Source organism: Crinia signifera, chromosome 2, assembly GCF_055691185.1.
Source record: "Crinia signifera chromosome 2, ASM5569118v1, whole genome shotgun sequence".
In the NCBI taxonomy this organism is placed as follows: domain Eukaryota; kingdom Metazoa; phylum Chordata; class Amphibia; order Anura; family Myobatrachidae; genus Crinia; species Crinia signifera.
This window is the reverse complement of record NC_139218.1, coordinates 287,240,469-287,312,557: the sequence shown is the minus strand read 5'-3', so window position 1 is coordinate 287,312,557 and position 72,089 is coordinate 287,240,469. Positions and strand designations below refer to the sequence as shown.

Sequence of the window (72,089 nt, the reverse complement as noted above, 5' to 3'; positions counted from 1 at the left end):
AGCAGTTCATATACAGATTCAGACTTGGTCACACTTCGATATAAGTGTACTATCAAATGAATCAATAGTCTGAGTGTGTCTTAGTGGCACTGCAATGAAGATGCATTTTTGGCAAAAAAGACCCCATACTCTAGTCACATGACCTGGCATGCTAAGAGGGGTGCAACTGCAGCAAAGGTGGTATGAGAGCATCTGTAGATCAACAAGGGGGGGGGGGGGTACTCTGACTTGGGCACATTTTGTGTACTTGTCTAGCCTAAAGGCAGCCTAGCTTAGTGTCCCCCTCAGGCAGCATAGTCACCGTACTGTCCCTGCGAGCTGCAGCTCTGTCCCCGGCATCCCTGGCAAGCCTAGTAAGCTCCTCGCACAGCACCGGTAAAGCTGTGTACACACGGGGGCGATAGGGGCTGGAAATATGGTCGCAGGTGACCATATTGCCAGTGATGGGCGTGTGCCCGTTTTCAACCCCATTCTAATCGACCAGCTGATTACCTCTGCGGCACCGCCCGGCAGAGGTTCCCTTTCATCAGCGACCATCTCTGGTCACTGATGAAAAGGAGAAACTGAGCAATATATGGCTCAGTAATATGTTGCTAGCAGCAGTGTTCGCAAAAACCACCCAAAAAAAGTGGGTCCCGGGGACCCTTCACTTCTAAAAATTGGGGTCCTACCTGACCTTTTCTGGGTCCCAACGGAATACAGCCTTCTCTCCCCAGCATGGCACATGTGGGTCAGGGGGAAGTATCAATTGGCCCACTCGCATAAAGATACATATATAGTAGAAACGATATAAACCTGTAAATATGGACAATTTAGGACATGTCTTTTTGGGGGAAGTGGTGTGGTAACAGTAGTACCAATTCACATTCCAGCACACACCGTAATGCCCAGTACACATTACACCACACGCCGTAATGCCCATTACACCACACGCCGTAATGCCCATTACACCACACGCCGTAATGCCCATTACACCACACGCCGTAATGCCCAGTACACATTACAGCACACGCCGTAATGCCCATTACAGCACACGCCGTAATGCCCAGTACACATTACAGCACACGCCGCTATGCCCAGTACACATTACAGCACACGCCGCAATGCCCAGTACACATTACAGCACACGCCGCTATGCCCAGTACACATTACAGCACACACCGTAATGCCCAGTACACATTACAGCACACACCGTTATGCCCAGTACACATTACAGCACACACCGTTATGCCCAGTACACATTACAGCACACACCGTAATGCCCAGTATATATTATAGCAAATAAGTGCTGCTTACCTACATGCTTGTTGCCAGGGGTTACATGCTGGTTGGCGCAGGGGGGTGTTAATTCTGGTTGCCAGGTGGGTGTTATTTTGGTTGCCACTGTGGTGGGGGTTATTCTGGTTGCCAAAGGGGGGGCACATTTTATGCTTGCTGCCCGGGGGGGGTTGGTAAAGCTGATACAACACTCACCAGAGTAGGTGAGCGGGCTGTCAGTGCAGTGGGGGACTGGATGTGGCTGGAAGAGCTGAAACACAGCTTTTCCAGCCACATCCAGTACCCCACTGCGCTGACAGCCCGCTCACCTCTTATGCCGAGAGTGGCTGTCAGTTTTTACAGCCATATCGCATGCCGTCCCCCGCTCTCAGCAGCAGAATGGAGTTACACGGCGCGGGGCGTGAGAAGGATGCAGAGCGTGCACTTGCAGTGATTGGCTGCCGGGCGGCCACTGTGCAATGATTGGGTCCTGGCGGCCTCTGCTGTGATTGGCTAACGGCGGCTCACAGGCGCAGCTCAACGCGTCCTCTGGGACCCCTTCAGTTTGAAAAACTGAGTGCCCGTGGCCGTTTTAGGGTAAAATATGCACTATAGTGCGTATTTGCGAACCCTGTACCCCCCTTATTTATCTGACGGTTGAATGGGGTAATTTTCAAAACACAAGAAGCAGCTATCTGACAGTCTTATGACCATCGAGGTTGCATCCGGATCGAGATTGTTGCACACATAAACACACTTTCTGCAAAGGAAGTTCAAGGGAAATTGTTTCACGATAGTCAAGGACCGTGCTCGTTCTGGTGTGTACCGTACAAAAGGTGGAAAAAAAGTGAACCCGGATCACGCTGGGTGATTCAGGGTCAGGTGCGCCTGACCTGAGTTGTCTTCCTAAGCAGCTGCCCTGGGACAGGGTAGTTAGTCCTGTGCAAAATGATAGACAAAAAGTGGGGGGTGGGCAGCGCTGATTAAAGTGCTGTTGATCTGCAATACTTAGCAGAAAAATAAAAATATGAATAAAAATGGGAGATTGGTTAGATCTATCACAGTTTTAATACAATTTCTAAAATTATCAAGCCAGAGGATACAGGCTAAAAACAAGTAGCAATAATATATTTGAACGATAAAATTCTCATCTCACCAAACCGAACCACATGGGGGTAAGACCCAGGAAGTCCCAAATGTCCAGGGGATGTGCACTGGTATCACCCACTTGGTGGTGGGGAAAGTCCGGAGTGTCCAATGATGGTACTGGTACAGTCCCCAAGCTGCAATATGGAGGGAGGGCACAACGATGTAGATGCCAGGAGTGGCCCTGATGGCACGAATCACCAACTCCTATCGCCAGATGTTTTAGGCGGGATAGTGTCCTCAACCTCTACTATTGTTGCAGAGATATTTGTAATCCAATGGATGGGGTGAACGGGGGGCCAGTGAAGCTGATAATGGTCCTTCCGGGTATTGAATGGGATATATTTCCTCAGGGTGGTTCACCTGTGGAGGTGGTGGGGTGGGTGAGGCAGAAATCCTGACCGGTTTCGCTGCTCCAGGCAGCTTTATCAAAGGATCATACCTATCTTACCCCCATGTGGTTCGGTTTGGTGAGATGAGAATTTTATCGTTCAAATATATTATTGCTACTTGTTTTTAGCCTGTATCCTCTGGCTTGATAATTTTAGAAATTGTATTAAAACAGTGATAGATCTAACCAATCTCCCATTTTTATTCATATTTTTATTTTTCTGCTAAGTATTGCACATCAACAGCACTTTAATCAGCGCTGCCCACCCCCCACTTTTTGTCTTACCGTACAAAAGGTCCATACACACTGGCCGATTATGCCCAGCGTGTATGTTGCATGGTGATGGGGGAAAATAGCTGGGGTGGACTTTCCATAGAAGAACGATTATGCTATTGCCTGCTAACTAAGCCAGTGAATGCAGTCAAAATCTAGTCACATTACTTAGCAAGTGACTCCAAATCTGTGTGTACAGAATGAGAGATAGAGATTGAGATCTCTCATTCTGAACCACTACCCTGTTTTTTTTTTTTGCTTAAGAAATAGTAGAATTGCTTATCACAAATAACTGCATGTGTATGCGCTGCAATGGGCGATCTGGACACAGGGAAATCACCTACCCTAAATGGCTTAGCACACCTCTACATGTGTATGCCCCTTTAAATTTAAGCCTTGTAAGAGAAAAGATTGTCTATTTTCAAAATGTGCTTCAGTTTGCAACGCCCGCCAGGAGAGTGTGCAATTGAGTTAGGTAAAATCCAGATATGTCTAGTTCATGAAATGTTCATTTGCTACTGTTTGTTCCCTTGCATGAGGCTAGTTACTGTGATTGCTACAATATTTAAGTGAGTACTGTATACCAGGATCCACAAAACCCATAACCACAGAAGAAAATAGGGACAAGTTAGTAGTAAAAAGTTATATCATGGACTTCTGTACATTAAAGAGAAGGAGGGAAAAGGGGTAAATAGAGGGAATAGTTCAGTTGATATGAAAGGTATATGGTACAAAATGCACATGGCTAGTTTTGTTAAAACGCTGTTAAGGCTTAAACATGTGGGGGGACTTTAGCCCTGTGCAAAGCAATGTAGTTTAGCACAGATTGCTCAACACACATTGCTGATGCATAGCATGAGTATAGCTATGTGTGACGAGCGATCTGTACTAATGTAATGATTGTCTTTGCATACAGTAAATACCTGAGCCGACAATGGCCATCATTATGGGTTATACACACGGAGTGACAGATTGATTAGAAATAGGGCTAAAATCGGCCTTTGTATCACTAAGCAATACACTTCTCTGTAATACATGTGATAATAGCATGAGTTCAATCTTGAATGTGCAAAAAGCTGCTGCTAAAGTAAGCATCACTGAAATATTTCAACTATCCAGATTTGAGTACCAACTTGTCCTTATCCACCATTGTTGCAGTTGCACCAAACCTCTCTGCTAATGTTAGACTTTTTTTTTTCTTTTTTGCCAAAATTGATTGTTTTTAAAGCCAAGCAACTAGGAGACTGATTTCATTTGTTGTGCAACCAGAGCTTGCACTAATCACTCAGCAGTGGATGCAGAACAAGGTGACACAGACAGGAGTGGCACTATCCCTGCTCTGCATCCCTACTGCTGCTGTGCTGCACTGGTCTCTCAATCTGACAGGCAGCATCTCCGGCAGTTTAGAAGTGCCTTTCAGCCCCTGTAATGGCATCACAGCAGGTCTGGAAAGGTGGTGGAGTTACCCATGACAAGAGGTGGAGCTACACTGGTCCTGGCCAGGACTGCTGTACAGTACGTCAAATGAAGAAGTAGAGGAGGAGATGTGGCTGGCCTACTTTTGCTAGGCAGGTGGAGGGGGCAGTAAGTATATATGTGTGTAGAACTGGTAAATCTGGGGTATTATGTATAAGTGCTGCTACTATTTTGGACTTTGGCCCTTATTCTGGTTCACTTGCAAAACTAAATTCCTTCTCAAATGGACGAAACCATGTGCACTTCAGGGGTGCAGATGTAACATGTGCAGAGAGATTTAGATTTGGATGAGGTATTTTGTTTCTGTGCAGGGAAAATACTTTATTTTTACACTGCAATATAGATATCCGTTTGACGTAAAAATCCACCAAAATCTAATTCTCTTTACTCCAGTTAAATCTGCCCCACCTGCAGTGCACATGGTTTTGTCCATTTGAGAAGGACTTTGCCTTTGCAAGTGAACCAGAATAAGAGCTTTTATGTATAAATGGCATTACTACTGCATGCATAATGTGTATAAACAGCGTTACTATTGTGGGTGTTGTGCATAAGCGACGTTGTTACAGCGAGCAATAGGATTGCTATGTTACCACCACGGGCATTGTGTGTATGTGGTGCTACTACTGTGGGTTTTGTGTATGAGGGGGTGCTACTATTTTGGGGTATATGTGTATAAGCCACACTACTACTGCAGGCACTATGTGTATAAGGGGCTCTTCTGGTTGGTTTGCAAAAGCAAACTCGTTCTTTAATGTACAAAACCATGTGCACTGCATGTGGGGCAGATGTAACATATGCAGAGAGAGTTACATTTGGGTGGTGTGTGTTCAAACTGAAATCTAAATTGCAGTGGAAGCATAAAGCAGCCAGTATTTAGCCTGCTCAAAAACAAATAACTCTTCCAAATGTAACTCTCCCTGCACATGTTACATCTGCCCACCCTGTAGTGCACATGGTTTTGTCCATGTAAAGGAGTTTGCTTTTGCAAGCCAACCAGAATCAGCCCATTGTGTGTAAGTGGTTCTAATATTGTGGCACTGGCTTGTCTCTAATAAGTGAGATTAACAGTGTTCATGAACCACTGAATACAGGGGGGTCCACACATCCTGCACCCATGTTCTACTCTTCACCAGCCTGGCGCTGGAAGCACAGCATCAAAAATCACTCAAAATGGCTGCTGTGGCCATTTCATGGTTATGTGCAAATGAGGTATCCCAGGGAATTCTCCAGGAGACCTGCGCAGTAGTCTGACACTGCAAGAGACTCTGGCTTTGTGCCAGAGAGGAGGAGGCTTGAGTATGGCCCATTTGTCTCTTAAAGCGTCTCTGTACTGTGTGCATTGTGGAAGGGGTACTACTGTGTTGTGTTGCACAAATAAGTGGCACTACTACTATGGTGTAATAGGAATCGGAGACACTGGTTTATTTTGACTATGATTGTGCTACTGTGTGATGTATTTGAAATGGGGTTGTTGTGTCTGGCAAGCACTGTCTCATTGTAAATGTATAGTTTGCAGGGGGGTGCAGAACACACAACATTGGATGACTGAGCGAGTCATGTTTCCAACTGTCAGTATTCAGACATCAGAATCCCAACTGTAAAATGCCTGACTCGTGATCCTAAGTGACAGGCTGTTCTCCCTCATGGGGGTCCATGACAGACACCTGCCACTATCAGACTTATACAGGACCTGGCATCTGGCTTACACTGCTTGTTATTACCTGGAGATCATGAAAGGGAGCATAAAGTCTTGTACTCAAAACAGGTGTATTCTCCTTTTTATAAAATAATCTAAATGGTCTATTGTGTTCAGTTCAACTGAACTCAACAAACATGTCTACCATCCTCTTGGTAGATTCGTGAAGTGCTTTAAGTTGTGTTAGATGTAATGCACTACATCAGGGGGTTCACAAATAATTTTTTTTAAATCGTGGCACACTGAAGCATCAGAATTATTTTGCCGCTCCCATAGGCTAAAGGTTTCTCATTGAGAAAGTAAGAAACAAATATTAAGTTAAATTAATTGTTTCTATCTCATCCTTAAAATCAGTTGTCATAACGGACGGTATTCACTTCTGTTTGTGCACAATTTCACTATTATGTTGGACATAAATAACTTGAATTGGTCCTGCCCCACCCCTGCAAGTCCTCCAAGGCATCCCACGGTGCCACGGCACACCGTTTGGGAACCACTGCACTATATCAATAAAAGTTTTTGTGCTACTTATGTCAACCCATCACCCCTAGCTGGGGATGACTGTTCATAGACAATCAATGACTTCAAATCATAATGTTAACTGCTTTTAGCATTGATTGATGAAAACCAGATTTCCTTCCATCAATGATAGAGCTACCAGTTTTTGTTTTTATGTTCCTCTAAGGTGTTGGGGTACAGAGCAGGGGTGGCCACTTTTGAGTGAAACAATCATTGATTACCTGTTCATTGTTTTACACCATTAGTGTTCTCTATTGATGTATGACCATCCCTACCCTCAGCTCTGAACTTTCACGATTATAAAAGTGCGTTGCATATTTGATTCATTTGCACAGTGTACCCGGGGGTCCTAGTCACATCACAAAAAAGGCCAACGCTAGTGTACATGCATGGCATTGGTTACCTTACACCAGGGCTGGCCAAAAGGTTGATCGTGATCTACCGGTCGATCGTGTTGCTCCCGCCGATAGATTGTGGTTAAGTGCCATTGGGGCAGATGTATTAAGCCGAGGCGAAGAGATAAACTGGAGATAAAGTGGAAGGAGATAACGCAGTAGCCAATCAACTCCCAACTGTTAGATTTCAAACACAGCTGATTGGCTGGTGCGTTATCTCCTTCCACTTTATCTCCAGTTTATTTCTTCACCCGGCTTAATACATCTGCCCCACTATTACCCATGTAAATATCTGCTGAAGCCTCTGAGATGTTCCCGGAGGCTTCAGCATTCCCAGTTATGCAGTGCGCAGGTGACGTCATGACATCGCCCGTGCACAGCAACTGAGGAGACTGCAGCAGGATTATGTGTCAGCGGGCCGGAAAGATCAGCCAGCAGCAGGATGGGGAGAGAAGCGGGCCGGGAAGATCATTTTTGGTCGGAATGCTTAGCTACATTGAAGTGTCAGCGGGAGGCTCAGTGGCAGCACAACACCAGTAAGCTGGACCCAACAGCGGGGATCTTGATGTGGATACATGTCCTGTATGTGGGGGGGGGGGGGTTTCTATACAGTCCATGGGGTCTTTTTTTATATGCTTTTATGGGGTGGGAGGGGGAGGAGTGTATTCACAATTGTAAGTTCATCCCAGGTGTTGCCTGTTTTGGAATTATTTTTTTTTTTTTTTTTTTCAAAGGGGTCACAAATCTCCATCAAAAGGCAGTAACTGGGATGTACTTACACTTGTGAAGACACCCCCTCCCAACGCATAACAGATTTCCGTGTGTCAAAATTTGATTTTTGGCTCATCCTGTGTGGCATAGGGCCTTATTCTAGTTCACTTTCTAACAAAATCCTTCTTAGATGGACAAAACCATGTGCACTGCAGGGGGGCAGATGTAATATGTGCAGAGGTAATTAGATTTGGGTGAGTTATTTTGTTTCTGTGCAGGGTAAATACTGGCTGCTTTATTTTTACACTGCAATATTGATCTCACTTTGAAGTAAAACCCCACATCTAATTTTGCACAAGTTACATCTGCCCTACCTGCAGTGCACATGGTTTTGTCCATCGAAGAAGGATTTTGTCAGAGTGAACTAGAGTAAGGCCCATAGTGTGTAAGGTATGTATTTCATTTGGAGGGGTATATTTTACACAGGGGGAGATTTCCGGCAAGTAAGTGTACAAAAAGTAGATCCCGGGGTGCAAAAGTGTGGCCACCAATTCCTTACACTCCGGTGGCATGGCATATTGAGCACACATCTCTAAGTCTGGTACATCTCATATGTTATTGTGTCTGATAACCACAAACTTTATTAAAAAAAAGTGTGTATATATAAGCAAAATGGTATGCCGGCACTCACTTCGTTGTGCGAGTTGAATGGACGCCTAGTGCCCTTCCTGGTAGCTTACCAGCCATAAGTCGGCTTACAGGGAAAAATACACTTTCTTTAGCGGCACTCACTGCAATTTTAAAGGCCTTAGACACAGTTATGTACAATTATCAATGTTTCAGATTTAGTAAGCTTTCGTCAGGGTACAAAATACTTCATAAAATCAACTTGCCTATATAGTGTACAACACCCAAGTGATCAACTCTTTTTTCCCGCCACAGGGCATGGATTCCATGATGTTACTATTGCTAGTGCTCTTGCTGATACACACAAGCACAAACTCTTATGCACTATATAGACAAGGCAGCCAAGACTTTCTGGCTTCCGATACATGAACGCGCATCGGGATCGGATCTGGATCGCAAGGGTTAAAACCCTTGCGATCTGCATCCGATGTTGATCCGATGCTGATCGTCAACATCGGTAAGGTAATCGGACCATGTGTACACAGCATTAGACTACAGAAGCTTGAAAGGGACAAAGCTTAATAGCATTAACATAGTTTTAATGAAGCTACTGTATATTGATTGAAGTACATATGGAATGAATACACTTTGATCAATCTATATAACTGAGAACTCTTATCAAAATGACACAACAAAGCAGCAGATACACTATAAAGCTACCGTTTTGAAATAAAGGGTTATTCTAAACTTAAACCTGAACTAAAGACTATAGAAAAAAATATTGAATACGCAAATCTACAAAAAGCATTGAATGCACAGATGTTTGTTTTAGACCTCTTGGTGCCAATGTACCCAGGCAGTATATCTAATGGCATTCTAATTGCAATAATTTGTGACCCCGATCTCCCCCTCTCAATAATGGCAGTACATGATAAATAATACGGTAGCATAACAATGCCAAGCTATGTTCAAAGGCCAGGAACTGCTTGGCCACCGGTTGATCTGCTGTGCCCTTCTCCAATGCATTGCAGAGGGCACTCCTTGAACATCTTTTCAGTTTTTCCAGTATATCATTTCCCACAAGGACAAGAGAGTATATAAAATCCAAACTTGGATGTACATCTTAATCTCTGGTTTATGATCATCTTTTTGCCTGTGAGGGGATATGCAAAAAATTCCCCTGCCACGGGAACAAGTTGTTATATAATGTCAGTTTGGAGGGCTCTAATACATCTGCTGTGATGAGGAAATCTCCTTGATGATGGCACTGCATTATGGACTGGTTATATATAGGGGAACTGTGTGACGGCTTACATGTAAGCTGTTTTGAAAAAAGTCTTAATAAAGACTGAAACGTCAACCATATACTGTACATGGCTACGCGTTAAAGTTATTTATTGGAGTCCCGAGTGCCGCGTCCTCCCCGCACCGTGTACAAGGGTGCTTGCTCAGCAAGCAAACCCCGCTGGCGAAGGCACCGGGCACAGAAACCTAATCGGGAACAGAGTGCCGGCACCAACCTACTATATGTATGTATGTATGTATGTATGTGTGTGTATATAGATGGATATAAATATATATATATATATAGATATAGTAGTCAGGATCCCTTAGCACAGGAATAACACGTCACCGCAGCATGAAGTTCAAAAGAAGTAAGACTTCAAATTTATTGCATAGTCTTACTTCTTTTGAACTTCATGCTGCAGTGACGTGTTATTCCTGTGCTAAGGGATCCTGACTACTACCTTATTTTACAAGGGCACGCAGCGCATCTTTACCTCCATTCGTGGGAAGTGCCGGTCCACAAGCTGGATATATATGTGTGTGTGTGTGTGTGTATGTATATGTATATGTGTGTGTGTGTGTGTGTGTATATATATATATATATATATATATATATATATATATATATATATATATATATATATATATATATATATATATATATATATATATGTGTGTACCAAACAATTGAGTCGGCACTCCTGGGTTGACGATGAGTAATTGCCTCGGTGCCTTCCTAGGTGTAGACACCAAATATACAGGATGGAAGTGGCGGCACTCTTAAGGTGCCTATACACGTACCAATAACCCGGTACTTTTTGTGCTAAAATAGCATTGCATCCCATGCACAAGGCATGCACAACGATGCTATTTTAGCACAAAAAGTACCGGGTAATCAGTACGTGTATGGGCACCTTTTGGACTTGTAATAAATAACGAGGGACACCAGTGTGTCAAGCGACGTTTCGGTCTATTTATTTTAGACCTTTTTCAAGCTTGAAAAAGGTCTGAAATAGACCGAAACGTCACTTGACACACTGGTGTCCCTCGTTATTTATTATAAGTCCTATGAGTGCCGCCACTTCCATCGTGTGTGTGTGTGTGTGTGGGGGGGGGGGGGCATGGTAAAAACAATTTGAAAGTATTTTTTGTTTTATTATATGGCAATGTTGCACGTGTGGGATGGGATCAGTTGACAAACCTGCATTTGTGTTTACTATTGGAAATAATACCCCAAGACTTTTAAATAAAAAATATATATATTTTTTTTGTGTGGAATAGTTGTGTGTGTCTCCCTCCCTGGAATTTATGCATTAATTTGCCTATTTTCATAACATAAGATTGTTAACTGCCACATTGTCTCATTCAAGGTTATACTTTATAGCAGTTATCAAAATGCTAACCCCAAAATACATCTTACTTTTATGTGATATAAAAGATAGATGGACTAATTTATTTAAGCAATTTAAATAAAAAATATTTTTTCTTTTTTCAACATCCTTCACCAATGGTTTTCTTTTTCTTTTTTCACTGTCTATTTTTAATCAAATGGCAGTTGCCTTGTATGTATTTTAAAAGTTTTCAGTCATCTAGTATGACTACATTTTCAATCATTTGACAAACAAGGGTTTGTGTTGTCTTCCCTAAACATTCATACTGTGAAAAAATATTCCAGCTCACTGAAGCCTTTTTCTCTAAACAGCCAGAACTTCAGAATTCATGCTTCAGTATGTCACTTATGCTGCCCAACACACACACATATATATATATATATATATATATATATATATATATATATATATATATATATATATATATATATATATATATATATATATATATATATATATATATATATATATATATATAATTTTTTTTTTCTTTTCTTATAGTACACCAATTTTTTTAATAAGCTTCAAAGCTATGTGGTTTTGCATTTTTAGAGATTTACTTTTTACACGTATACATTCAGTAATACCGCTTTCACATGGCTATGCTGGGTTGGACTGGCACTTTAACATTAAACCTGGGTTGCCAATTATATTATGTAGAGTGTATCCTGGGTAAAACCCTCATTATATCCCAGGTCCAATTACCAGGTTGGTCAACCAAGGGTATAAGGTTTGGTGTTTTTCACACCGCACCTTGATCCAGCAATAACTCTGGTATGAGGTGTGATGTGAAAGTAGTATATGTGATTGCAATTGAATTAAACATTTTGAACATGACCTTGCGTAGGTTGCAATGCATCAACTGTGGATAGGGCCAACACTAATGTAGGCATTATTATCATGATTCTCCATACCCATACTTGTATTAATCAAGGACAAAGCAATTGCATTTTGAGAGACAGTAGTAGCATGAAACATTTGTTTAGATGAGCTAAGTCAACATGTAGGCGGTACATTGGTTATATGAATAATATAGGTCAATCCAGCAACTGGAAATGTATACTAATGTTTGAGTCAAGGAGGTCCATGCTTGGTGCATCAAGCCTGTCCACAGTATGATAGATAATTCTTAGTTACCCACTATCAGTATGTCACTTAAAAAAAATTCAGACAGTATAAATAAACAAAAATCAACGCCTCATCCTGTTCCAAAAACCTTAGGGCAGGTGTGGACCAATCTGTCCTCGATTTACCAACAGTTCATGTTTTTCAGGCAGGTATGAATGCAGCATGTTTTAAATGTGATGGTTAGTAATAACTACAGCTTTGCCCCAGCTAGGTGATTTGAAAAAATGTAAACTGTTGGGAGATCTTGAGGACCGTTTTGGCCAGCCCTGCCTTAGGGTGTCCCAGCTATGACTGAGCGTGTTCTTGCCACACAAATGAGGATTTATCTTGTGTTACCTCTATATCTCTTCTAGTGAGTGAACATGACCAAAAGTATTTAGTTTACATTGTATTTGTCAGACTATTTGTCAGACTATTCTATGCAAATTTACATATGGTCAATGTTCTTGGTGAAATAGCTGGATCAGTCCAAAGCAGGTACAGTATGTCTTCTACTTGCTGGATGAAGATCTCCACTGCAGTTTCTGATGACTCCAATACCATGCATCTTGAGCTTGCTTTGTTGGAACACAGTCTCAGAGCCAGGTGTGGACTGTATTGAGCATAACAAAGTTACTGGATATATTCATGGGCCAGAGAATAAACCATTTTACTGGACTTGTGGCAGATACTGTTTGGCTTAATAGTACCCAGTGACAATGCTGCATGAGTGGTTCTGAGCGGTTGTCAAAAACCTGTGCAAACTTTTCCTGACTTTTTGCCGGATGGCAGTGCCTTCCACATGCCCTGGCTTTTAGCCAGATTGAATGTTCTGCTTATAAAAACTTGATGAAGTAGGCAAATGCAGAAGCCGCAGCATTTCACAATGTGTTGCTGACTGAGCACCATGATCACGTAGCATGCGAAATGTGTTATTTCACTGTGGTTCTTATATTGTCGAAATCTGATTCTGCCATGCTTCTAAAATTATTTAATCCTGGTGCTTAATGTATGGAACATTTGGGGAATGGCTAATATGAATGCACCACTACTGTACACTACTCAGTGGCTGTGTGAATTTCAGAGTGGGGATTAGCTGTGCTGTCAAGTTGAGGGGTGGTGAATAGCGGCAACAGCACACACTGCCTGATCTAAACACTGGTGTGTGAAAGGTGCCATACCACCCTGTACTTCACTGACTTGTTGGCCCAGGCCAAGTAAAGACCTGATCAACTATAGATTCATTACGATCTCGGCACTGCAAAAATGTCCAGGAGTATGCCATGCCAGTGAATCCCGACTACTGAGACAGGGGCTCACATGGCAGTAATGTTGTCATATGTGATGGCAGACAAATGTTTCCCACATTGTGCACTGAAGTTTATATCCAAATCTCTACCTTAACACTTCACAGGAAAGTTTGTTAGGGATTACATTCCACAAACTGATTGTGTCTACCTTTGCACTGAATATCCAGAACTGTATTGTGTAAACTGGTGCTCTTCTACTCTGCAATTATCCAATCTGTGATCTGTACCTAAATTATAGTTTGGTATGGCGTGGCCTCTGATTATGGCAGAAACAGATTACTGCAAATTGTAAGAGAAGTGGAAAAAAACATTGGTTCGAACCTCCCAGCGATTGAGGACATATATCGGTCAAGAGTTACAAAGCGAGATGAAAGGATTATCAGTGACCACTCCCACCCTGCTCATGACTTGTTCAGAAATTTGCAGTCTGGGAGGCAGTTGGGCTAGCATCTGGTGAGGACAGCCAGACAGAGAAACAGAAGCGTTATCAGATGCCCATATCCTCTGTTCGGAATGTAATTAAGAAATGACAGTCATCAGGAACAGTGGAAGTTCAAGCAAGATCTGGAAGACCAAGGACAATATCAGACAGAACAGCTTGCAGGATTGTGAGAAAAGCAAGTCAAAATCCACGTTTGACTGCACAATCCCTCCAGGAAGATCTGGCAGACACTGGAGTTGTGGTACACTATTCTACTATAAAGAGATACTTGTACAAATATGGTCTTCATGGAAGAGTCATTAGAAGAAAAACCTTCTACGTCCTCACCACAAAAATCAGCATTTGAAGTTTGCAAATGAACATACTGTATAGACAAGCATGATGCATTTTGGATTCAAGTTCTGTAAACCGATGAGGTTAAAATAGAACTTATTGGCCGGAATGAGCAACGGTACGTTTGGAGAAGGAAGGGCAGAGAATTAAATGAAAAGGACCTCTGTCCAACTGTTAAGCATGGGGTGGATCAATCATGTTTTGGGGTTGTATTGCAGCCAGTGCCCCAGGGAACATTTCACGAGTAGAAGGAAAAATGGATTCAATAAGATTCCAGCAAAATTTTGACGCTAACTTGATGCCATCTGTGAAAAACCTGAAGTTTTAGAGAGGCTGGCTTCTACAAATGGATAATGATCCTAAACACACCTCAAAATCCATGGTGGATTACATCAAGAGGCGTAGACTGAAGGTTTTACCATGGCCTTCACAATCTCCTAACCTCAACATAATTAAAAAATCTATGGATAGACCTTAAAAGAGCAGTGCATCACAGACAGCCCAGGATTATCAAAGAACTGGAAGACTGTTGTAAGGAAGAATGGGCGAAGATACCTCAAACAAGAATTGAGACTCTTGGCTGGCTCCAAAAAGCGTTTACAAGCTGTGATACTTGCCAAAGGGGGCAGTACAAGGTATTAACCCTGCAGGGTGCCCAAACTTTTGCAGATGCAATTTTTTGTTTTCTGTCATGACTGGTGATGATTGAGTTAAGTGGTGCTCAAGGACTGAGGACAGACCAGAAGATGGAGGTCTAAAAGTTTAATAAAAAAAACTCCAATAGGCATAACATAAATATGTCAAATACTTCTTTGACGAATAAATAATAATAACGATAAACATAAAGGAGCAGTCTTTGCTTGAGAACCTGGAGGAAGTGGACACAGTCTGTAACAAAAATAATGGCAAAGTCCTTGCGAGGTTGCTTGAAAAAATATAAACAGACGGTGGTGAGAGGGGCACTGGGAGGAGATGGAAGGTTTAACCAGAGATAGAGGAATGCTGCTGGGTCCAAGAAGGCTGGAGGCGAGCGGTCAGACAGAATAGATGCTGGAGATTGAAAAGGTGCTGCAGAACCAGACAGACAGGGCTGTGAGCTAGGAACTATGATAGTCAGGAGGCTTCTAGGAAGTGAACTACCATAGGAGCACTTTGCACTGACCTAGAAGGCCCTAAGCAGGCCCTCCTTATTGCAAGAGGGTTGCTGCCATAATCCCACTGAACAGTGGGAACACTGAAACCTCCACAACCTGGCCAATCACTGGTTTGCCCTTATCCAAGATGGCGTCCCCGGTCTCGGCAAATGCCAATTCGGCCCACAGCTCACCAAAGTCTCCCAGCACAGTGTATGAGGCTGCCACACTGGACTGACACCTGCCGACCTCCCCTGGACACCAGTGGAACGCATGCCAGCCGATGGCAAACACAGATGGGTGAGTACCGTACTCACAGTGTCCTGCCACGGTGGCATGTGATAGTAACCCCTCCTCTCTGGGTGACTTAAGGGCGTTGTGTGGGTTTCTGTGAAAAAACTGTCTGAGAAGACTTGGGGCATGAAGATCCGCCTCTTCTACCCAGGAATTATCTTCGGGACCATAACCCGTCCACTGTACTAGGAACTGCAGATGAGAGTTGCGATGATCACAGTCCAGAATCCGCTTAACCTCAAACTCTGCTTCTTTTTCAGTATTGACTGTAGGAGGTTTTGGGATTCGGTTTTGATACACATTAAGTTTCAATGGCTTTAACAGAGAAATATGAAAAGAATTTGAGATCTTCAAGGAAGACGAGAGCTTTAACCGGTAGGCCACAGGGTTGATGACCTGAGTAACTGGGTATGGGCCAATAAAATGAGGAGCCAACTTCACGGAGGGAAGATGGAGACGTAGATTACGGGTGGATAACCAGACTTGATCTCCGACTTTTAATCCAGGAACAGCTCTCTTTTTCTATCCGCAGATTATATATTATAGCGAGCAGAAGCTTTGATCAAGAATTCATGCACACTGGACCAGATTTTTGGAAACCATTGTAAGGAAGAGGTGACTGCTGGCAGGTCTAAAGTGGGTAGACTTGTGAAATCAGGATCGGGGATGTTTACCATATACTGTGAAGAACGTTGTGGGACCAGATGAAGAGTGATATGAATTGTTGTGAGCAAATTCTGCCCAGGGAAGTAGATCCGACCAATCGTCCTGAGAGGAAGCTATGAAAACTCTAATAAATGTCTCCAAGTCTTGATTCACTCAAGTGAATGGACGTTTGCCCATCAGTTTGTGGATGGTATGCCGTGGAGAATTTGAGTTTGACTTGAACAGCTGTACATAGGGATCTCCAGAACCGGGCCACAAACTGTACCCCATCATCAGAGACAATCTCTTTGGGCAGTCCATGTAGTTTGAATATAGTATTGATGAAAAGTTGAGCGGGTACTGGAGTAGAGGGAAGAGATTTCAATGGATAGAAGTGAGCCATTTTGGAGAACCTGTCGATCACTACCCAGATTACAGTGGCCTTTGGAAGATGGTTGTTCAGAAAAGAAGTCCATGGATAGGTGGGTCCATGGCTCTGTTGGTACAGGGAGTGGTAGCAGGGTTCCAGGAGGCGCAGTTCTGTAAATCTTGTGTTGAGCACACTTGACACAGGATGCAATAAATTGAGTAACATCCTTTTGGATAGTAGACCCCGGAGGTGGAGTAGGGTGAGTGTTGATTGGAGTGAAGATTACAGGATTAAGGATTGTTTGGATTGCAGATGTATCTTTGTCCTCAGAATCAAAGGTTCTAGATAAGGCATTTAGCGTTCATGGAACCAGGACAGTATTTGATTTGGAAGTGAAATCTTTAGAAGAACATTGCCCATCGAGCCTGTCAATAGGTGAGACATTGAACACTGCGGAGAAAGGAAAGATTCTTATGGTCGGAATAAACGGTGATCTGATGAAGTTCCCCCTCGAGGATGTAGCACCATTGCTCAAAAGCCAATTGGACGCCAAACAGTTCTTGTTCCCCTTTATGGTAATTCTTCTCCGCAGGAAGGAATTTTTTAGAGAAATAGGCACAGGGATTCAGTTCCAGGTCATCACCTTTTTGGGAAAGGATGGCCCCCACACCCTCAGAAGATGCATCTACCTCTAGGATAAAGGGCTTATCGATATCTGGTTGATGTAGAATAGGAGCAGAAAAGAAGGTTTGTTTAAGGAGCTGGAAGGCCTTTACTGCTTCAGAGGGCCACTTGGTAGGATCTGCTCCCTTTCGGGTAAGAGTGGTGATGGGAACCATGATGGTCAAGAATCCTTGAATAAAGCGACGATAATAATTGGCGAATCCAAGGAACCTTTGGATTCCTTTTAGTGAGCTGGGTATCGTCCAATCAAGAATTGCTCTTACTGTCTCCGGATCCATCTCCAACCCAGAATGAGAAAGCATGTGCCCCAGAAATAGTATGGATGTCACTTCGAAGACACATTTTTCTAGTTTGCAAAATAATCGGTTCTCTCGCAAGCGGGTAAGCACCTCTCTCACAGTCTTTCGATGTTGAAGGATATCATGTGAAAAAATCAAGATGTCATCCAGATAGACCACCACGAAGAATACAGAATATCTCTAAAGATATCGTTGACAAACTGTTGGAATACTGCAGGAGCATTACTTAGGCCAAACGGCATTACCAGGTATTCGTAGTGGCCATCTCGGGTATTGAAGGCTGTCTTCAATTTGTCGCCTTTACGAATGCGGACCAGGTTGTAAGCCCCGCGAAGATCTAGCTTGGAGAAGATTGTGGCTCCCTTGATCTTATCGAACAATTGTGTGATAAACGGAAGTGGATGGCGGTTCTTGATGGTAATGTAATTTAATGCACAATAGTCTATGCAGGGTCTGAGTGAACCATCTTTTTTTTTAACAAAAAAAAACCCCTGCTCCAGCAGGTGATGTGGAAGGTCTGATGAAGCCTTTCTGTAAGTTTTCTTTAATGTAGCTGGACATAGCCTCGGTCTCTGAAAAGGACAATGGGTAAATTCGGCATCGGGGTGGAGTTTTTCTGGGAATTAGTTCAATAGCACAGTACCATGGACGATGAGGTGGTAGCGTATCAGCACCCTCCTTACTGAAGACATCCAAAAATTAGGCATATTGAGGAGGTAACAAAGAAGATTACAATGAAGAAGATGATTCCTGAGACTGAGGGCCTTATTCTAGATCACTCTTTCTGACAAAATCCTTCTTAGATGGACAAAACCATATGCACTGCAGGTGAGGCAGATGTTACTTGTGCAGAGAGAATTAGATTCTGCACCGGAATCCAGCAGGCCTTAACTTGAAGTCTTTGCTGAGTTGTAACTAAGGTGACTGTAATGGTTGCTTCCACTGGTGAGGGATGAGAGAGAAGAACTCCTAGTCTGACCTCCCCCCTTGGGGACTAGGAGAAGTCGTTTCCCAGACGATGATCGCAAGTAGCCAATAGATGAGATGAGGAGCCACAATACATGCAGAGATTCTCCTTGCGCCGATGGGCTTTCTCTTCTAAGGATAATCGGGATCATTTGATCTGCATCGGTTCCTCCGGAGGGAGACTTGGAGAGGGAGTGACTCTGACATGGGAGGGAGATCTGAGGCGGAATCGTTCAGACTGATTTTTCTCAAGCTGACGTTCTTGCAGACGGAGATCCACCTTGTTACAGAGGGAGAGTTCAGCCAAAGTAGATGGCACATCCTGAGTAGGAACTCTGAGGCCAGGGTCTGGAATTCGACTACATACTGGCCCACAGAGCGGGCTTCTTGGCGAACTCTAAAGATTTCAGAAGCCTCTGAAGAAACTCTACCCGGTTCATCAAAGATTCTGCGGAAGGTGGCAATAAAGTCTTTATAATTTGAGAGCAATGGGTCCGACCTCTCCCAAAGGGGTGATACCTAGTCCAGGGCTGGTCCCATGAGAAGAGACGCGATGTATGCCACTCGGGCTTTGGGTGTTGGAAAATTAGACGGTTGTAGTGTGAAGTGCATTGATTTAAGAACCCCTGACATGCCTTTGGTGAGCTGTCATATTTATTAGGTGTGGGCAAATGGAGGTGGGGAGGAGCTACTGTAGCCGCAGTAGCACCTGCACTGGTAGTGATGGTAGAGGTACCAGGTGAAGTTGTCGACGCTGAAGAGACTGCCGGAGGAGAAGACAGTGTTTGTAAAAACTGTGCCATTTGTCGTGGAGAGGTCTCCATTTTTTCCAACCGGCTAACGATACTTTGTAAAATGTCCGCTGGAGCTCCCTGCGCACCACTTGATGCCATTGGGTCAGTGCAAACTGTCACGACTGGTGATGTTGATGGAGTTAAGTGATGCTCAAGGACTGAGGACAGAGCAGAGGATGGAGGTTTGAAACGTGCAGGTTGAATAAAAAACTCCTATAGGGATAACATAAATATGTCAAATACTACTTTGACGAATAAATAATAATAACGATAAATGTAAAGGAGAAGTCTTTGCTTGAGAACCTGGAGGAAGTGGATACAGTCTCTAACAAAAATAATGGCAATGTCCTTGCGAGGTTACTTGAAAAAATATAAACAGACGGTGGTGAGAGGGGCACTGGGAGGAGATGAAAGGTTTTACCGGAGATAGAGGAATGCTGCTGGGTCCAACAAGGCCAGGAAGGCTGGAGGCGAGCGATCAGACAGAATGGATGCTGGAGATTGAAAGGGTGCTGCAGAACCAGACAGACAGGGATGTGAGCTAGGCACTGTGATAGTCAGGAGGCTTCCAGGAAGTGAACTACCATAGGAACACTTTGCACTGACCCAGAAGGCCCTAAGCAGGCCCTCCTTATAAACCTCCACATCCTTATTCAAGATGGCTTCCCCGGCAAATGCCAATTTGGCCCACAGCTCACCCAAGTCTCCCAGCACAGTGTATGAGGCTGCCACACTGGACCAACACCTGGCAACCTCCCCTGAACACCCGTGGAATGCTTGCCAGCTGATGCCGAAATCAAATCAAACTTTTTTTGACATGCTATAAGAATGTCTAATTTGATGCCGTCTTTCCTTGGCTTCTTTTTGCACATTAAAATTTTCGATACCCACCGTAATAAGGTTTGACTGAAAAGGTACCTGTATCCTCTCTATTATTATTAAACTAGAAACCTATGGTCAGGGCAGACCCAATCTTCAGGCTCCTGTGTAAAGCATAATCTTCGCACAAAAAATTAAGTGAAGCAGGGGCTGCAAAACCAGGAAGTCATGGCTCTCCCTTCTCACTAAATAGTGGTGACAAGCTCCCATTTCAAGGAATACTTGCCTCCCTTTGAAAAGGACCAGAATGAAATTACTGTAATACAGGAATACAGATAGCCAGGATCCTGAACCCTAAGTATGCTGGGGCAGGTTAGGTTCAGACTGGGAAAGGGGGTTAAGGCCCGGGGGGGGGGGGGGGGGTGTTACCTAGGGTTATGCTTTGTGGGGGTATATTTTAGGGTTGGGCTGCAGAGGGGGATGTTATTTTAAAGCATTTGAAAGGAGGGGGTAAGGTTACTCAATAGGAGGAAGGGTTTTATGGCAAGACTGCATAGAGGTGCATCACCTGCTCTGTATGTTTGTATGCTCCTTTCTAAAGCATTTGCTGTGTGTGAAAAATTATTTTTCTCTGTGAACAGGAATGCGCTCAACTCTACTACCCCATTCTCTATTACTGGAGGCTGAGCTCTCTGAGGCTAAGGGATGTTCGCGGCAGCTCAGGGGGACTTGGGCGCCTGAACACCTGAGCGGGGGAAGTCCCCCCCATACTGCCCCGAACATTCCAGGGCCTGCTGCCTACATCACTGCTGTAAAGTGAATGGCGGCTGGGGAAGTGTCTGAGGAGCTCTGGTGTACGATTGCCGGAGCAGAGGTTATTGGGGGGGGGGGGGGCTCTAAAGGTGATGCGCCAGTGGTGCACACGTGGACACCACTGGCGCGCACCTATTCCATATTAGTGGTATGCCCGGAAATTTTTCGGGACAGTGGTTAATTGTTATTTCAGTAGACTTACAGAAATTTGAAAATATAAGTCTTTGATTGCTGTTATTTTTCCATTGCCTATTTATGGTTACAGATTTTTGTGGAAAGCTATGCAACCTTTTTTGACTTATTTTTTTGTCTGGTTATTTTTTGTGTTCTTAAATAATGTTACAACCTAGCCGGCGCTACCCGCTCAGCAAGTCCTGCAAAGCAGGGAGGCGCTGCTCTGCTACAGTTCTGATGTGGACTGCTGTCGGCTGCCGCAGCCTGCACCTGTCTGACATGGCAGTGGCGCCGGCAGCATGAAGAGCAGGCAGCGCCAGGTCTCTACTCTCTTCCTCAGCCCTGACTGAGCACTGTGTCGTCTCCTCTCAACATATCCAGTCTGTGGCAGGCCGTATAATCAATAAGCCTACAACATAGCATTGCCGAGAGGATTTTGGATTGATTATAAAGTCTGCCGTAGACTGAATTAGTTGAGAGTCTTTCCCAGCTCAGCAGCTGTCAGCTTGCGGAGGTCCCTGCACTCCTATCACCATGGCATCCGCTCCCTGCGCTTTATCATCTGCTGCAACGCCCGGGCCTTCCACAGCTCTCCTTCCCTGTGAGTATGACCGGGGTGTGTGTGCACACCCGCATCGCTATATCTGTGAGAGAAGTAAAGTACCACCCCCTACCCTGCAGTAACCGGCACATGGCAGATGTGCTCCCCCTGTCACTTAAGGGGTGTCAATTGATCAGCGGTGGTGACACTGTAAATAAATGAGGTGCCCACTCCCAATTATACTGGTGTATGTGGCTGCTTCAAATAGACATGTCCTGTCCTTTCTCCCCCCCCCCCCCCACAAACAGCCCAGTAGACTATGTGGGCACTATGTAGGTAGTGGTGGTCAGTAGATGGGCATGTGTGCTGGCACAGGCCGGGTGCATGTAGTGCTGTGCTGTAGCTATAGCAGGAAGTACATAGCGGTGGCTGATGAAATCCCTCTCACTGGTTGCATCTAGCAGCTCGTCCCCTCCCCCAATGTAGAATGTAGAAGGGAGAGTACAGAGGGGATGTGTGTGATGGGGGGCACAGGGAAAATGGGCAGAGCCTGCAGGACCCCGTAAGTGGGTTAATGTGTAATGGGCAATACAGTGTGCATAATCCTGGTGCAATGTGTCTAAGGGGCTCTAGCTGACGCAATGTGTTTAAGTGGCACTACTCTGTTGTGTAATGTGAATAAGGTACATAACTGCGTGGTGTAATGTGAATGGGTGCTATTATGTGGCCACACCGCTTCCCAACGTTCTAAATTATTCTGTGCGCACTGTCTGTGTTTTTAGTGTGTGTGTGTGTGTGTGTGTTTGTTTGGTGGTGGTGGCACCAATTCCTTTTCTGCTGCAGGGCACTAAAATGTCAGGTTGTGGCATTGCTGCTGCTGGGAACATTATGGGGCTAATTCTTGGTCACTCTTAGTGAAACTAATTCAGCTTCTGCCCGATGGTCGGGGTTTCATTTCTGCATATGAGTGAACCTCAACTCTCAGAGGGCTGTGGCAGTGACGGTACATGGGAACACCTAGTGTTTAATGGAAATCCCCATGAAAACACTGGGTGTTCCCATGGGTATGTGTGCGGGACAAAGTCTGTCGGGGGCGTGCGGCTGACATCCGCCAACAGCCCTGTCTTTGTTGTGGCGCTCTCATATATACAGTCTCCACTGACTTGTGTTTGCGAAGGCAGGAGAAAACATTAGACGGTCAGCGACTATCTAATGATTTCTCCTGCTGCGGGCACATGCGAGGGGATGTGTCTTCCTAACATATCTCCTTGCATGGTTGCAAGGGGAAATGGCGGCAGGGGGGCGGGTATTCACCAGTGCAGCTTACAAGTCAATTAGAATCACTTCATGTGTATGAGGCACTACTACTATGGGCATTATACAATCTTTTTGCAGCATTTGCCTTCGGCACGCGCTGTCTCTTTATAAAGTATGGGAGGGAACAAGTTTATAGTTTGCAGGAGGGCGCGGAACACCCTAGCACCGGCCCTGGTTACAACTATATGCTGTATGGGCTGGGTACACATTACATGGTATGTTGATGCCAGAGGGGGAGGGGGGGGGGGAGTAAGCATAGACCATGCTGCATTTTGCAGTATGGCTCTCTAGAGATATCCTCCAAAGTCCTCCATGTACAGATGATGGAGAATATTGCTAGCAACCCGCTGGAATGTGCATCATTAAAGATCTAAAGTAGTACATACACATTCAACGATATGCATGAAACCAGGTTTTTTTTTTTTAACCGATAAAAAGGCAGCAAAATAAAAATGTTTTCAAATAATGGCCCTTATTCAGATCTGATCGCAGTACAACTTTGTTCTCAGAATGAGCAAAACCATGAGCACTGCAGGTGGGGCAGATATAACATATATAGAGTTAGATTTGTTTGAGTTATTTTGTTTCTGTGTAGGGTAGATACTGGCTGCATTATATTTTTACTGCAATTTAGATTTCAGTTTCAACACACCCCACCCAAATTTAACTCTCTCTGCACATGTTACATCTGCCCCACCTGCAGTGCACATGATTTTGTCCATTTTGAGAACAAATTTGTACTGTGATCAGATCTGAATAAGGGCCAATGTTACCAATTGGAGATATATCTTAAAATGCAGTACTTTATTTTCTTCAAAGCCAGTAACTTTATTAGCTTCTTTCTTTATTTTGTATTCAGGCAGGAATTAATTTTTACATTTATCTTAACACAAACTTTAAGTTACAATTAAACTAACTTTATTTCCTAAGTTGTTATACTTAATTGTTAGTACTGGTAAGAAAAATGTAACGATTTAAGATAATTTGGTTATTAACTATAAGTAAATAAAAGTATTACCATATCTTGAATCACTCCAGAGTATTTGTGAGTGACCTTAAAATTCAGGTGACATTTCATGCAATCTTAATATGCGAATAAAAAAACTTTTTTCTAATTATCCAAAAGGCTACTGAATTATCCATGGAATTTGCAGTAACACTTTTTTTTCTTTTATATGGTAAAAAATTACTCCCAGTGGTATATTTAATTAGTTCATTCATTTAAAAGAAAAAGCTGTTTGTATATCTAATTATTTAATTAGTAGAATAATCCGCAGGGACAAGTCATGACATGTTTTTTTGATTCCCTACTAATTTTATGTACAAATTCTATCCACTTATTTTATTTATGTTTCCTTATTCTAATATTGATACATATTTCCATACATTAAGTAAAATATTCTCAAACATGTAGACATGTAGTACATACAAACTATTATTATAGTTATATAAGCAGGCTAATAAGCTTAGAATGTAAAACCTATGGCATGTGTACTTTCTGACTCTGAATGCAGCCTCCGTTGCTTATGGCTGTGTTTCTGAATGCAAGTGCTTTCATTGGTATGCCTATAAAACTGTAGATGTAAACAGCTCCTATGTTTTTATTCTATATCTTTGTCATGTTTTGGCAAAACCACACTCCATTACTTTGCTTTTGATTCCTTTAAAAATGTATATAAACTTTGAAAATTGTGTAATTTTGATCTGATTTTTTCCTACAGTATAATTTAAATCCAATAGGTTAATTTCCAGTGTGAACTATTCACGGCTGACAATTTTGTTTTCACCAATTTTGTCCAAAGACTGCAGCAAGTTGGCTAAACTAAGTATTAGAGAATTCATCCTTACAAATTTACAGTTTAAAAATAATATACTGTAGCGCATCAATGTAACAAAGTTGTACAGTAGTGTCAGATAGGACTCCGGTTTATTTTAACTAACTTGCCTTTAGAATATTTTCATTAATCAATAACCAATAGCCTAAAAGTAAAATCATAGTAAATAATTTCATGTCCTATTTGTCATTGAGTTTTAGCTATTTAACACACTTGAGCATGCATGAGTTTTAAATATCTAAAACATTGATGAATGAGCTCCATAAAATATTACTAATAGTGCTCACTCTATGACTTTCGGTACAGTACTCACATATTTTATGTGAGTATGGTACATTCATTTAAAACCATCTGGTGGAGGGAACTACTGCTGATATCACGAAGTGGGATCCATGTCAAAGATACCTTTTTACACAGGTTCTCACTTCTCTCTATGTGAGTGAGGGTACGCACTTCTGGGCCCTTAATATATTTCCCAAAATATGATCTAAAACATAGACGTACTAGATATTGTATTTTTTTTCTCTCTCTTCCACATATATGTGTTTGACCAAGGGTGAAAAGGAACTCTATCATAAATAAACATTGGTGTAGGAACGAGCACCATCGCAGTTTGCCTGATTTCTCGGAAAAATTGTCGTTGTAAAGGACTGTGTGGTGGTCCTTAATTGAAGGCTTGGCAGAAAGTGCTGGGTAGCGCCTTGGGACTTTTTTTCTAATTTTGTCATAATTACCTTTAATGTTTACCTTTTATATAGGAAATATAATCTTTTTGTACACAACATTTTTATTTGAATTTATATAACAATTTTAAAATGCTGTAATTTTTAGCAGATATTTTGAGCATCTCTCACAGTGATGTTGAGACTCAGGGTTACATTTACATTGGCTGACTTCAGCACACCCAGGAAATGGTCCTGATGTGCCTGCAATTTTCTAGCAACTCCCTGGTAACCTACCTCAAACATTGACTACCTGTCATGCATCTTGTCAAGAAAGCTTCTGCATGAACTGTCATTAATCAAATGCACTTTCACAGGCTGGCTTTGGTGCATGTTCAGGGGCAACTAAATCACTGCGTACAACATTGTCAGTCTATATCTCAGAAACGGGCACAGATTATTGAAATTGCAGTTCATTGAGATTTCTCTGTTTGCCATTTAAATTAATTGAGCCTGCTCTTAGCCTCAACTACAATATCTGGGGATGAGTCACAATCCCTGACAATAGAGAACAATGTCTCTATTCTGAAAATGAGAATCTGGCTGTCGGCTGTCCCTTCAAAGTGAGAATGAATGGCTTTGAATATTGTACAACTTTCAATGCAATATTCTAATATGCAGGATTTAGCCTGTTGGGGAAATCCAACTGCAAGGTTATTGCTCCCTGTCCTACAGGTGGGCAATCTTGTTTACACATTCATTAAGAAGAAAAGAAAATGTTGCATTTCATAGGAGTTGTCACATACTCGAGAGCATTCAGCCTCCCTCACTTTCTGGAGGTCATATCCAGTCTTTACCCAAGCAGTTTGTTAAATGTACTGCTGAAGCAATGTGAACAGTATTCACTGACTACAAATTCAATTGAGCATAAAACAAATGAGAAGAAAGTATTTTAAAAGCAGTTATCAACCTTGAAAAATTTTGACAGGTGCACTTGATAATTTATCAGACCATGAATTGTTGAAATTAGAGCAGTGTCCCTGCAGTCTTATGGAATATCCTAAACAGTATGCATTGTAAGGTGGTAGAATATCTGTCATTGCTGAATGTTAGCAGTGGCTTGGGTTTGTACAGATGCAGGACTAAAAATGTTGTCTTGTCCTACAATAATCATGTTGACAACTGCCAAGCAAGCATCTGCTTTTCCACAAGTCAATCAACCACAATAGAGGAGTGAAATACATTAAGTGGTCCTGGTTTTCAACTCCTTGTTATACAAGGTGCCACCATGTAGTTTCAAAACAACTTAGTATTATCATAACTGCTCTAGACAGTGGACTGAATTGGCAGGTATGGTCGTGAAATAATCATAATCTCGATTTGGAGCAGTGTGTGCCTCCTCTCCCACCAGCTGCAGGATTCTAATCAGTATGATTAACATTTAAAACTGCATAGGATGGTTCCTGAGCTGGATAAGTAGTACTTGGGAAGGGGCAAAATCACCTAGCAGGATATTTACTTTGTCCATACTATTCCAGGTCACACCCCTTCCAGTTTCCTGTTTGGCACTAGATCTACACCTTTTCAGTTTTCTCCTAAACTTTGAATCTGACTCAAAGCTGTGCAAATATAGTATTAGAGTTCAGTGCTTTCAGCAAATTATAGAGCACCTGATGCATAGCAAGAGGAGGTACGTAAAATAAATAGCTGGCTTATTTTTTTTGCTTTTCTACTACATTCTCTGTAAAGATCCAATACATATATTTGCTAGTTGATACCAGTATATACTGTACATACTACTAGTAAGCCCGCTCAAATCAAATGCGTCGAAGGCTTGTCTGCTACAAGATGTAGTTTCACTCACCACCAACAGGTGGCAGTGTTTTTTAGACAAACAATCTCAGTCACTAGATATATATATACGTGTGTGTATGTATGTATGTATGTATGTATATGTATATATATATATATATATATATATATATATATATATATATATATATATATATATATATATATATATATATATATATATATATATACACCAACAACAGTGACTTCAGCGCCCTCAAATTGTAATGTCCATATAATAAAATAAGTACACTCTTGGTTATTTCATTTGAAGATTTATTTTATATTTCAGAACCGTGATCAGTACCCAACGCATTTCATCTCCAGCAGAGACTTCATCAGGGGTTCATGATCATATATATATATATATATATATATATATATATATATATATATATATATATATATATATATATATATATATATATATATATATATATATATATATATATATATATATATTTCTTTTTTTAAACCCGTGTGGGTCATGAAATCGAAAATCACAGTCAGATACACAAATGCCTGAATAGAAACCGAATTCCTCTGGTGGATATTTTGATACAATGGAAACCTTTTGTTTCCCCTTTTTAAAATAAATAAATATGTGTATAGTGTACACCTTAAAGCCCCTCAAAAGAGAGTCAGTGGAATAAGTTCACAGTTGGATTCCCAAAAAAAGCTTGATTAGAGCATATCTGGCATTAGTTCCAATATGAGTTGTGTCTCACCAGGATGTTACAGATCAGAGAGTACTTGAGCTGGACCACCTGCTGAGGGATCCATGATGGGTGAAAATACAAGACACTAGGAATTTGAGCTGATTACGAGTCACCTTTGAATCAAGAATCCTTTCTATAATAAACTCCTTGCGACCTTGGACAAGGATAGGTGCAGGTCCATTGCGCCTGGGCTGAGACGCCTGCTTGAAAAGAGAGCAATGAAAGGTATTGTGAATTTTCATGGTCCGGGGCAGTTGGAGCATAAAAGCCACTGGGTTGATTTGACTGATAATTTTAAAAGGACCAATAAAGCGAGGCCCCAGTTTCTGAGAGACTTGGAGAATCTTAATGTTCCGGGTTGAAAGAAAAACCCAGTCTCCTACTCGAAATGAGCAGGGCCTCCTGTTACGATTGGAGAACCGCTTGGCAGATGCCGAAGCAGCGAGAAGAGCCTTATGAACCTTGTTCCAAATGACCCTCTTTTGTGACAACCAAGAACCACCCCCGGAAGATCCGGGATCAAAAGAATTGGCTCTGGGGTGTTGACCAGAGACACAGAAAAACTGAGACATTTTAGAAGCTGAATGCCATGCATTATTATATGCAAACTCTGCGAAAGGCAGATGCTCTGACCATTTGTTCTGACACTTGGAAGCATAACATCTTAAAAATTGCTAGAGGTTTTGATTGACTCTTTCAGTCTGTCCATTCGACTGGGGATGATACCCAGAAGATGGACTGAGGTTGATGCTTAAAGCTGCACAAAGGGACTTCCAAACCCTAGCGACAAACTGTACCCCCCTATCCGAGACAATATCTGTGGGGAGCCCATGGAGGCGAAAGACATGCAACAAAAATAATGCAGCCAGTCTTTGAGCGGAGGGAAGACCGACCAAGGGAACAAAATGCGCCATCTTGCTGAAGCGGTCCACAATTACCCAGATGGTATCATGACCAGAGGAAGAAGGCAAATCTACAATAAAATCCATGGAGATGTGGGTCCACGGTCTCTCCGGACAAGATAAAGGAAGAAGTTGACCCGTAGGAGGGGTGCGGAGGGACTTGTTCCTGGCGCAGACCTTGCAGGACTTGATGAAAGATTCCACATCCCCTCTCATTGATGGCCACCATACTGAACGAGAGATTAAATCCAATGTCTTGGCACAACCAGGATGACCTGCCGTCTTGGCCGTATGAAACTCAGCAAGGGCTCTCCCTCGGAGTCTAGCAGGAACAAACAATCTCCCTGAAGGGGTGAGGTCGGGTGCCTCCGTTTGTGCTCGTAAGACTTTATCCAAAAGTGTCTGCGCGATACCAACATGAATCCGAGAAGATGGGATAATGGTCTCAAGTGCCGACTCCCTGTCCTGAAGACCTAAAAAACTCCTAGACAAGGCATCTGCCTTGACATTTCGGGAACCCGGGCTAAAGGTTATACGAAAATTGAAACGAGCAAAGAATAACGCCCACCTTGCCTGACGGGCATTAAGTCTCTTGGCATCCTGAAGATAAGAGAGGTTTTTATGATCAGTAAAAATGGTCACCTAAAATTTGGCTCCCTCCAGCCAATGCCTCCACTCCTCCAGAGCGCATTTTATGGCCAGCAGTTCTCTGTTCCCCACATCGTAATTACACTCTGCGGAAGAAAATTTACGAGAATGGAAGGAACAGGGATGTAAAAGACCATCCTTGGGATCTACCTGCGACAGCACAGAGCCCCAATGCCAATCTCAGAGGCATCCACCTCTAAAATAAACGGGCGGTCAGGATCTGGATGACGTAAGATACGAGCAGAAATAAAAGCCTCTTTGAGAAGACGGAAAGAATTATGGACCTCTGTAGACCAGAGAGCGGGATCTGCACCCTTCTTAGTGAGTGCAACGATGGGCGCGACAATATCTGAGAACGCAGGAATAAACCTGCGATAGTAGTTCGCGAACCCCAGAAACCTCTGGACTGCTTTCAGAGTAGTGGGCTGTACCCAATCCATGATAGCCTGGACTTTGGCAGGATCCATACAGAAGCCCTCCAGGGAAATAATATAGCCAAGGAAGGAAATACTATGGACCTCAAACTCACACTTTTCGAGTTTAGCATAAAGACAATTTTCTCTGAGTCTCTGTAAAACCCTTTTAACATGTATTCTATGTTGCTCTAAAGAAGAAGAAGAAAAAATCAAGATATCGTCCAGATAAACGACCACAAAAACCCCCAAAAAGTCCCGGAGGACGTCATTAATGAAGTCTTGAAAGACCGCCGGAGCATTGGCCAAACCAAAGGGCATCACGAGGTACTCATAATGACCAGTGTGAGTGTTAAAAGCGGTCTTCCACTCATCCCCTGCTTTGATTCTAATCAAATTATACGCACCTCGGAGATCAATCTTAGAAAAAACAGTAGCAGAGCGCAATTGATCAAATAATACAGAGATCAGAGGCAACGGGTAAGAATTCTTAACAGAAATTAACTAGAAAAGGAAATGGGCAGACACCTTAGTGTCTGTTAGGGGCGCCTGTATGTGCGGTTAGGCCTGCAGCAATCAAATAAAGGGATTGTCAGTCCCTACAAATAACGAGGAAACAAGGGAGGGAGATTGCGCAGAATTGATGACAGAATTGATGACAGAACAAGAATTGATAAAGTAACAATACTAGTTTAATAAAACATGCATTTGTAGTATATAATTGTGCAATTGCATGGGGAAGGGGTTAAAAATGTAAAGATGGGGATAATGAAAAAGCTGCGTCCAGGACTGAATTGTCACCTTATTCTCTGGCAAGTAGAGAGGAAGAATGTGGACATTTGTTTAGTCCTCCTTGACACTAGGACATGAAAACCTTTTTACAGAGTGTCCTCCAAGTAGGGACTATGATGGTAAAGTCCTGAATTTGGATTCTCTGTGGTGTGTGGTTCTGCTTTGAACCATGTATGAGTACCTTAGAAAGGTGGCGTTCCTTCAAACGTGGGTACTCCAAGGTGAAAGTAGGTGGATAAGTGTCCTGGTCTTGTACTCCTCTGAAAACAAAATGGTACAAATTCCTTTTCTTTTTGCCAAGGTGGTGTCTGGATATGCAGCAGAATGGAAGGGGTGGGTGGCTGGGTAGCCTGGCCAACGCGTTTCACTGCTTGGGAGCAGCTTTTTCAAGGTGTTCCCAAGCAGTGAAACGCGTTGGCCAGGCTACCCAGCCACCCACCAGAATAAGGTGACACAATTCAGTCCTGGACGCAGCTTTTTCATTATCCCCATCTTTACATTTTTAACCCCTTCCCCATGCAATTGCACAATTATATACTACAAATGCATGTTTTATTAAACTAGTATTGTTACTTTTTTATCAATTCTTGTTCTGTCATCAATTCTGCGCATTCTCCCTCCCTTGTTTCCTCGTTAACAGAAATTAAGTTTAGCTGTCTGTAATCAATACACGGACGTAACGTACCATCTTTCTTGCCGACAAAGAAAAACCCCGCCCCCACAGGAGATTTTGAGGGACGAATAAAGCCCTTCTTTAAGTTGTCAGCAATATACTCCTCCATCGCCTTAGCTTCGGGTAAGGACAATGCGTACAAACGACCCTTGGGTAACTTAGCCTGAGGAAGAAGACTGATGGCACAGTCGTAAGGCCGATGGGGAGGTAAGGTCTCTGCCTCTTTTTTGGAAAAGACATCAGAAAAAGAAACATATGGAGCAGAGGATTGGCGAAACTTGAGACCCTGACAGGGAGGTGTAGACATGAGTCAGCGCATGACTCCCCCCACCGCAACAGTTCCCCAGTCCGCCAATCGAAATGAGGGTTATGTAATTTTAACCAAGGTAAACCAAGCACCACAGGAGCTAAGGAACTGTGAATAACGAGAAATTCTAAACTCTCAGAATGGGTAGACCCTATGCTTAGGTCTAAGGGCACAGTACGATGTGAAATTTAGACCCTTGGGAAGGAGACTGCCATCCAAGCCAAAAACAGACAACTCAGAAGGAAGAGGGACTAGTGGGATGGCAAAATCCTGAACCAGGCGAGAATTCTCGGCTACTCCACTATCCACAAAGGCTTGGGATTCCCACCGTTGAACCCCCAGACCTAGACAAACTAATAACAAAAGAGAATTATTGGGAGATAAGCGGGACTGGCCTAAGAGGATTCCTCCCCTAACCCCTAGGCCCTGGCGTTTCCCGGACGCTCTGGACATGTGCCCATAAGGTGCCCTTTACCCACACAATACAAACATAAGCCAAAGGGAGCGACGACGTGCCTTCTCCTGGTTTGAAAGGCGAGATGCACCAATCTGCATTGGTTCTTCAGACCCGCCCACCAGCTCCCCTCCTGTCTCGGCCGGAGGATAGGAAGGCAACTCTTGCTCAGAACGTCTCTCTGATGCGTCTGTCAATGCGGACCACCAACTGCATCAAGTCATCAAGAGAAGCTGCCGCCGGATACTGTACCAGGAAATCTTTGACCTGATCTGCAAGGCCAAGACGGAATTGGCTCCGCAGTGCAGGATCATTCCAAGTGGTATCCCCAGCGTAGCGACGGAATTCGGAGCAGTAGGCTTCTGCAGTACAGCGACCTTGTCTCAAGGCCCGAATATGAGCCTCAGCGGAGGCTGCCTTATCGGGATCATCATACAGCACCCCCATAGCTGAAAAAAATGCATCCACAGTACTGAGCTCAGGACTATCTGCCCCTAAACCAAAGGCCCATGTTTGTGGATCCCCTTGGAGTAGGGAGACTACCAACCCAACCTTCTGAGTCTCGGAGCCTGAGGAGGCGGGCCGGAGACGGAAATATAATTTACAGCTCTCCCTAAAATTGAAGAACAATTTCCGGTCGCCAGAAAAGCGATCGGGTAGATTTATCTTAGGTTCTTTGACAGATTGAAGACTAGCAGGGACTACTCTTCTAACCTCCTCCTGTGTCTCCACTCGCAGGGACAACTCCACCATCTGCTGCATGAGGAGACGGATCTGATCAGAGAGTACTTGAGCTGGACCCCCTGCTGAGGGATCCATGATGGGTGAAAAAACAATTGACACCCGAGCACAATAACTGAGTACAGGGAGATCCTCCAGAACCGCTGGGGGATCCTAGTTTGGCTGGTTATAATGTAAGGATTCTGGGAGTTTCCCCGGCAACCTAACTCCGTTGCCTCTGGCTGGGGTTGACGGACGTGTGCTGTGCTAGGCTTCACCTGGGCCCGTCTCGGCTGAAGGGCGAATTAGGTCCGCCCCACTCCGCTACAGGCAGGTCTTAGGAAAATACAACACATCCGCCGAGGCCAGGAGAGAGCAAGGGGACAGCCTAACTAAACCCCAGAACCGTGGAACTCCCAGAAACCCCAGGGGAGCAATACTGCTCAATAGGTGACACAAAATGGCAACAATGCTTGTGAGATGTTATATAGAGAAATGGCAACAATGCTTGTGAGATGTTATATAAAGAAATGGCAACAATGCCCAGAAGGTGATATCATAAAATAGCAACAATGCTGGTGAGATATTATAAAGAGAAATGGTAATAATGCTGACTGAGAAGCCCAATACGAAATGATGCCAAACAGCAGGAGGAGAAACACAGAGTAACCCCTGACTTATCTGGGAAGATGACAGGATCCCAGACAAGCCTCTGCAGACGTCTGAAGATGATGAGTCTCACAGCTGGGCACACAGGCAGAATTCCAGACACGGCAGGACAAACCAGGGAAGGCAGAGCAGGCGGAGAACAACAAGGGAACTTCCGACAGGGACCAGGAACACGAACTTAGCAAAGAGCTGACAGAACGCTATAACCGGCGTCAGTGAGAAAGACGCCGGCTTATATTTGAAATAGCCGCCCCCTGTGGTGACATCACTTCCTTGTACGCTCTGCATATTCTTCCCCCTGCAGGAGCGGCCGGAGCGGAAGCTCGGGGTGTTGCCTAGCAACATCCCTGAAGCTTCCTGATGACGCGCGTCGGAAGATGGCCGCCGTCCTAGCAGCGCAGATGCTGCTGTGTGACCTGGACGGCGGCGACGCCAGGTACGACGCCTAACACCTGTGGCTAAGTGTGTGTGTTCACCTGGGAATCCAGTACATGTACATGTTCAGCATAGAAAAAAGTTTATTTATCCACAACCCTGCTGCCATTTACAATTCTACATCAGATATATAGATGACCTGATGGTTATCTGGTCAGGGAGTGAACGAGGGTTTTCCAATCTGATAGATAAACACGAGTGAACGAGGGTTTTCCAATCTGATAGATAAACACAATCTCACTGATTCACCGATAAAATTTATGTACAGTATGCACCCCTCCCAAGTTAACTATCTGGATGTCAACATAGTCATCACAAAGGGTACCATCAAGTCTTCATTATTTTCAAAACCCACTGACAGGAATACTGTCCTGTTAGCATCTTGCAACCATCCAGCTCCTTTAATCAGAGCATTACCACATTTGCAAATGCTAAGAGTTCAACAACCTACAACCAGAGAACTACAACCAGCATTAGATAATATGGCAGAGAAATTTATACAAAAAGGATACTCTAAACAGCAGGTCCTCCACACCAAAAATAAAATAGCAGCCATGCCACGTGATACTGTACTGGCAGATAAGCCAAAACGTGCGCAGTCAGACTCATCTGGGTGAAAGCATATCATTCACAAAGTACCAACATTGATCGGATATCCAGAAAGCACTGGCCAATCATACAATCTGACCAATCTCTTACTTTAAAATCTAAATTGCTGATGAGTGCCTATAAGAAAGGCAAAAGCCTCAAAGATCTCCTTGTACATATACCCCATCAGTAACCCAACCACTTTCTTGGGTACCCCTAAACCTGGTTGTTATCATTCCTGCAGGTGTACTTCATGCAGCCACATGATACCAGGAATTGCTTTTACCACCCCTACACAGGCAAAAAGTATCAAATCAAACACCGACTTGGGTATACAACCAGATTTGTCATCTACTTGATTAGTTGCCCGTGTGGCCGACATTATGTCGGAAAAACCGATTGGACATTTAAGGAGAGAGCAGCGGCCCACAGATCGGCCATCAAAATAGTAATCTCCACAGGCAAAACAGCCAGTGGCGCGGCACTTCGTTGAGGCCAAGCATGCCATTTCAACACTGCGATATTAAATCATCAATCATGTGCCACCACTAACGAGAGGGTGCAACAGATCACTATTGTTGCTACAGAAAGAAAGTTGGTGGATATACACACTTGACACATTAATCCCTAAAGGGTTAAATGAAAACCCGGGTTTAAGTTGTTTTTTATAAAAAATAATAGATAAAAATATCCACCCGCCCCAACATGCGATTGTTTAAATGACAGATTGGCTGATAATTAATATCATCCATCTTTAACAGCCGCCTCATTCAGCATCTAATAGCATAGCCTTATCAGGAATCCACTGTATATTAATGTTTAAGGCATCAGCAATGACCATTAGCATGAATATGTATACAGTATGTAATTAACTTGAGAACTCCATTTGATATTTTAGTTCAGGCAAGTTATAATCCCTTTGCGATACAGCCACATCCTATTTATTTAGTCAGTATCACTTTTCACATGGTCACCGCATGAATTGACAGCAATGACTGTTGATACTTTTTAGCACATTATTTTAATGTATTATATTTGCAGTGTTATTTATTGTTTTTCACTTGTCACAGTATCTTAACATTGCTGTATTGCTATTGGTTCACACAGACGAGCCTCCTTTTGTGCCCCCGACATGCGTGCTGACGGGGGATGACGTAATCTCACAGCACCTCCCGGGCCGGTGCCTGCGTGGGTAACGATTGGAGCCAGCCACTATTTAGGTAAGCCTTGTTACACTTGTATTTTGTTCTCACCTAGCACCTTGAAAAAAAAGCCTACGGGCTTTGAAACGTTGGTTATACACCGCTTGTTTGCCTGTTTCATTTCTAAGTGCCGCCGCCCCCTGATCGATCCTTCCTAAGTGGATACGGTCCACAAAACGTTGACAATAAAGGAAAGATTTGTCAATTTTTTTTTTTTCACTTAAATTTTCCAGTCTCCTAAATGCCTTCTATATATTTGACTATGGATATGAAGGGTGTGAGCCCATGAGAAGGGCACCCAAGGCAGATTTCTTGGATATGTAGATAGATAGATAGATAGATAGATAATACAATTAATTATGTTTTAAATTCACTGGACATCTTATTATGACTAGATACTGGAACCTTTATTACTGGGAATATTGTATAAATTCTCCCATTGTGCTGAACATACTCACCTTGTCACCTGTAGTTCCTTGTACTGTTTATTGCAATAGCAGCAAACTATCCTCTGTTTAGTGGTTCTACTATTGAATAAAAAGTCACAAGTCACAAGCTATCTGCAATTTGATTTAGTTTCCTGGGATTTTTAGTGCAAAGTTAAACCAAGCTTTTTTCAGTCTTTGCAGTCTCTGCATAACTCTGACCCTTCCACAACATTGTGATAGAAACCGGCTAATCAAGACCAGAGCTGATGTCACACACCCTCCTGGAAAATGTCTGGGTAGCCTGCGTATTCCCTGGCACTCCCAGAAAACGTCAGTTTACCATCCAAAAAGGTCGGCTTCCTGTCAGTCATGTTTTGAGGGGATTGCAAAAAAAAATTACTGATTTTTGTCACTGTTTGGCCTTGTGCATGATCACTTCTATCCGTATGCATGTGCAGTCACTTAATCACCTTATGAAATTTGTACAGCAGCTCTGAATAACCGCCCCTTATATAGAATTTTATATATTTCTGCTGCCCCAATATTTTTTAATCCTGTTTTCTATGCAAGTTGTAGCTGAAATTGACACAAATTATTTCAGCTATCACAGAACAGAGTAAATAGACTGGAACCCAAACGGTGCACATATTGCGTCTTATCTCTAATTATAATTGTCTTTTTTTTTTTAATTGCTGATATTGCACACAAAACTATACAAAGGGACTACATGACTTTAAAACAGAATGTTTAGTTTATATATGAAAGTTGAAGAAAATGATGAATTATTTGTTGGAAAAGTAATAATCTTGCCATCTGTTCACATTTCATAAACACAAACAAAACAATGCATCACATCCTTGTAACTGGCATCCTTTGTTTTTAAGATTGTTTATTGGCATCAGCATAACCTCATACTTATTTGCATCTATCTACATTTTTTATTAAACAATTTCTCAAAAAAGTAGTAAGACACCAGAAACTATTCTAAATTTGGTAGCTACAGTTTTGTTTTTCTAACAATCTGTATGTGTTGTATTTTACAGATTAAAGAGTACTTGTAAATGTATGTGAAGATCATTCAAAATTTGACCCACAAGATAACTTTGGGGGTTATTCTGGTTTTGCTTCTGGCAAATTCCGTCTTAGATTGACAAAACCATGTGCACTGCAGTGGTGCTGATGTAAAATGTGCAGAGAGAATTAGATTTGGGTGAGTTATTTTGTTTCTGTGCAGGGAAATACTGACTGCTTTTATTTTTACACTGCAATATAGATCTCACTTTGAAGTAAAACCCACCCAAAACTAACTCTCTCTGCACAAGTAACATCTACCCACCTGCAGTGCTCATGGTTTTGTTCATCTAAGAAGAAATTTGCCAGAAGGAGTGAACCAGAATAGTATATACAGTATAGCTTTGTGGAGGAGAGATGTGATGGCTTCTTTTTCTAATTTTCTTTTTTTATTTAATTTGAGACCTTTTCTCTGTATATAAAATTTCAATGTAATTCCTGTGGAGTTTTTATACATAAGTTCTCCCACTGAAGTATTTTCTTGGACAATTTGCATAGTACAGTTTTCCAAGACCATAACATTTTTGTGGTACAGCATTTGTTCCTCATGTGTAGCATGAAGTTTGGGAAGTCTCCTTGCAATGTAATGGTTTATTTTTATGATAAATACATAATTTCCTAATTATTAATTCTCTTGATAATTTTTATTTTATTTAATTTTAAGTGTTTTATTGGTATTTTCAATAAAATATTCATTACAGTAAAATTGAAATATAAACCATTCAATAAACAAAGGGTCTGAACATACATCACAAAACGTGCTGTCCTAGACCAAGATTTAGATATAACTGTTTTGACTTATATAATTGCGCTGATACTATCTCGTGTTAATTAGTTGAGAGTTAACATGTAGTTAAGCAAGTCATCATTACTAAGACTTCAAATTAACACCCATAATGGAATACTTTGAGTATATATATTGGTTATCTGAAAATACAATAATAAGTGAAGGGTGATGCTATTGTAACCTTACTATTGACAATTCTAAAACAGATTGAGTGGACAAAAGACATACTGTACGCACTGACAAGACACAGAGGGTTAGTTTGTAGGAGGGGGGGAGGGGGGGTGGACATATTTGGGTTTTAGATTTGTTGGATGAGTAGTCTCTCTGAATTCTCCTTTCTTAGGTTTGTCTGTCTTGGTCATGTCCAGAACGAGCAACTGATGTTCTGACTTTACTTTAATTATAGATTTGTAGTTGCATAACAGGTAGGTATCATCTCCAAGGGCAGTCACCCTCTACGACATTTTCAAAGCATAATAATTAATGCAGTGGGATATTCCCTGGCCGCTCCTCTCTGTGGGTTTAGTTCTAATGAGTATGTTGTTGTGAGCTTGTGTGTCCTGTTGTAGTACTGAGAGGCACTCTAGCTTTTTATTGGTGATCTAAGGAGTTAATAAAATGTTCCCATTTCCGGATGTATTTTTTGGGGGGGAAGTGTGTATCATGTTGAACAGTTCTTTTGTCAAATAGTGTAAATTGTATAAGTCTTGTTTCTAGTTCTTTAATTGTAGGTGTTGAAGACGAATTCCAATGAGTTAATATCAGTTTTTTAGATAATGTTAAGCATAACGTGAGGAAGGGTATATTTATGGAGAAGGAAGTGCCAAGACCTGAAATTCAGACATAGGCAAGCCAGTGGGTCTACAGTTAGTGAAGTGGAAAGTATATTATTGATGAGGTTTATAGTTTTGCGCCAAAACTTCAGAATCTTAGAGCAGGTCCAGAAACAGTGGAAGAATTTTGCATTTGCCATTTTGCATTTGGGACAGTCTCCCGAGGCTTCAGGCGACATATATTTGCTCTGAGCTGGGGCTATATACATTCGATGAATTATTTTGAAGTGCACTTCTTGGAGGTATGTGGAATGCAGAGTTTTCATAGTTCCTGTAAATCCCTGAAAGAGGTTTTCAGGTGTGTAATTCTCTGGGATGTCCTTTATCCATGAGTTATGAAGATGTTGTATATGATTTGATGGAAGGATTTGAAGCAGAGTGTCATATATGTAAGAGGTTTTATATTCTTGTATATGAATCTTGTCAAAAAGAGGGGATAGAGGATCAGGCTGTTTTGCTGAATGTATGATTGGGCTTAATGGGGTTATGTAGTGTCTGGTTTGTAGATACATGAAAATATGAGATCTGGGTAAGTCATATCTGGATTGGAGAGTCGAAAAAGGGAATACAATGCCTCCTGGGTCAAAAAGTTTAGTGGTTAGATCTAGGCCTTTATGTTTCAAAAGTACATAGGCTGGGTTTGATAGAGATGGAGGGAAACTAGGGTTACCCCAAATAGGTAGGAATGGGGAAGCTTCTGGGTTTCTATTCAGTTTTTTTTGTTGGTTTGGATCCATGCATCATATTTGTGCTGGAAAAGTATATGATTTAGAAGGGTTGGAGGGATTTGTTTGGTTCGGGCGTGTAGGAGAGTACTGGGAGAATATGGATAAAATGTAGAATTATCCAGTGCTGAATCCCTATATAAAGAATGTTCGCCTAGCCAGTCTGCAATATATCTAAAATGTATCAACCTTGCATATGCCTGGAAATCCAGGATCTTTAGTCCACCTTTGTGAGTGGGGTTTTGTAGTTTTGATATGGTCATTCTGGGTCTCTTTCCCTTCCATAAGAAGTTGGACATATATTTATTCAAGAGCAGGATATCTTGCTTCAGAAGACTGCATGGTAACATTTGGAGAATGTAAAATATTTTGGGAAAAATCACACTTTTTAGGACAGCTGCTCTACCTAGAAGGGATATATGGGTAGTTTGGTCCAGCAGTCAAGTTGGGTTTTTATTTTTGTTAAGAGTTGGGTGAAATTCACTTTGTATATGAGTCGGGGGTTGGGTGTTATGTATACTCCTAGATATTTAATATGGGTATTCTGAATATAGAATTGGTTAATTGTAGGATGATTAGTGAGTGAGGGATAGGGGTAAGATTTCTGTTTTGATGACATTGATCTTGTAGCCAGAGAAGGTGCTGAAGGAGTATATGACTTCCTTTATGACTGGTATTGACTTTAGGGGGTTTGTGACAAATAGTATCATGTCATCGGCGAAAAGAGTGAATTTTAATTCAGTGGACTGGATTGATATACCTGTAAAGTCTGGGTTCGCCCGAAGGGCTATAGCTAGGGTGGCCAATCCCGGGATCGGGATCGGCGGGATCCCGGGATTTAAGGCCAAAATGTGCGGGATTTGAATCCCGGGATTGTAGTCCCCAATCCCGGGATTTCGGGATTGTCTGTACCTTTAATTTTTAAAGACACCAGCGCCGCCATCCGATGCTCCGTTCCCTCAGAGAACGCTGGAGTCGCGCTACGCGGCTGAGCGGGGTCGGGCTGAGCGCTGCGTGCTCTGCGTGACGTCAGAGGTCACGCAGCGCAGCCTCAGACAGCAGTCCGCCCCTTCAGCTGCTCCCCCGCCCGCCATCTTAAGCGCGGAGGAGGACGCCGGGGCAGCGTGACAGCCAGCAGCAGGCTGAGTCTGGGGGGATCGTCGTGCAGCACGACGCTGGCCACAGTGAGCAGCCTCAGCATAGATAGCATAGCACTAAGCTGAGAGCTGCTGGAGTGGAGGAGCCGCTGCCTGCCACTAAATACTGCAGCTGCAGTGAATTGGGGACTGGTGAGCGCTCCCTTGGGCCTCCCTGGCCTGTATGCGTTGTTTGGGCTGGGTCAGGTGGGTTAGGTAGATAAGCAGCACTGTCTGCAGGCTTAAGGCCTTCCTAGTTTGGGCTCTATGGAGCACTAAAAGGGTGGGGGCCTTTCTTTGGGCAGCAGCAGCACTTGAAAGCACTTGCAGACCCCCATACAGAATGCTGCTGAAGCTTGGCTGGTGAGAGGAGTGGAGGACTTTCTTTGGGGAGCTGCTGAGTGGGCCAGAGGGCTTCCCTGTGGGCTGTGGGAGCATCAGCCAACCCCTTATTGACTGGGCCCTGCAAGAAGGAGGCGGAGCCAAGATTGACATACTGCTGCAGGTGGAACTGTATCCCAGGCCCAAACTGAACAGGACTGGACACCACGACCCGTCACCTGACCCTGCCGTCACCCAACACCCCCCTGTTCTTTTGGAGAAGTTGAAGGGGCTGGTGAGTTTGTGAATAATTTATATTTTATTATTTTCTTTGCTAAAGCCCCGTACACACTGGGCGACTTTCATGTGAAAGCCACTTTCATGTGAAAGCCGCCCAGTGCGTGTACGGGGCAGCGTTGACTGTCAGTGCTGCTGCGCACTCCGGCATCATCTCTGCTGGCCGATGCTCATCTGCTGGTAGCGACTAGCAAGGGAGTCAGTGGATGGCTATAAAATGGCTTGGCAGGGAAAAACGCTCAGTTTGTAAGCACTGAACGTTTTTCAGCCCAGCTATTTTCCCCATCATCATGTGTGCCATACACACTGGGCGACTGGGCATAATCACCCAGTGTGTATGGACTATTAGTCTTTTTATTGAAACAAATTCTGAAGCCTGTGCTGGGGCCATAAATGTTGTTCAGTTTTATATACCTGTGGTGGTCTTGCTGGTCCTCGCACACCACAGGAATAAAACAACATTCATGGCCCAGCACAGGCCTACAAGAAAAATACTTATTTGTATTGTTTTTTATTTTTCTGTGGCTCTGTGCAGCGCCGCCTGCATCATTAATGTTTAATTTATGTCTTGTTTAGGCCGAGGGCCTTAAAGGTGTTTTTTTTTTCCTGTGGGACTGTGCTGGGGCCATAAATGTTGTTCAGTTTTATATACCTGTGGTGGTCTTGCTGGTCCTCGCACACCACAGGAATAAAACAACATTCATGGCCCAGCACAGGCCTACAAGAAAAATACTTATTTGTATTGTTTTTTATTTTTCTGTGGCTCTGTGCAGCGCCGCCTGCATCATTAATGTTTAATTTATGTCTTGTTTAGGCCGAGGGCCTTAAAGGTGTTTTTTTTTTTCCTGTGGGACTGTGCTGGGGCCATAAATGTTGTTCAGTTTTATATACCTGTGGTGGTCTTGCTGGTCCTCGCACACCACAGCAATAAAACCACATTCATGGCCCAACACAGGCCTACAAGAAAAATACTTATTTGTATTTTTTTTTCTGTGCAGCGCCGCCTGCATCATTAATGTTTAATTTATGTCTTGTTTAGGCAGAGGGCCTTAAATAAGTTTTTTTTTTTCTGTGGGACTGTGCTAGGGCCATACATTTTTTCAACCTGTCCTGTCTGGTGTGTTGGTGCTTTCACTGTGTGGGGTCCTTATTAATAGTGTGTCTTTTTTTTAATACTTTAAGCAAAACACTTTCAAATATTTTCATTTTATGTTTGTCAGGACACAGATTTTTGGAGTTAGAAAGAGGAGCATAGGATGTGGTCTGCTGTCGATGCCTGAGCATTTTGCCAGCTGTGGATGTCTGTTACTGCCGGCTACTGGAAGCTGACTCTGTCCCGATTCCTGACTCCTTGATTGACGTCACTTATTCCCACCTCCTAAGCCACCCACCCTCGCCTGGTGCCCTAGTTCACTACTTCCACCACCACCACCACCTACTGTACTCTATTGACCTGCACGCACCTTTTGCCAGCCTCAATGGCGACCTCAAACCCCAAAAAAACAGCTCCAGAGTATGTTGTTTATAAATCAGAAGGTGTTTGGAATCATTTTTTACGTGACAAAACCACTGGAGAAGCAGCTCAGTGTAAAGAGTGTGGAAAAGTTTTAAAATGTGGTGGCGGCTCTACAAAAGGCCTGCATGTACACCTCAAGACAATGCACAAAATTTATTTACATAGTCAAAAACGGTCAAATGAGTCTGACACAACGAGTCAAAGTTCAACAGAGTCTTCATGGACTACTGCAGCCAAAAAACAAAATGCGGCAGTTGCGGGGCCTATGTTGAAATTTCTTGTAAAAAATGAAGAAAATTCACTACAGGCTACTCTTTCCAGGATGGTTGCCTGTGATGGACTGTCATTCCGTATATTTATAACGTCACCTGATATCCGAAAAGGTCTTGAGATGCAGGGCTTTACACCACTACCAAGATCAAAAGAAACCATAAAACAACTTGTTATGGAACATGGAGAGAAGACGAGAAGGTTGGTAACAAGTAAGCTTGCAAAGCTGAAGGCAGATGGTAAACGCTTCAGTTTAACTTTTGATGAGTGGACATCGAGTCGCAACCGACGTTACATGAATGTCAATGTTCATGTTGGTCAATCTTTGTTCTGGAGCCTCGGTATGGTTCGGGTCTTTGGATCAATGCCTGCTGAGAAATGTGTGAACCTGCCTGAAATGAAACTCTCTGAGTTTGGACTTTCGCTCCAGGATGACATAGTGGCAATTTGTACGGATGGTGCAAGTGTCATGAAAAAGGTGGGTCGACTTATAACAGTCAAACAGCAGCTATGCTATGCTCATGGAATTCATCTAGCTGTTATGGATGTATTGTACAAGCGTCCTGAAAGTCCAGATTTAACAGCTAACATGCAATCTGATGATTCAGATGATGAAGATGAAGAGGATGAATTTAAGGTCAGTGACCACAATATTGAGGACATCGCTGAACTTTCAGATGACTACTTGCACCTGATCCAGAAGGTTAGGAAAGTCGTAAAAATCTTCAGACGGTCACCAACAAGGAATGACGAGGTGCTACAAAAGTATGTAAGAGCTGAACTTGGCCAGGAGTTAAACTTGATACTGGACTGTAAGACACGGTGGAATAGCCTCTTTGAAATGCTAAGTCGATTTGCACGTTTGAGGAGCTGTATTCTGAAGGCAATGATCGATGTAAAGTCTCAAGTTCATTTAACAGATGCTGATTTTGAGAGTGTGCTAGAAATTGTCAGCTATGCAGCCAGTTAAACTTGTTGTAGAAGCTCTATGTCGTCGAGACATTAACCTCATCACAGCTGATGCTGCAATGAAATTTGCACTTCAACAACTGGAAAAACAATGTTCGACACTGGCAAAGAAACTTGCTGCTGCGGTGCGTAAAAGGATTATTGAACGAAGAAATGAATATTCAGGCGTTCTACAATACTTAAACAATCCAAGGGCCATACATGACACAACATTCACAGTTGAAAACTCAGCAGAGGTCAAAAGAACTGTGGTAGCATTGTTGCTACGTCTCCATTATTTAAATCCGTCTACGTCTGAAGGTGGTGGTGGTGGTGGTGGTGATGACGACTCATCATGTGATCAAGTTACAGAAGCTTGTTCTTTAAGGAATCTCAACAACAATTCAGAAGATGGAGAGTCCTGTGAAGTGGAACTAAGTCTACAAGAGCAACTTGAATTGGCAATGAAAGATTCTTTGACACAACATTCTTTCCAACAGAGTCAGACTGATGAGGAGAAGGATCTAATAAAAGCTGTTAAAACAGAGATGGTTTTATTGGAAAGTAATGGAAAGCGTGGCTTGTGTCTTCAAAAGGCGTATGAGTTCATGATGACTGTACCAGCTACTTCTGTTGAGGCAGAGCGGGCATTCTCTGCAGCTGGCATGATCTGCACTAAAGTACGCACACGTCTGGGAGATGACACTATAGACACACTCTGTTTTCTACGTTCCTATTATAAGGACTTGCGCAGTAAATAGTCTTACCATCCATTCTTGATTGCATTTTTTGTCTTTAAATCTTTAGTCTTTAGAAGCTGTTTAACTGTATTTCTGACAGTGACGGGGACATAGGGGGCTCAGTTACTCAGGCCAGGCCGGGCCTGCAAACCGTAGTCCAGTCCATTCTTGATTGCATTTTTTGTCTTTAAATCTTTTTAGTCTTTAGAAGCTGTTTAACTGTATTTCTGACACAGTGACGGGGACATAGGGGGCTCAGTTACTCAGGCCAGGGCCTGCAAACCATAGTCCAGTCCATTCTTGATTGCATTTTTTGTCTTTAAATCTTTTTAGTCTTTAGAAGCTGTTTAACAGTATTGCAGACGCAGTAACGGGGATAGAGGGGGCTCAGTTACTCAGGCCAGGACAGGCCAGGGTCGGCAAACCTTAGTCCAGTCCATTCTTGATTGTATTTTTTGACTTAATCTTTTTAGTCTTTAGAAGCTGTTTAACAGTATTGCAATACTGATGCAGTGATGGAGACAGAAGGGGCTCAGTTACGCAAGGCAGGTCCTGCAAACCGTAGTCCAGTCCATTCTTGATTGCATTTTTTGTCTTTAAATCTTAGTATATTTATAAGTTGTCAGATAATATATTAATGGTTACTCAGATAATCATTGAGGACTGTCCTTGAACCATTTCTTGTTTTGTTCAACTATTGCAAAAGTGAATGTTGCCTTTGACAGCTTTAAAACTTGTATTTTGAGAATGTTAATAAAAACAAGCTATTTTCACAACTTTATTTGTACTGGTCACTCATTTTTATATTGGAAAAAGTACTGAATAAATAATATTTTCATTGGCCAACTCAATCCCGGGAATCCCGGGAATCCCGGGATTGAGATTTTTTCAATCCCGAATCCCGGGATTGAAAAAATGACACGGGATTGGCATCCCTAGCTATAGCTAAAGGTTCAAGAGCTAAAGCGAATAGAGGAGGGGAGACAGGGGGGGGAACCCTGTCTAGTGCGCTCTCTGTATTGGGAATGGAGGGGAAAGGAATCTGTTGCAGGCTAATTGGGAGGTAGTACCCACATCTGTGCATGGAGTGGTAATTATACAAAAAGCACATTGCATACTATAACTGTGAACTAATTCCATATGAGATAAAACACTTTGCATGCCTGGCCTGTTTTTATAACAGTTTATTAGTCATTATTTCATGTGAAATTCATGTACCCCCTTTTTCCTTTTTATACTGTATACAGTTTGTTTTATTATTAAATAATTTGTAAAGATCATCCAATCTTCCAATTAGCTCCCACCCCTTTTTCCATTGTTTCCTCTATTGGGTGTAACTAGCTGGTAAGTGCAGCTGCTGCTATTTAAACAACCCATACGCTGCGCCCTATGGAGAACATCCCCACACGGTGTCCACCACACCCTTGCTTTTAATTGGGAGGTAGGTTCAGTATATATAGATTCTATGAAGTTAATGTATAATTGGGGGATGCCAAATCTTCTCATTGAATGGAATAGGTGGGGCCATAGGACCAGATCAAAGGCCTTTTCTGCGCCGATAGCTAGCCTGTTCCTCTGGAGGTTTATCTAAATGAATGGATTGGGTTGCTGCTAGAATTTTCCTGACATTACGGACTGAATGTCTGCCTTTAATGAAGCCTGTCTGATCAGGGTGGATAAATAATAGTAACATGGGGTTGAGTCTGTCTGCCATTATTTTGTAGTTGTTGTTTAGAAGTGAAATGGGTCTATATGAGCCAGGGTTGGATAGGTCTTTGCCTGGCTTGGGAAGGACTTTGATTATAGCATTATTAAAATATGGAGGTAGGGTACCATTGATTAATATGAAGTTAAAATCAGAAACCAAAATTGGGCCTATCCTATCGGGAAACATACGGTAGAAAACACTTGCAAACCCGTCTGGGCCTGGAGCTTTGGCTCTTTTTAGGGTTTTTATCACTCCAAGAACCTCTTCTCAGTTTAAAGGTGTAGTTAATGAGTGTTTTTTCTTCCAGTAGCATAGGAAAAGAGAGTTTATCCCATTGTTCTAATGGGTAGGTATAGGATGGCTTATTGCTAGTGTTGGGTGGGGATGTGTTAGGATCTGTATTAGGAGTAGCATAACTTTCAAGTATAGAAATCTGTCATAACTTGTGTGATTTGTGAGTTGGTGGTAGTGAGGGATCCATCTGGTTTGGATAAGGGATGAATAATCATGGGAGGTCTGTCTGGATTGAGGATAGTGGTGAGTAGTTTTCCTGTTTTATTGCCGAAGGTGTGGAAACGGTAGTTAGAAATTTGTAATTTGTCTGTTGAGGCTTGTAGAGAGTCACCTAATAAGATTTTGGCTTGTTGGTATAGTGTATCGCTGCAATATGTTAGATCCTATATATATATATTACAGCATAATATTATCTTGTGTGTCTGTTCTGCTTTATTAAAATTAGCTGTAAAGTAACATGTTTTGATTTTTACAATTCACTGACATTGTAATCTTCTCTCTAGATACATTCTATAAACCACAGAAGGCAAAGTATATAAAATAATTACAGAAATCAAAACAATTAAATGCTAATTGGTAAGTGGTAAATACTAAAGTAGTATGAAATTGCTGCTCAAAGAGATTTTGGGAATATTATTGAATTTTTGGGGGGACTGCCTCTACAAAAAATTGTCACTCCATTGGATTAGGGCAAGTCTCCATTTGCCCTAAAACAGAAAAAGTTAATATTCCTCTTTGTGATATACAATGAAACAGAGGCAAAAAACTGCTGCAAATTGTTCTGTATTAAATATGATTGATGCAAAAATCAATTAATATATTGAATACTTAAAAGTATTAAGCTTTGTCTGCAAAAATAAGTTGTTTTGCAAATCTGCATTAGACCAATAATTAATTTTAAGAGTTTGTGATTTACAATTAGAACCAATAGCGGTATAAAATAAAAGTAAATACTTTTTGCGTTTTTTGTTTTTATTGTGGGAAAAGATTGAAATCATACTATATATATATATTCAAGGACAGTGTGGTGCTATATATCTGATGAAATGTGACTCAGCTGGAGATTGTATTTGTATTTCTAAATCACTGTCCTAGAAAAATTGCAAAAGTAAATGCTTTGACAGTAAATAAACCTAAAGAATTTTTGTGCTTTGCTTTTGCAAATTATCATAACAAGAAATGCAAGAAAGTTTATTTCTTAGTATGTACTGTATATTTTGATTTCATATAGTAATTTATAAAAAGAAACCACAAGTGTTAACCGTATATGTCTCACTCATGTATTTTATATGTTGCAGCTCTGTTTCCACAGGCTTACAGTTTGCTCAAGCAAAATCTGGAAGTAGCAAAGTATGTGGTAGCAAAATATGAAAAACCAAATGGTATACAATCATAAAATTGCAATAACATAAAAATAAAGCCTTTAAGCTCTTTTTTTGGAAATTATTTTGCAGCAGTTTGGTTGTTTGTTTTTTTATGCTTGTGGTGCGGTTGCGAAGTTCAGCATATCAGACAAGCTAGCTATCCATTACTATTCTTGATCTATGTAGCTCTCCATCCTTGTGGTTGCTATCCTGTGCATATTTGCGGCACCTTCCGGTATCAGGTCTCCGTACTTCTGGTTTCCTGCCTCAGCATTCAGTCATGGATTCTGCGAGTTGCTTGAGGTTCTCTAATTATTTAAAAATTCTATAAACGTTATTTAATTCTGTTTTAAAAACAGAACTATGACCCAGGAAGTGATCATAAAATTGCCAGCAACCTTGTGCCCAGTATATTAGGTACAGTATTGGAATAATAAAATGTGTGAATAAATTTATAAAAATGTTAAAAAAAACACCTATATTTATATTTAATCCTGACTGTTGTAAGGTTTTTAGATAGTAAATCCATTTAGTTGTAATAAGGATGCTGTTTGGCCTCCTATCCAGTTTTTATAATTTTTTTGTATTCCTTTGAACTTCAAACTTTTTATTATGATAATCAGAATAATGTTGATGTGGGTTTGTAAACCTTTTTTTATGTTGTTGAGTTTTCTTATTCTCTTTTTAATTTTGTCTGCCCCACAGGGACATTGTAAGTGATATAGAAGTTTTTGTTTAGCATGTTATATATTCTTTCATCATTTATTATTTCCCTGTTTGATTGGATTTCAATTTTGTTATTGGTTTTGTTTGTAGTTTTGTATGCAATGCAATCCAAACAATTATCGTGCCCTGGTTTTTTTCTGTTTTATCTTCTATCATAATAAAACTCTTTTGTTAGGTCTTATTTAAGATTTTTGGCCATTTTCTAAATTATATTTGTTTTTTTTGGTAAAAAATTTAAAGTTCTTCGATTTTAGTTCCAAGACGTGCCAATATTTATTTATTTTTTAATTCCTTCTATTTTTCATGGTTAGTATTGAATTGTGTAATGAATGCTAGTTTGGAATAATTTTTCTTCATTTTTTTGTATTGGATCATCATGTCTCTCCATTTATTTAATGTTTTTAATTAGTTTTTCTAATTTTTGTTAGTCATAATCTTCTAACATTAATTTTTCTTTTTAATTTCGACAGCTTCTTCTAAATTCTTTGGGGATATTTTTCAAACACTGTTTGGTGATTACTTTACATTTCTTTTGGAGTGTGTTATTCTCACTGACTGTTGGTATGGTTTCATGTTTGGATGTCATTGTTCTCTATTTATATTTCTAGATCCAAACACACTAGAATTTATTTACTTGTTGATCTAAGTAAAGTCTAGATCATGATTGGTTTCATTCATATAACTTAAAACGTTTTTTTTACTGTTTCTGGTCCATCGCCAATGAACAACAGGTAATCAATGTATCCATGCCAACTTTTTATGTATATATATTTGTTGTTCCATATTTTTTCTACAGTGTACCACAAAAAGGTTTGCATAGCATCGTGGGAAGGATGTCCCCATGTCTGTACCTTTTAATTTGGTTAAAGATGCAAATGTACCAGAAATAATTATGATTTATTATATAAAATCAATTCTATCCATTAGCAAATTAATTTGGTCATTCTTGATGTCTGTCATTGATGAAAGAATGTTGGGGTGCTTTGCATACCATTTCATGGTCAATGCAGGTGTATGGAATGGGGGTGTACTCGAGATGGGGTACTCAGAGTAGGAATAGGCGCCCTGTGGGGTGTGTTGCTCAGCTGCTCCTACTGGAGGGATGTCAACCCTCCTATGGGTATGAAATAGGAAAAAGAAAAAGTGGAGCGCTAGGTGGATAGGTGGATCAATTGGATATCACAATTTTATTCTTTAAAAAATTATATATATATATAATATAAAAACAATTAATAAATGATTGTAAACAATGGCATAGGTATTAATGACAATAAAAATGAGTGGACAAGGAAGATTATACTTATGTCTCTGCGTAGCTGCCGTGTATCCTTGATGATTTTGGGGCTTTTGTGCGTTGAATTTAGCCCTGGAGTGTGGAAATGGACAAGTTGCCATCCTGGATGTTATAAATTGAACGCTGGAGGATGATCTTGATTCCCAAATTGGGGTCCTCACTATGATGAGCAAATTTCAGGGGGGAACCGGAGTGGGTAGCTCGCTGGAGGATGATCTGTTTCCTTCTGTTGAAGGGTCCTCACGATGTTGCGAGTGTTGGGGTCCACGATGTAGTGGTGGAAGGTTACCCAATTGAAGAGAGATTAGAGGGCAATCCGGAGGGGTGACAATGAAAGGGAAAACCCAGGGTCAGGGGGGGGGGGGGGGGGGGGGGCAGCAGAGGCAGAGATTCTTCCTGGTCCAAATAAAATTAGCAAGTGCTGCCTAACATGTTTCGTCGTGATGTCACGACTTTATCAAAGGTAAGAGATTTGTTATCACTTATACACAATGTCATGGAGTCTTGCCACTCTGACTTCTCGAACCACTGAAAAGTCAGTCACATGGGAATCTGAAATAGTTATCTGTGCTCACATAGCAAAGTCTGGAAATACTGCAATAAAGAGAAGCTGATGTTCGCAATTATTAGTGATGAGAAAAAAAGCGCAATAACTTAACTTATGAATTGTCAGACTACATCAGTAATCTACTGCATTTACCAGAAATTATTGGTAAGACCAAGACACATATAAAACTCCATATTTTAGAACATAATATAAATATATTAAATAAAGTGAATCATCATAGTGTCCCTATGGACTTTCAGGAATGTCAGCAATCAATGTGACAGAATTGATCATGGAAAGCGATCGAGCACTTACTGAGGATGAGAGAAGAGGGATCTAGCAGAAAACCTTGCACGCAGAGAGACCTATTCGGTTTCATTTTTGAGGGATTATTGAAAGCTTCTGTACTGTGTTTGTTTTATTTCTTTTCACCATGTGTAATGGAGTTGAAGGAGAATACTTGCGCAGTCTGTAGTTGAATGTCTAACTTTCCAGGCTGTGCAACAAGGTATTTTTCTTTTTGTATCTCTGTGCAGTGACTTTTTTTTTCTTTTTCAGGTCACTGAGTAATGCTGTCTGTGGAAATTGCTAGAAAAGAAAATAAGAAAATAACCTGTTTAAAGATCTGCTGTTTAATTTTGTGATATTTGAAATCTGTGATTCCACAAGACACTCTTATTAGATATTAAATGTTTTGATAAATGATTTAATGGCATTTGTAATTTAATTATATGAATATTGCTGTAAATGTGAAGACTCATTACCGTGAGAAAAGGAACGTGCATTTATCATCATTCTAATTATATGTCAAGAAGACCAGGTATAAGAGTAACAGGAGACAGTGAGTAGCCATACCCACTGATTAGGAAGAATGCTAAAATGTGTTTGGGAGAACCACTGGGAGAGTGACATGGACAAAGTATGTCACAGGCCAGAGATACAGTTGTGAGAGCTAGCATTTCTGGGAGAGATAGAGTAAGAGGAAACGGCCAGACATTATTGTGGAAATTCATATGGCTGACTGCATTGTTATATGTACATACTGGGGTGTCTCTACCTTGGTGCGGTCATACCTTCCAATATGCAGCTGACAGCCATTGGAAAAAAGGCACCCAAGAGGCGTGGACTATGATCACGGTTTTCATGCAAGGCCACACCCTTTTGGGAGCATTGGAGGAGGCATTGTCAGCACTGTGAGAGTCCCTCTCTTCAGTGAGTCTTAAGCAGTCTATTCCCCGCTGCTCTTCTAAGCAGAGCAGTGAGTGTCGGGGGGCTCCAAACTACACCCACCATGGGACACTGCAGGCTGCAGATGGGACGTGGGACAGTTGGGAGGTATTCTCAAGTACCATCACTGTTGACAGCCCCATCCACAGCGACTGCTAGCATTTCCGGGTACACTGGTCACACCCGCAGAGAAAGGAAAACTGGTTACCTTCACGGTTATGCCCTGACAGATAGGCCACATCCCATTCGGGGTGAAAGGACAATATAGAGTGTGCACCAGGTATTCCCACACCCAGTGAAACATCTGTGTATGTGTACAGTTTAAATAAATTTACATATGAGGAGCAGCATTAGCCTTTATTATATCGGATGACTATGTAGCACATGTACATATATTTAGCAAACAAAATATATTGTTAAGATTTTTATTAGTCTATATTTTGTCCAATAATGAGCTTTGTTTTGATATACTGTTTTTTACATAATACCAAATGTCTAGGCTGACTCGGATCCTCCGTTCCCAGGCAGTTCCCAGTCTGATACTGCACACCATCTGATCCCAAACCATCACTAATCTCTCAGTACGCATTCCTCAGCAGTGGCATAGTGGGTGAGGGCTGCAACCTGCTCACCGGTGCAGTAAAGTCCATACTCCCTTGCAGTGGTCCCTGGTGAACACTGATCAGAGTCACTTTAAGTCCCCACAGAGCTGTGTTCGCAGTGCACAGTGTCATATGAACTGCCAATACCTCTTGTCCCCAGTGTACCAGTATCCAGACCGACTCTACTACTGGCTCCCAGGCCGCGCCCCCAGTTCCCAGACTGTCTATCACCAGTATCACCCACCAGCTATACTCCTTTCCAGTGAGTAAAGACTTTCAGTCTTACACAGTTGGGATTAGGGGACCAGGAAAGAGGGTCATGACCTGCTCGTCAGGTGCAGCAAAGATCAGACAGTCTCAGCATGCACCACAGTGGCAGTCACCAGTGTCTCTCATCCTGAAATGGGTGTGCTGGTGGTGCTGCGGAAGTCAAAACAATGGAAAGCAGGGAGGAAGGATGATGACTGTCACATCCTGAAAGGTAGCTGCCACCTGCCTGCCTATAACCGGACATTGGGGGTTATTCTGGTCCCATCACAGGACTCATTTTTGTTAATGCGCATTTCTGTGCATGTGCATTCACCGGGTGCGAACAGGCACAGTGATCATCAAATGATTTGGCCCCAGCACCCAAGGCTGTGGATGAATGTTTATACAAAACATCCATACACAGCCGTGCGGGGGACTCAGTGAGGTGGGGGGCGGGGTGATTTCAGTTGGCTGTATGATCGAAGGGCAGCATTTAAACCACACGGAGCGCTGCAAAACTCGCAGCGCTCTATGTGGATTAGAATAAGGTCCATTGTATAGTCTGGGATTGCCACCCTTCTGGACGCCGGTCTTAACCCCTTCCTGACACAGCATGTTTTTGCCTTCCTGACACAGCATGTTTTTGCCTTCCTGACAGAGCCCTTTTTTTCAAATCTGACATGTATCACTTAAGTGGGGATAACTTTTTTTTGCTTTTACTTATCCCAATGATTTTGAGATTGTTTTCTCGTGACACATTGTACTTCAAATTAGTAGTAAATTTGGGTCGATACAGTCTGTGTTTTTTTGTGAAAAATACCAAAATGTCGTAAAAAAATGGAAAATTTAGCATTTTGCAAAATGTTAAATTTTCTGCTTGTGAGACAAATAATCATACCACTCAAAATAGTTAATAACTAACATAGACCATATGTCTACTTTATGTTTCCATCATTTCAACTTCCTTTTAATTTTTTTGGACACTAGGAGGCTTACAATATGAATAGCAAATTTTCAAGAAAATTTCAAACACTGATTTTTTTAGGGACCAGTTCAGTTCTGATGTGACTTTGAGGGACTTGTATGTGAGACACCCCCATAAATGATGCCATTTCAAAAACTGCACCCCTCACAGTATTCAAAACAGCATTTTGGAAGTTTGTTAACCCTTTAGGTGTTTCACAGGAATTAAAACAAAGTGTAGGTGAAATTTCAAAATTTCATTTTTTTTGCAGATTTGCAATTTTAATACATTTTTCTAAGGAACACAGTAGATTTTACTAGAGAAATGTGACTAAAAATTGATTCCCCCAATTCTTTTTTTTTCATAAATATCCTATATGTGGCCCTAGTGTGCACGTTGACCAAACCACATAATAATAGAAGAGCACCTACTTACACCTTTTTATGAGATTATTTTTTAGGCACCATGTAGGATTCTAGGCACCATAAGATGCTAAAATTTAGGAACCCCCCCACAAGTGACCCCATTTTGCAAACTACACCCCTCAGGAAATTCATCTAGGTGTATAGTGTACATTTCAAACCCCCAGGGGTTTCACCAATTGTGGTACAACTGGGCAGTGAAAATGAAAAATTAAATTTTTTACACAAAAATGCAGTTCTGGCTCAAAATTTTTAATTTTCACAAGAAATGAAGGAGACAAAGCACCCCAAAATCTGTGCCCCAATTTCTCCCGAGTACGGCAATGCCTCACGTGTGACCAAAAAATACCATTTGGGTGCATGGCAGGACTCAGAAGGGAAGGAGTGATTTTTGGATTTTGCAGCTCAGATTCTGGTGGAATGTTGGTGGGTGCTATGTCGCATTAGCAAGACCCCCCAAGCACCAATACAGTGGAACTCCCCCACAAGTGACCCCATTTTGCAAACTACACCCCTCAGGGAATTCATCTAGGGGTATAGTGTACATTTCAAACCCCCAGGGGTTTCACCAATTTTGATACAACTGGGCTGTGCAAATGAAAAATTACATTTTTTACACAAAAATGCAGTTCTGGCTCAAAATTTTTCATTTTCACAAGGAATGAAGGAGACAAAGCACCCCAAAATCTGTGCCCCAATTTCTCCCGAGTACGGCAATGCCTCACATGTGACCAAAAAATACCATTTGGGTGCATGGCAGGACTCAGAAGGGAAGGAGTGATTTTTGGATTTTGCAGCTCAGATTCTGGTGGAATGTTGGTGGGTGCTATGTCGCATTAGCACGACCCCCCAAGCACCAATACAGTGGAACACCCCCACAAGTGACCCCATTTTGCAAACTACACCCTTCAGGGAATTCATCTAGGGGTATAGTGTACATTTCAAACCCCCAGGGGTTTCACCAATTTTGATACAACTGGGCTGTGCAAATGAAAAATTACATTTTTTACACAAAAATGCAGTTCTGGCTCAAAATTTTTCATTTTTACAAGGAATGAAGGAGACAAAGCACCCCAAAATCTGTGCCCCAATTTCTCCCGAGTACGGCAATGCCTCACATGTGACCAAAAAATACCATTTGGGTGCATGGCAGGACTCAGAAGGGAAGGAGTGATTTTTGGATTTTGCAGCTCAGATTCTGGTGGAATGTTGGTGGGTGCTATGTCGCATTAGCAAGACCCCCCAAGCACCAATACAGTGGAACCCCCCCACAAGTGACCCCATTTTGCAAACTACACCCCTCAGGGAATTCATCTAGGGGTATAGTGTACATTTCAAACCCCCAGGGGTTTCACCAATTGTGGTACAACTGGGCAGTGAAAATGAAAAATTAAATTTTTTACACAAAAATGCAGTTCTGGCTCAAAATTTTTCATTTTCACAAGGAATGAAGGAGACAAAGCACCCCAAAATCTGTGCCCCAATTTCTCCCGAGTACGGCAATGCCTCACATGTGACCAAAAAATACCATTTGGGTGCATGGCAGGACTCAGAAGGGAAGGAGTGATTTTTGGATTTTGCAGCTCAGATTCTGGCGGAATGTTGGTGGGTGCTATGTCGCATTAGCAAGACCCCCCAAGCACCAATACAGTGGAACCCCCCCACAAGTGACCCCATTTTGCAAACTACACCCCTCAGGGAATTCATCTAGGGGTATAGTGTACATTTCAAACCCCCAGGGGTTTCACCAATTTTGATACAACTGGGCAGTGAAAATGAAAAATTACATTTTTTTACACAAAAATGCAGTTCTGGCTCAAAATTTTTCATTTTCAGAAGGTATGAAGGAGAAAAAGCACCCCAAAATCTGTGCCCCAATTTCTCCCGAGTACGGCAATGCCTCATGTGTGACCAAAAAGTGGCAGGACTCAGAAGGGAAGGAGTGATATTTGGATTTTGCAGCACAGATTCTGGTGGAATGTTGGTGGGTGCTATGTCGCATTAGCAAGACCCCCAAAGCACCAATACAGTGGAACCCCCCCACAAGTGACCCTATTGTGCAAACTACACCCCTCAGGGAATTCATCTAGGGGTATAGTGTACATTTCAAACCCCCAGGGGTTTCACCAATTTTGATACAACTGGGCAGTGAAAATGAAAAATTACATTTTTTTACACAAAAATGCAGTTCTGGCTCAAAATTTTTCATTTTCAGAAGGTATGAAGGAGAAAATGCACCCCAAAATCTGTGCCCCAATTTCTCCCGAGTACGGCAATGCCTCATGTGTGACCAAAAAGTGGCAGGACTCAGAAGGGAAGGAGTGATATTTCGATTTTGCAGCACAGATTCTGGTGGAATGTTGGTGGGTGCTATGTCGCATTAGCAAGACCCCCCAAGCACCAATACAGTGGAACCCCCCCACAAGTGACCCCATTTTGCAAACTACACCCCTCAGGGAATTCATCTAGGGGTATAGTGTACATTTCAAACCCCCAGGGGTTTCACCAATTTTGATACAACTGGGCAGTGAAAATGAAAAATTAAATTTTTTTACACAAAAATGCAGTTCTGGCTCAAAATTTTTCATTTTCAGAAGGTAAGAAGGAGAAAAAGCACCCCAAAATCTGTGCCCCAATTTCTCCCGAGTTTGGCAATGCCTCACATGTGACCAAAAAATACCAGTTGGGTGCATGGCAGGACTCAGAAGGGAAGGAGTGATTTTTGGATTTTGCGGCTCAGATTCTGGTGGAATGAATGGTGGGTGCTATGTGGCATTAGCAATACCCCCGAAGCATGGTGAAATCATGAACCTAATAATCCATAGATGTGTGGTATATTTTAAAACACTCCTTTATACATAGGCCGGGTTTGTCGGGGCAAGTGTCACACTGGAAAATAGTTTGCTTTCTTATTCCCTTTTTATAGCAAACTTTGCACCTTTTTTGTGTCCTGCCCTTTTTTCCAGTGGAGGGGATTTCATCAGGAAAATGCTGCCCTGGTACAATACGGGGGCCAGTACTAGAAGTACTGGGGCCCTCTGCCTGCTGGTTCCCAAATATTAGGCCCTTTATGACTTCCTATTGAAAGTGCATAAATGTCCCCCTCTGGCTGGTAGAACGGAATAGCACGTAAGCGTTATACAGTGCCATCTGGATGATATACATGGCCAGCTTCTTGTACCAGATTTTTGTTTTCCGCAGGGGACTGTACGGCTTCAGTACCTCATCTGAAAGATCCACTCCGCCCATGTACCTATTGTAATCCAGGATACAATTAGGTTTTGAGGTGTGGGTACTGGTACCTCGTACAGGGACGGAGGTGGTACTGTCTCCGTGAATTGTTGTCAGTATAAGGACATCCCTCTTGTCCTTATATTTGACCAACAACATATTTTCGGTGCATATTCCCCTGCTTTCACCCCTTCTCATTACTTGGGCAATGTGCGTTTTTGGGAGGCCTCTTTGGTTCTTGCGCACAGTACCGCAAGCTGCTGTACCTCTTGAACCAAGGGCCTTAAACAGGGGGATGCTAGTGTAAAAGTTATCCACATAGAGGTGATAACCTTTATCCAGGAAGGGGTGCACTAAATCCCAGACAATTTTTCCACTAACACCTACGAGGGAGGGGGGGCATTCTGGCTGTTCAATTCTTGAATCCTTCCCTTCATATACCCTAAACCTGTGAGTGTACCCTGAGGTGCTTTCACACAGCTTATACATTTTTATGCCATACCTTGCCCTCTTACTGGGAAGGTACTGGCGGAATTTAACCCTTCCTTTAAAATGTATAAGGGACTCGTCTATGCAAATGAATTTATCTGGGATGTACATCTCTTCAAATTTGGCACTGAACTGATCAATGACCGGCCTGACTTTGAATAGCCGGTCAAAGGTGGGATCATCTCTGGGTGGGCACTGTGCATTATCGTTGTAATGCAAAAATTTAAGGATTAACTCAAAACGAGTCCGGGTCATGGCCATACGGTAAAGTGGGGTGCTGTACAGAACATCTGTACTCCAATATTGCCTAATTTCTGGCTTTTTTACTATGCCCATATGAAACACCAGACCCCAAAACGTCATCATCTCTACTGCATCTACAGGGGTCCACCTAGCAAATGATGACGTGGGGTTTTGAGCAATAAACTGCTGGGCATATAAATTAGTTTGGTCCACCATTAAATTTATAAAATCATCAGAGAAAAATAATTTGAAAAAGTCAATTTCTCTGAGACCTGTGGAATCAAATTGGATTCCTGGGATGGCCAAAAACTCAGGAACCTGGGGCTCAAAATTGTCTGGTGGTGGGGTCCATACGAGATCAATTATTGGGGGGGGGGTCTCAGCTGCTCTACGGGGGCGTCTTTGAGGGGGTCCCTCATCACTAGAGGAGGAAGAGGAGCTTAAGATGAATCCTTCAAATTCCCCGCTTGCCTCACTGGCTGTGTCAGAGTCAGAGGCAAGCATGGCATATGCCTCCTCCGCTGAATACATTCTTCTGGATGACTGGGATGACATTTGGGATGACATTTGGGATGCCATTTTTATTTTTGTGTTTCTGGTAGTGAAATGTTTCAACACGTGTATAGTGTAGGGGGGGTAAAAACTTTATTTCAATGTACTATGTAGTGCATGGGTCTTCAAACTGCGGCCCTCCAGATGTTGTGAAACTACAAATCCCAGCATGCCTTGCCACAGTTTTGCTATAAGGGAGTGTTAAAACTGTGGCAAGGCATGCTGGGATTTGTAGTTTCACAACATCTGGAGGGCCGCAGTTTGAAGACCCATGATGTAGTGTGTAGTGTGTATGTAGTGCAGAAAAAAAAAAAAAAAAGGTCCTGCGCCAAAAATTGAGCACAGATGTTGGTCAGTAACGTCCGTCACTGAACAGCGCTCAAAGGCAACAGGAATTTGATCAAAAAAAAAAAATTAAAAAAAGACCCCACAGCACCCTCAAAAAAAAAAAAAAGGTGATCAGTGATGCGACACTGATTACCAGTGAGGGGCAGCAGGTGCACAACCTTTGGTGCAACTGACAGCAACTGACAGGTATATATAAAAAAAAAAACCTCTGCACCCCCAAAAAGTTGCTGATCACCTCAGATATAGTGATCAGCACAAAAGGGGGGGGGGGGCAGCAGACACAAAATATAGCACTCTCTATCACTCTCTGTCACTATCTCTCTCTATCTCTCTCTATCTCTCACTATCTATCACTCTATGACACTGCAGCCGCAGCACTGACAGTTATATATATGAAAAATAACCCCTGCACCCCCAAAAAGTTGCTGGGGGTGCACAAAAGGGGGGCAGCAGACACAAAATATAGCACTCTCTATCACTCTCTGTCACTATCTCTCTCTATCTCTCTCTATCTCTCTCTATCTATCACTCTATGACACTGCAGCAGCAGCACTGACAGTTATATATATAAAAAATAACCCCTGCACCCCCAAAAAGTTGCTGGGGGTGCACAAAAGGGGGGCAGCAGACACAAAATATAGCACTTTCTATCACTATCTCTCTATCTCTCACTATCTATCACTCTATGACACTGCAGCAGCAGCACTGACAGGTATATATATAAAAAAAAAACCCTGCGCCCCCAAAAAGTTGCTGATCAGTTAATTTATACTGATCAGCACAAAAGGGGGGGGCAGCAGTCAGTTGCACACGCAGTACAGCTGTATATATATAAAAAATATATAGCACAATCTGTCACTCTCTCTCTATCTCTCTCTATCTCTCTCTATCTCTCTATCTATAACTCTATCACACTGCAGCAGCACAAAATATAGCACTCTCTGTCACTAGCTCTCTCTATCTCTCTCTATCTCTCTCTCTCTCTATCTCTCTATCTATAAATCTATCACACTGCAGCAGCACAACACAGCACAGCACAACACAGGAAGTCACAAGAAGTAACAAGATCCAGGAACGCTACAAGCAGTGATCAGGTAAGTATTTGCAAGGATCAGGTCAGTATATCGCGGCAGATAGGCACGGTGACCGCACTGCACGCAATTCCAGACCGGAATGGCGTCTGCAGTGCAGTCACCGTTAGTTTAAATCACCCTCCATGGCTGTGATTGGTTCGTCGGTCCGACGAACCAATCACGGCCTTTGGGGGCAGGTGGGGGGAGGTGGGGTGACACCAGTGTCACCCTTACACCCCGTGGTGATTGGTGCTGTACTTTACAGCACCAATCACCACCGATCCCTGTGTCACCGGCGAACGTTATTCGCCGGTACACAGGAAAACGCTGTGAATGGCTGTTCACACTGAACAGCCAATCACAGCGATCGCCGACGGGGGGGCGGCATCGCAGCCCCCCCTGGGCATGCAGGGACATGTCTGCTGTCAGGGACAGCAGACATGTTTAAACTGTCACCGCGTCTATAGACGCGGGGACAGTTTAAAGCCATGACGTACATTTATGCCATGTGTCGGGAAGTACATCCCGGCCATGACGTAAATGTACGTCAAATGTCGGGAAGGGGTTAATTACCAAACAGTCCATTGTAATCCTGGATGTGGGTGGTAGGCCTTACTTTCATAGTTTTACATTGTTTTAGTTGTAGATGCTTAATTACATAATTTCAGTTAGATAGAACCAGCACTTAAACAGCAATCTCCAGAACAAGTGTAAAAAATATATTTTTATATCTGTAAGGCAAGGATTGCATATTGTCTGTCTATTATATCAAATCTATATATTTTCCAGGCAGAGGCACATGCATGGACTCCCCACTCTTAGGAGGTTATTCTGATCGGAGCGGCCAAACGTGCGTACGTTCGCTATTAACGTACGCTAGCCGTACGCGGCCGTTAGGGTTAGGTCCACCCACAAATCAGCCGCTTACGTACGGGCAGAAATACAGTAGAAGGGGAGTGGCGTACAAATGAGCGTACGGCAACGTACGCGGACGGCCCAGCCCTTGCACTCCGACAACTGGCGTACAACTGAGCGTACGGCGCCGTTTACGGACGTCTTTCGTCCGTCTTCCCACCGACTTCTTGCGGAGATCTGAGCGTACGCCAGCTTGCACGGACGGGTCCCTATTGTTTTCAATAGAAAACTCAGCTTATGTCACCGCTCGTGAGAGTGAGCGTACGTCCGTGTACGCTGACATACCCTTCATATATATGGACCTGCAAATGTTGCCTTTCAACTATAATTATGAAAATTAATTAATTGATTGAATTAATTAATGTGCAAAATAGTGGTCATGGGCTTCAAACATTGCTGAAACATCCTTTGTAGGTGTTAGATGTGGTTTATGTTATTGTATCCTAAATACAAAACCTATGTTAGTATTACAGTGAACACGTTGACACATGTCGACTTGTGTAGATTGAGTGTGCTACTGCGTAAAGTCTATGAAAGCACGTAGTGAATGTGTCTGTTTAGCAAATACCTACCTTAGCGTATAAAAAGATTCTTACCTTAAATTAAACAAACCTTTAAATGTCGAGAAGTATAGAAAGATAAGCTTCCAATGTGTTTGAGTGCTGTGTGTGGCTTGCAGGTAGTGAAATCATGCTTTGGACTTAATAGACTGCAGCATTGCTTATTACATTCAGGTGTATGTGTTTGAGTAGTAATCAGCGTTAATTAGCAAACTCAGGCGCACGCTGGCATGCGGTATCTGTAGGGGTGGTTTGAGATGGCGGCTGGCAGCCGCCTGTTTTGTGTCCTAAATGAACGGTGCCTTAGTCGATCGTGCGGTAGTAGCACCGCTCATTTTTGGTGCACACCCCCGTGTACGCCCATTTTCCCTCATTATTTCGGCCGCTCCCATCAACACGCCCCTATGCCGCCCCCATTACCCGTACACTCGCGTACAGGTTTTTTCGCACGTTGAGACCCGGCCGTAAGCGTTGTGGAGTGTTCGCGCCGGCGCATTAGCGTATCTGCACATGCGCAGATCATGAAAAACACCGGGACGTACGCGTACGGCCCGGCCGCTCCAACCAGAATAAGGCCCATAGTCAGGAAGGTAAATATAAGGAAAAGCGAATGATGATAAAACAAAGTAAGAGGGGGAAGCGAGATACAGTAAAATGGTTTAACTAATAAAGAAATAAGCAATATATTCTACATAATACTGTGTAAAGTGTTTCAACCTACATCTGAAAATGATGATCATTATGACCTGTTGGTATGATTGGATAATCATACAACTGACTTTAATCCTACAAACTCTGACTTTGTGCAAGTATACTTAGAAGAATTTATGCTGTGATCACACCAAATATTGGTTTGATTTTGATTTATCTTCTGTTCTTTCAATTTGCAGACAAAAATAAACTATGAACACTTCCATTTTTTAAATCATTCTTACTTTTTAGCATTTTTTTTTCCACACCTGCTAAAAGTCTTGCACAGTACTGTATATTTTAATTAGGAAAAATATTGAAGGGAGAGAACAATTCGGAGTATGCCAGCAAACCGGAATTTAATTTGGCTCTGTTACTGCACAATGTAATTTATTATCAACTGCAATCAAGTCTTAAGGCCCATACACACTTGACGATTTTCAGCTGAAAATTGCTTAGTGTGTATGGGTCAACGATCCCCGACTAGCGATGATGCGCGCTCCCGCATCATCGCTAGTAAGGTGGTTCATCTGCTGGTTTTACCAGCAGATGCAGCGATGATGGATGGTTTGTTATCCATCATCGCTGTGTGTGTACGGCCACCAGGCTGAAAGATTAGCCACTTTCAGCCCGGCGGACCGCTCTGCTCCCTCCCCCTGCTCCATACTCACCTGACGTCCACCGCGCTGGTCCCCCGGCATCGTCCTCCATGTTCAGCCGCCCGGGGCTTGCAGCTGACGCCCCCGCTCCCCCCCCTCCGGCCTGCCGTCCACCGCTGGTCACTCGGCACCGTCCTCGGGGCTGGCATGTTAAACTTCAGCTGCCCGGGGCTTGCTGCTGACGCCCCGCCCCCCTCCACACGGATCACCACTGGCCACCAATGTTTGCTATTTTTAAGCCAGTAATATATATATTGCTGCCATGTGCCAGCAATGTATATATTACTGGCACCACTGGGCACCAATGAAATGCTTATGCCAGTAGTATATACATTGCTGGCACATGCCAGCAATGTATATATTACTGGCACTGCTGGCAACCAATGTTATTAATAACCCACTGCCCACCAATGTAATATACAGTATAAGCCAGTAATGTATACATTGCTGGCACATGCCAGCAATGTATATATTACTGGCACTGCTGGCAACCAATGTTATTAATAACCCACTGCCCACCAATGTAATATACAGTATAAGCCAGTAATGTATACATTGCTGGCACATGCCAGCAATGTATATATAACTGGCACCACTGCCTACCAACGTTATGTATTAGCCACCCCCTTCCCCCTCCGAGTCCAGGGGGAAGGGGCTGAAGCGGCCACCGCCAAGTGGGGGGGGGGCTTGATGCGGCTGCCCCTCTGAGTCCAGGGGGAAAGGGGTGATGCTCGGTTGGGGGGGCTGGTGTGGGGCAATGCTCACCTGGCTCCAACCAAGTAGGGAAACTGCTCCCAAATGCCACCCTCCAGTGGCTGGCACCCTAGGGAAATATCTAAAGCTGTCTAGTGGTGGCGCTGGCCCTGCATTTACCTGATCACTGGGCTCTAAATATATGCAGCCCAATGATCAGCTCTGAATCAGGCCCCAAGAACAGAAATGCATTGAATACAATGGGCCCTAAACCCCGCCCATTATGTAAATAGCCATATAATGAAAGATTTTCAGCAAAGTCTTTCGCCTCCTGAAAATCTTTTGCTCATTGGGGAAAATAGCTCAGTGTGTACGCACTACTTTGGTGAAAGATAAATCTATCAGAGATTTTGGCAAAGTCTTTTGAAATGAAAATCTTCTAGTGTGTATGGGCCTTAAACTGTTCTCTTCTAAACAAATTATTATTATTTTTTAAATAACAGCTCATGTTTAACACACTTCTGCTTCTGAGGCAAAAACAATTCAAATACAGGCAAAAATATGTATTTTATTTGTAGGAACAATTTGATCATTTAATTGTGGTAAATCTTCAATTTATAACACTAGATACTGTATAAGTATGTTTATGTATGAAATTAGCGTAACTTTTCACATGACTTTTACCTGCCCCTTCCTCCCTCGTTCACTAAAGTGCATACATTTTTTAACCTTAATGACTATTACTGTATTTTAATCAAGTCATTTTTATTAAGTTTTGTCGATATAAAAATACATTTATTGGATTCAATTTATAATTGGCCTGATGATCAATCAATCACTGAGCTCTGGCCTTTAAATAGAGAGCAGGAACTGGCATTATCCAGCTTGAAAAAGGTCTCCAGTTCTCTAGGAGACGAAATGCGTTGCCTCAGATCCGCCAGTCTGCATTCCTGAATGCACCTGACTTCTGCCCTCACCGCTACCTCATTTCCCCTTTAATCACCGCTCGATTTGCTGGACCCCACTGCCGCACGCTACTACATTCCACAGCGTGCAGATCCCCAGCAGTTGACTTTCCATCAGCCCAGCAGCGGCACTGACTCATCACCTCTTGTTGCCAGACGTACATGGTCTCCGCACACCACAGGACTACCGCACTGGGAATTACATGTGGGTGCGATACAACCATCCTCTTTCCCCTGCTTACTAACATGCAGGCAAAGCAGAACATTGCACATTTGCCTATTGCCTAATACCATCAAATGGAACAAACTGCGGGCCAAATGTAATAGGGTGAGAGTTTCAGAAAGTGAGAGATTTTGGGAGAGTTTTCCCATGTTTTTTTAAAGCAGCAATTAATTACCTGGCAAAATCAACCTGGCTTTGCAGTGTAATTGATTGCTGCTTTAAAAAAAAGGGGAAAACTCTCCCAAAATCTCTCACTTTCTGAAACTCTCACCCTATTACATTTGGGCCCTTATTCTGATCTCGGCGGTACGGCCTGCGTGCGGCCGTACCGCCGATGTTTTCACTCTGCACATGCGCAGAGGTCACTCTGCGCATGTGCAGGCGAAATCGCCGCACAAAAATTTTATACGCCGCAAAGGGGGCGTATAGGGGCGTGAGGGGCTTAATAGCCTCATTTCCCTATGCATACGCCCCGCGTTTCATGGGCGTTCCCATGCAAACGCGGGGCGTATGCATGGTAATGAGGCTATGACGCCAGTGATGGAGGCGGAAAGCTGACATCGCCGGATGTCAGCTCTCCGCCCCCATACAAGCTTTCACACGGACGATTGTCCGTGTGGTCTAAGCTTGCGTGAGCTGGTGGAGCGTGCGGCCCTGCCTTCGATAGTCGTCGACCATCGAATGCAGGGGGCAGCTCCCACCATGGTGGAGGCGTACGCCCCACCATTTTCATGCGGATCGCCAGCCGTCCGCGTACGGACGGCCGTGGCGATCCGTCTTGTAGGCGGGGATTGGTTTGTGCGGCCGGAGCAACGTATGCGGCTCCGGCCGCACAGATCAGAATAAGGGCCTTGGCCCTGCATGTCCGCTTACTTGCTAATTAAGCCTTTTGGCTTTTCAACACCTGCTGCTACAGTATATGCTACTAACTTTTTGCTTCAATTAATTGGCTCATTTGAAGCGGACTGCCTTTCCATATCATCTTCACAAGTCATTCAGCTGGCATGCCAGCACATTACATTCAGTCAGTTTGCAAGTCAGGCCATCTTTTTATAATATTATATATTGTATGCATAATTATTGTTTTTATATATGTTGTTTATATACCAATTTCTGTTGTGTACCCCCTATATTGTTATTACTGTTTTTTTAATTTATATTCATATAATTTCACTCAGGGCCGGTGCTAGGGTGTTTGGCGCCCTCCTGCAAAATATAAATTTGCGCCCAACAGAAACAAAAATAACTTGATCTTACAAGAAGCATGGCCACACAATAGTACCCATTTTTCATATTACACCACACAGTAGCACAATCTAATTCACAATACATCACACAGTAGTCTACCTTATTTACATTATGACACACATTAGTACCCCTTTTTTCATGTTAAGCTACACAATAATAACCCTTTAACCCTTATACAGAATACCCACAGTAGTAGTGCCGCTTACTTTAATTTGTGTGGGCCCACTCCTCATCCTCTATGTGCCTCAGATCAATTATGCATTTATCACGTAAGTCACTCAACTTATCAGCTTCGGAGAAGGAGAGGAGAGAGAAGTACAGAGCTGAGATCCTTTTTTGGCTTGGCATTTTATGAACCAACACATGAACAGGGCTTTCAGAGAGATGTGGAGCAGCAACCCCCACTCTTCAGTCACCGCATGTCGAAGTTGCAGGTATTTATAAAAATAGTGTTGAGGAACTGCATATGTAGACACCAGCTGTTCAAAGGAGTGGAGTATCCCATCTTGGTAGAGCTTGCCTATCGCAAAGACCCTAAAGGACACCCATCCAGCCATCCTGAGCCACCCTCTAATTTACAAAGTTCAGGGAATTTCTTATATTTCCAGATAGGGGCACAGAAGTAAAGTGTAGGGTTCCCTAACACAGTCCCCACTGCTACCCGTACTCTCCGAGCTTGTTGTAAAAGAGGGAGCTGAGAGACCAAGGGTGTAACAAGCCAGTAAGAATTGCAATGGTGAAAAAGGAAGACCTATTTTGTTTAAAAGAGCAACAGGCAAGTCCCCATAATCCCCAGGTGTGCCTATTACTGTATTATGTGGTAAAGTATAATATACTGACATGCATTTCACAATTTGTCGTGTGCTTTAATTTTATAGAGCTGTTGAGATAGATTTTGAACCAATATATAATGCGCTAATAAAGCAGCCTGAGGTCCCACTACCAATTCATTGAAACACCACTTCAATAAAGAAACATACAATACCATGCTTTAATTTTACAGTTTATCCTTAAGATGTAAGATAATTTCTGATCACTTTGTATGAAACTATTAGCTTGCTAAAAAAGCAGAATACAATTAATTTCTGGTATCTTAAGTGTACAAAATAATTTAGTTCGTAAAAATAGTGATTTGCCTATTTCTAAAGATAAATTCTATAAAAAATAAGTGATAAGAGACTGCACATTGTATACCAATATGATGGCATAATGTTCTACGATTTGTAGAATAAGCAAAATATTTTTTGCAGTTAGCCAGAAGGGGGAGCTCCAATAAAGAAATGAATGATGCAGAAGATCCCTTTTTCCAGAGAACAAAGTTGCATACATTTTTCTCTGTCCTCAACTTATTTATATAATGTCATGTTTGTGAGATATATGGACTATTGCTTTCATGCTAATTAGCAAGTAGTGTAAAAAAAAATGTAATAACACCCACAAGTATGAATGTATGGTTTGAATTTGTAATTTTGTATCCATTCCACAGCTACAGTATTTTTTTTCTCAATGCACACCCTACAGAATGTTAGTGAATCATTACAAACTCTGTATTACCTCTTACATATGCACGCAAGCAGTGGCGTAAGTTCATCCCAGTTGCCCCCCCCCCCTTCCAACACACACACACAGCAACTTATATAAATATATGTATGCATGTATGTTATGTATGTTATGTATATTATGTTTAAAATAAAGAGACTGTGATGTCTATGGTCCTGCTAGGAGGGGGAGTCAACCCCAGAAGAAATATCGACAGCCTTAAATTATCTGATTCAAACTTGCAGGGGAGGAGATGTGCCCCCTTGGGAGCAGCAGTCCGGTGGCAGATGACTACATTGCCTCCCAGAGTTACAGTATCTAAGGTCATTATCTCTGCTTTCTTAATACCAAACAGTTGATGCAGTGTTGGGTGAAGGTCAGTTTTGAAAACAGATCTTGCATGTTTTTGGATTGTATATGCTAAAGAGTAGATCATACGTAACCATGGGTGTATAGAACAAAGTCACATATACCCTTATAACTTAAGAGCCACATTTGGATGCTTACAGGAGGTTTGCTATGGGCAGGGTAGGCTCTACCATTATGCAGCTTTAGGCAAATCCAAAAACAGAAAATCACATTGCTAATTTTTGAGGAGGAATTAAAACATACCATGGGGTATAAATAAAACAATTTATTATACTGATAGGATATATAAAATTCAACACATAGAATCAGCCATGTTAAAACCACATATTGGGAAGGTACAGTCTCTTACTTTGATAGTATAGGTGTAGTAATGTCCTATATTAACTCACCTTAATATACAAATACATGTTCATTTTAGCTATGATATGTCTGCAGTTGCCAGGTTCTTAAGAGACCAGGTTACTTGTTTAGTTTCACGGTGGCAGCTTACACCACGTTTGAAGCTACGCTATTAGTGTAGCCCAACAGCTGCCTTGCTTGTGTAGTTTCACGGCGGCAGCCTAAGCTTCGTTATCAGCGTAGGCTGCCACCGTGAAACTAGACAAGTAACTACCGTACTGTTGCCAGGAACTGAATCTCTGTCTCCGGCGTCCCCGGCAAGCGTACTCAGCACCTCTCTCACATCTCGTTGGCGGAGAGGGGATCATGCTGGTGCAGGGGGAGAGGCGCCTCATCTGTTTGACAAAGAGGAGCGTCTTAGACGCTCCATCAATGAGACGCTCCTGCATCTGAGTACCTATTATGGCAGGGCACAGCAACGCTGGCTACAGAGTTAGGGGTTCTGTAGCGCCTTTTGAAACCCCCACTATCCACAGCAGCCTGAAGCGTGGTGAGCAGATGCGTTACGCGTCCTCCCAAACTTTTCATACCCCCACTATCCACGTCTGCGTGGAGGTGATTGTATATAGTGTGGTGAGCCACCGAGCCTGAAGCGTGGCGAGCGCACACGGATTACCTCACATGTAATCCGCGTCCGCTCGCCACGCTTCCGGCGAGTGGTGTGAGAGAGGTGCTGAGTACACTTGCCAGGGACAGTGATGCAGTTCCCAGCAACAGTACGATAGTTACTTGTCTAGATTCACGGTGGCAGCCTACGCTGATAATGTAGCCAGGGACCTACGCTGACTAGCTAAACACACTACGTTACTTCTGACTGACTACAGAACACACTATGCTACTTCTTACTGACTGCGCTGGTCGCGGGAACACAAGGCCGATTCTGAAAGCGATGATACGCTAAGTACGGAACTGTACGATAAGTACGGAAGTACCGAGACCAGTTGTTAGTGTAGGACTTGCAGTGAAATGGGGTCCCTTGGTGATGGGTTGCAAGCTTAAATGCATTGATCAATTTATGAACTAACACCCCATTATTTATTTATTTGATAATTTGTATATTAAGGTGAGTTAGTTTATTATCCTGAGTGTCGAGCCCCCTGTATTTGTATTTACTGTAGCATGTGGTCACAGGCTATGGAGCTGAGCCCTGATTGGCTCAGCTATGCGTCTCCATGTAGACGCATCGCCCAAGACGCTCTCAGCCTGTGTAGCGCAGGGAGTCAGCGCTACACAGGCTGTTATCTGCACGGGAGAAAGCCGGTTCAGCCTGCTGACAGTGCGGGCTGACCGGCTATGCTGCAGAGAGACCAGCACTGGATCCTGGATCGGTAAGTATGTTGGTGTAAAAGTGAGGTGTGAATATGTGTATGTAAAAAAGTTATACTTCTGTGTGTGTGTTTTCTTTTAACATTCTTTTTACAGGTGGACTACAAGTCCCAGCGGGCCCATTAATGCCCCGCATGCTGGGACTTCTGGTTCTCCAAGTCCCAGCCTGCGGGGGAGGTCTGCTGGTACTTGTAGTTCTACTATATAAAGCAATGTTAGGATTAAAAGATTTAACCCTATCAGGCCGGCGTCCACTGGCCAGGGACGCCGGTGACAGCCCCGGGCTTCAGCCCTGGATGGGTGAAGCCTGGGGGGGCCCCTTTATTGGGGGGGGTCCCCACTCCTCCAGGTACCCCGTATAAGGCTGACCAGCCATGGTGCTTATGGTATGGCCGGGGGACCTTATGTAAAAACTGTCCCCCAGCTGTGGCATGACACTGCGGGCTGTTGGAGCCCAGTGCTGGTTTCAAAATACGGGGGACCCCCAGATATTTTGTCCCCCGTACTTTTGGAACCAGGACCGGTCCAAGAGTCCGGGGCTGGTTTCAGAAATACGGGGGACCCTACGCTTTTTGTCCCCCTTATTTTTGGAACCAGGTCCGGCTCAATGAGCCCGGGGCTGGCTATGTACAGAAATTGCCCTATATCGCACTTTATTGCACTTTTCATGCCGGAATACGCACCTCATTAAATATGCAAATTCGCTGCAAAAATGCGATATAGGGCGATTTGAGAAAAAATCGCAAACAGCGATATAGGGCGATTTGAGAAAAAAATCGCATTTTCTCAAAAACGGTAAACCAACTAAATCTCGCCCATGGTCTGTTACCATAGAGGTTGGAATTTACAGGACAAATTGGTCCATACAAAACTGGTTATGACACTAGTATGAGTTCCAGCACCAGATGATTTAGATCACCTGGGTGCTATAAATGTGACAAGTTTGTCACTTGTCAATTTTTAATGACTGGTATTACATTTAAAGATCATAAAGATCGCTTACCAAATATGACATGCTTTGACATGTAGTACCAAATTCGGTACTTATGTAGTATCTGGGCGTCCGATTTTGTGATTGTATGCCTTACCTTAAGGCATACAATCAGATGCAATGCGATTCGATGCGATTGTGCATAGGATTCAATGTTAAGAAGGTCCTGTTCATTTCCCCACTATCCAAGTGGGCATAGAGTTGATTTTATATAGCGTGGCGAGCGCAGCGAGCCACCGAGCCCGAAAGTATTCTGTGTCCCCTTGCGGGGCTCGCTACGCTCGCCACGCTTCGGGCTCGGTGGCTCGCTACGCTCGCCACAGGTTTATATCCAACTCCATGCCCACTTGGATAGTGGGGAAAGGAAAAGGACCCCTTTTTCCCATTGAATTCTATGTTAAAATGGACTCAGACCATTTTAACATTGAATCCTATGGAAAAATCTTGACCATTGCATCGCATACGATTTGGTCGCATGCGATGCGATTCGATGCGATCCGATCCGATTTCTAAATCGGACGCCCAGATACTACATAAGTACCCCAAATTCATTATTTATATCATCATCTGCCCGTGTGGCCTTTACTATGTGGGCATGTTGAGTCGACAATTCAAGGAGCGAATGGCCCTCCACCAATCGGGTCGCCCTGGCCATACATAACATAAGTTCCCCTCACCAAAGCATTCATCCCTGTGGCTGCTCAGCCCATGCAGGGACCCTGGAGGAGTGGGGACCCCCTAATAAATCTCCCCCCCCCTCCAGAGTGACCCCTGCCCAGGCTGAAGCATGGGTCTGATCCCAATGCTCCTTGGGTGGTGGGCATCAGGCTGATAAATGGTTAAAAGTAGAAATAAACTATTGTGCATTGTTGTGGAAGTACAAGTCCCAGCAAGCCTGCACTGCACGCAGGGACTTGAAGAACCACAAGTCCCAGCATGTGGGGCATTAAAGGGTACAGATAGTGAAAAATACACACATTAAACGTTTATTACAGGAACATTAAACGTTTATTACACACATAGGCCA

At 42.7% G+C, this 72,089-nt stretch overlaps 1 long non-coding RNA gene across 1 annotated transcript; it reads left to right on the top strand.

The window, feature by feature from the left end:
- The first annotated feature begins 27,261 nt into the window (after nucleotides 1-27,261).
- LOC146059061 (uncharacterized) lies at nucleotides 27,262-49,170 on the top strand. Its single transcript, XR_014470127.1, has 5 exons — nucleotides 27,262-27,397; nucleotides 35,986-36,098; nucleotides 36,701-36,859; nucleotides 47,658-47,730; nucleotides 48,453-49,170. It is a non-coding gene; the product is annotated as an uncharacterized LOC146059061 (long non-coding RNA).
- The last annotated feature ends 22,919 nt before the right edge of the window (nucleotides 49,171-72,089 follow it).